The sequence below is a fragment of the Polypterus senegalus genome, chromosome 9 (assembly GCF_016835505.1).
Source record: "Polypterus senegalus isolate Bchr_013 chromosome 9, ASM1683550v1, whole genome shotgun sequence".
NCBI classification, from domain to species: domain Eukaryota; kingdom Metazoa; phylum Chordata; class Cladistia; order Polypteriformes; family Polypteridae; genus Polypterus; species Polypterus senegalus.
The window spans coordinates 38,451,929-38,524,017 of record NC_053162.1 but is presented as its reverse complement, the minus strand read 5'-3'; the positions used below and the strand labels follow the sequence as shown (position 1 = coordinate 38,524,017).

The following is a 72,089-nucleotide window of genomic DNA, read 5'->3' as shown; positions in this document are numbered from 1 at the left end:
GACCACAGAACTTTCTTCCTGCCGATTCCCTTGTGCATTCTGGCAAACCCTAGCTAAGATGGCATGTGCATTTTTTAACACTGGCTTTCTCTTTGCCACTTTCCCATAAAACCGGTGGTGATGAAGCACCCAGGGAACAATTGTTGTCTCTCCACTCTCGGTCCGTGTAGCTTGTAGCTCCTTTACAGTTCTCATAGGTCTCTTGAATGATCACTCGGTTTTTGTGGTAGGCCTACTCCAGACAGATTTACAGCTGTGCCACACTATTTCTGTTTCTTAATGACTGAATTCCAAGGTATATTCAATGAAGAAGATGAGGTTAGGAGCACACACTGATACAGTGCATTGCCGCACCCACAACATGACAAACCAACTCAGGATCCAGATTCAGACCCGAGTGCAGCCATGCAACTGGTTATACCTCAGAACCACAATAGTTCAGATGGAATGAAATAGTGTGAGTTTTTTATGGTAGCTGGAGAAAAATTCTGCCACCAACCCCCAAGTTTTTCCCTGCAGGTTGTGACTTGGATAATTTCCTGTCTCCATCCTCTAACTTATGCTTTCCAGCCACCTTTTCAGGGAATTGCTTAGACTATTCTTTTGTCTTCACTCTGTAGGTTAGGTGAAGTATATTGTGTTTTATATTTGTAATTAACTTAGTACCACTTAGTTACACAGTCTCTATCATGCCCCCAGCACTAAGATACATACTTCTTATGATCCTATGCTTGCCTCTGCAATTGTTTTTTTCAGCTGTTCTGTTCTGCCATATAACTTGCTAATAAAAACAGACAAATTCACATCATATTATTATTTTTTCCTAAACTGCATTTAATTTTTGCTCATTACACTCTGTGTTGTTACGTTACAAAGCCTGCAGATAGAGATTCACGCTAAATAGCAGTATGGAGAAAAATATGCATAAGTGTTCCATGGTACTTCATACAAATATCAATCAATCCATAAATGCATGGAGAGAACATGCATAACACATGGAGACCCTGGTGCTGTAAGGCAGGAATGACAGCTCTGCGCTACCTGCAGAAGATGGCATAAAAAGGAGTTCAGCAGCAGTACAATGGCAGGGTAGTTAGGGCACAGACCGCAGACACAGCACTCACAAAGCTTGTAAAGTATCACCTTTTTTGGAGGCTTTAGTAGCCATAATATACAAGACAGAGTACTAGTACAGCAAGAAAAATGGCGACAGAGAGCATGCTTCTGATTTGTAGCTGCCTTTGAGGAGGCTGGGGAAAAGAGTGTCACAAAGTTTGCCTCTGTTCCTAGGTAAGCGGAGTGTGACAAGTGTGTGTGTCACCTCGTAGTGGAAATGGCTGCTAAAAATATTGAAATAAGCTTCTGTACAGTGAAAGAAAGTATGCCGTTTCTAGTTATTATTTCCTAGTTGTTTACAGGACTGTGACATCAATTCACATCTGGGCATTGTCATTCAGTGTCTGTAACTGCACTTAGAGATGACTTCCTGAGGCAACTCACACCCCTGACTCTGAAAGATGCCACAGAAGAAGACAAGCAACAGAGTAAAGTGCACAGTCTCCTTTTAAACTGACTGAATGTCAAAACAGTGTTTTGCTTTGTGTTTTATTTTCCATATTGAAACATCATAGATGAACTGTTTTGCAATATGTGTTTAACCTCAAGACACAGATCAACACTCAGTGACAGTTTTGGCTTGAAAAATGAACGTGTTCAGCAAGGTTTAGAGTTTTGTCATTCACCTATGGACCTGTTAGCACCATTGTAAGCTGCAAGAACAGACAAGAAATGTTTAAACTTTTGAAAATATTTCACTTTAGAACACAATTTTATGTGGCAAATTAATATATACCATGATGATAAAGGAACAGCTAAGTTGAAAAATAGTGAGCGCAGATGACATTGCCTCTAACACCAAGTGACCGGTGTAAGGTGTAAGCTGTGGCCTGAATTGGCAGGCAGTAGATGTGTCAGAAAAAAGATCAAGAAGCCATGGTGCTATAGAGGACCCAAGGAAGATTGGATGACTTCCAGTAAAATTCACGTAAATGAGTGAGGGAGATACAGTGCATTTAATAATATATCTGGCTATCAGCAACACAAATAATAAAAAGTCAGGTTAATAACAACTTTAAAAAAATCACACAAAATGAAGGCCTGTCAACATACTATTATGTCATATATTACATCCGCCAAAAGACAGTTCTAAAATATATCACAATATCAACATCAAATACTCCAAAAACAGAAACTCAAATTAATATTTGGTATTTTTTGGTATTTGGTACACTGTATCCCCAAGAGTATGTATAGAAATTTCCAGCTTTTGCTTCATAGGTAAAGCGCTAAATTGTTTAAATAAGTAATCAATGTAATTTATGACAATGATGACTCCTAACCCAAAACTGGTAAGATGTGCAAGTTCCCACCTCCCTTAAATTGTGTCACATGAATTAACTAATAGGTCACTTAAAAGGACTCTAACCTTCATGAACCAACACAGAACTGAAAAAGATGAGCTGCACATGCGTGCACACATGCAAAAGTGAGACGAAAACATAGCAGGATCCAAGGGCCAGCTCAAGCAACCCAAAAATAAGCACAAAGAAAATATCCCATAATTTAAAAAGAAATATTTTTATAGATAAGACATTTCATTGAACATGTCATAAAAAATGTGGAAAATTTGATTATGACAACTATAAATCCTATAAACATTTCTAAAATACTTTAAATTACTGAGGTTTATTTAGTACTTATTTCATTTTGGACAATTTCGCCATCTGCTGGGAATGGGTGGAAGTGCCCTAACTGGAAATATATACAGAATTACTGTACTTAAGAGATGAAATGAGGAAAAACTGAGTTTTTACCTTTGCAGAAAGACAACAGCACGATAAAACCGACTAGAATGTTCCTGGGGTACTGCAGCAGCTTCAGGTTTTTATTCCAAACAGGTTCCCAAGTCAATGAGTCACTTTTACTGTACGTCCATTTGATCCAATTGTTTAATTAACTGCAACTTCATCTTTTTTATTTTGCAATCAGAATAGCTATCTAGTACAAAATTTACATTTATAAAAACAACTCAGAATTTTGTATTTTTGCCATAGTTGTAAACACTTAACTTTCTTTCGCCATTTTCTTTTTTTTGGGGAAGTTTGCTCTTTGTTATATCCAGTGTAACATGGCCAAGAGCAGACTGTCATAGGCAGGCTAAAAGTTGTGGCACCAGCCAGGTCGCCACATTTAACATTAACAGAAATATAACCACACAGGATCAAAATAAAAGCAAGAAAAATTTCTCTGGTTAGCCTTCTTCTTTTTGGAATTTTTTGGTTTAGGATTCAGAAGCTCCTCCTTCCTTTTTAGTCAGCTGATATGCGGCACCCAGCTCTCTGGTTGCTTGGTTTTTATTGTGAAGATGCCAGCAAGGGCAGAGTTTTATCAGGGGTGGGGCAGAACTATTCATCTTCCTTAAGTGGCCATTTGATGCTACTGCTTACCTCGCCAGAGCCAGCAATGTGGTTCCCAGGCACAAATGTGTGCCACCAGATAATGACATATAGTGACAAGTAATGCAGACACAGGTGTAGAACATACTGAATGCTATGGGGTCATGTTCATTTGTGTGCTACTTAGTAATAAAATGCTTAAATATGAGGATCACAAGCTTTGTACTGTGAACCACCTCAAATTACATTCGCCCCCAACTACTTTCTGCTGGACATCTGCTTTCATAACAAAGCTATTATTTCCCAGTTTATTACCTCTTTTGTATAAATCCACAAATTAGATAATGGGCTTTTAAAAGTTTTATTAGAATATACCAAGCATTTGTGTCTGCCACAGTGAGGGGAATTAATTTTCTTTGCTTTTCAATGATTTGGGGCCTCATACATAACGGCCTGCGTAGCATTCACACTAAAACATGGTGTACAGACAAAAGTGGAAATGTGTGTACGCACAAAAAATCCAGATGCATAAATATGTGCGTATGCCAACTTCCACGTTCTTCTGCTCCATAAATCACGGTCAGTGTGAAAAGTAAAGCACCTGCATGCATTTGCTGCCAATCTCCAACTCCTCCCAGAGTTACACCTCTTTGAATATGAAAATCAATATAAATAGCCCTTAAGCTCAGCATTCTATGAAAAGGCAATGGCAAAAGCCCGGGAAAATAAAAGAATTTCAGCGAATACCAAGTGGAGGTAAGGAAAAACATACTATTTGTTGTTTTAAGCAGTGATATAAACAACAAAAGGAAGCTGATCGAGTAACATGGAGTGTCTGAGTAACTCAAAAGTTCAAGTTCAGAAAGTCGTAAGTTGTCCGAAATAAATAAGAAGTGGTCAGATATCAAAGTTGCCGTGAAAAGGCAAGTCGTAGCCCACCGTTTGAGTGTCATATGGAAGCGTATTAAGGTAAGAAAAAAAATAAAATAAAATAGGGACACTGTTGAAAGAAATGTCCAAATGTCAACTTTAATCATGTACTTTATTTTGTCATCAAAGTAGAATGTCATAAACTTCATCTTAAAATTGTTTAATTTACTAGTTTCTCAGATCCCATCGTAACTAAAGTAGTACATTAAATGCTTCTTTCTATGTGTTCTTTTATGTGCTCCATGTGTGTGAATAACTATGTGCTTCTTAAATGGGCTTCCTCTTCTGCCGACAGGACATAGAATACATCACATTCATGATATTACAGCTCTCTGAACAATTTAAAAATTAAGATGTATACTTGATATCATTTTCATAATGATAGTAATTAAAGCATGTATTAAACATGAGGACGCGGTGGCGCAGTATTAGCGATGAGCTGACGCCCTGTCTAGAGATTGTTCCTGCCTCCCACAAGATGCTTGCTGCACCGTGCGTGACCTTCGATGAAATAATTCACTGCAGCAGTTCTGTCTCTCTCAAACTTGCTAACCCCCAATTCCTGTCCTTCCTTTTCTTTCTCCAAGTAACCAACCACCACACAATCAGCTCTGTAATAGACGCCAAGCCTTCTGTAAGCTTAGAACGCTGATTCTTCAAAACTTTTATGAAACATTGAAATGTCTTCATAGTTTAATTATTCCATCCATCTGTGCATCCAGGGTCTCACCAATCCCAGAAGGCATACAATGAGATGCAGGAACAATCCCTGACTGGGGTGCCAGCTTCTCACTAGCACTAGCTTTAACAATATACATTATTTTAATGAAGTTTAAAACTTATCTGTATAATATAATAAACATGCTTTACTGCATTTCATCTTAAAAATTATATCAAGAGCTCCAAGAAGATAGGGCTTGGAAATCTAAATCGTCTTAGAAGCCAGTCGTCATTATCTGTAAATAAGGCACTTTATAAAGTGACTCAGGTTGTGCAATATTATTACAGTAGTGCAAATTTACAGTGATGTGATTGCACTTATAAGTACAAACAGTTCTACCAGGAGCATGGACTGATTGAGTGTGTTTAGAGCACTTGGGATGAAACTGTTTCTGAATCGCAAGGTCCCTACAGGAAAGGCTCTGAAGCTTTTACCATATGGAAACAGTTCAATAGACTGTGTTCATGGCTAAGACAGCGTGTGCTAGATGCTGTATATCGATAATTCGATCAGCTGTTGTACAGCTGTGATTCCACACTCAGATAACAGTGGGTTAAATACTCAGTGGTGCACTGGGAATAACAACACTAAAGCACTGATGGTATTTAGAATAGTTTGGCCATTCGGTGCACCATTATATGATTACAGGTTGATTACAATGAGATGCCTTAAACTAATAAACAATATGCAGTTAATTTCAGTGCATTTGATAAAGCAGCATCAGGGATGTGAATCTAAAAACTAAAGGGAAACCACACAGGAACAGTAGCATTGCATTGATGCTGGATGCCGCCAGCTTGCAAAACCAAGCGGAGAACTTGCGTACACAAGGGATTAAGCTAGCATGAAAATGTGTGTGACTTTACGCCAAGTTTTGTTTTTATACACCTCGATGTGAGGGTGGAAATGGCCATACACAACATTTTTGTGCGTATGTACGATTTATACATGAGGCCTCAGGTTTTACTTTTCTATAATTTGTTTTTTTTATTTTTATTTTAATAATTACCACACAGGTAAACTGTACACTAAAGTAGCTGCTCCTCTTGAATATTTCAGTGTCATTTACACCTCTGTTTGTATTGTCTTTCATTAATTGTTAGCATTTGGATACAATTAAGAGAGAAAACCCAGTAGAATAAGGTGAATTAAAACTAATATGGTGAAAGAAAGTTACATTTTAAACCTATGGCAAAACAATACACACTTTTGAATTTCTTTTAATTAATTTTACAGGTTTTTCAATTTACTGTTTCTCTTTTTGAACTTTAGCATCACCTCACAGCTCAGCCTTACTCACTTGAAGCATAGTTGTGGATAACAGAGGGGTCATGTTATGCTGTGGCTTAAAGCGATCTTATTTCCAGTTTAGTTAACGTGTGTAAAAGGTAGAAAACTCACACAGCTATCTACAAGCTTGATACAAAATAACAAATAAACATGAGAAAGCAGGTCTTTGGCTGGCTGTTTATTACCAAGCTGCCACTGGCTCAGATAAATGCCATGGGACTTTTGTCAATGAATCAAACTGCCTGAGCTCAATTGAAAAGCTGAAAATTAACCATGGACATGAAATGCAGGTATGTATCTGTTTTCACTGTTGGGCTAGACACTCTGCTCCTTATAATGATGATAAAGAAGATGTGCTCCATATTTTTGTGGACTCTGCCATCATCTTGATGGATTGTTAATATTTCTTGCAAAGGCACTGCTAGTAATGATTCACACTTCACCAAAATTAAAAAAGCCAGAATACTTTAAAAAAAAAAAAGGTCCAAAGTTTTCTCATTGTAAAAAAGACTGAGAGCTAAAAATCATCAACAAGGGAGGAGGCAACTGTAAACTCCATTGTCTGAAATAACAAAACTTTGAAGGATATAGATTAATAAAATTAGTGATTCTTCCACAACAATTTTCCAAGGCATGCAAGCTCTACCTGGACTCAAAGAATGGTTTTATTTTCAAGAAGGAATTTACATGAATTTACAAATTGACAGGTAATTTGTTGTCAAAAAAATGCAAACACCTGAGAAGTAAGCGGATACATTTTTCACTCATGATCTACTGTCCATAATGAATTTCAAGTAAAGATTTTGTTGAACAGCATGTTTGAATTACACCTTGATAATTTCGACATGCTAAGAAGCCTCTGAGACCAGTCACCATCCAGGGGAAGGACGCAGAAGTGTGAATTGACACCTCTGAAGAACTATCACTTGTATTAAACAATAAATTGGCTTTGTTTAAAGGAAAAAGTAATTTATTTTTTTAATTCCTTTTTAAAGAAATTTTGGAGCCTCACAAAGTGGGCCACCCTGACATCTCTATTTCTGGGTCCCCCCTAACTATTTAAGTCATCTGAGAAAGCCCAGGAGCTGAAGAGTTTTCGTTTATTGTGAAATCCTATTAGTATTGCTATCCCTGCTTGGATTTACTTGTTTTTATGATATTCTTGCCTTGTTTTCTTGGATTATTCTCCTGGATTTGTTTAATGGGACTTGTTGGCTGCGGATTGCATTTTTAAGCAATTCCCTTTGCCTGTTTGTGCTCTTTTGAGTATACAATGCTCTTTTGCTACATTATTCTTGGTTTTTTTTGTAACTAATGTCTCAGTTATAAAGATTCTCTGTTGCCCTTTTGTTCACGAGCCGGGAGTGCTTTTTGCGTTGTTTGGCCAACTCCCCATTTTTGGGGCCTGCTCTTACTGAAGCCAGCAAGTAGTATCTGGGTCCTGGATAAGTTAAGGTGATTCTCTTCTTGGCAGGTTAGTGAAGATTCTAGCCTACTTCTAAGCTTATTTTGGAGGCATCACACCTACCCTGGCTTTCTAAAAACTCAATTTCATGATAACTCAAGGATGATACGGTGGGTGGGACTAGTGCTGAACAATTTACCTGAGTGGTAAGTGTAAAGGGGTTGAGGAGAACTTAAATGCCCAGTCTAGTAGCAAAAATGCTTTTCAGAAAATTAAAGAACACATACTTTTTCAAATATTTTGAATACTTTCTGGGGTCCCTATAGCCTACATAGCCCTGGGCTACAGATCAGGATAGACAATGCATACATACAGCCCTGGAAGTGATCTTGGGGCTTGGCCGAAAGTGACCAAAGGAAAGAGCTTAATATTACCTCTCAGCCAGAGGAAACATGAGTGTAGAAATTAAGAGCAGAGAGAGTTGAACACTCAGATGGTAGCAACAAAAAAGACCAAGGTTTGGAGTGAAAAGGGATGGGAATTAAACAGAATACTTGATACTGTAATGTGAAAGTGAGCAAGGCACTTGATGTGACTGACAGGGTGATGGACCGGTTTAGTTATGCTCATGATGATTTGTTTTTTCTTATGTGTACTTTGTATTTTACTTGTTTTCATCACCTCATTCAATTTACTTCCTTATTAAATATACAATTTTTGTTAATTTCAGGTTTCCTTGTGCTTTCTTGATGTGAACTGCTACTATGACATGACCAATAAACAGTATTACAAAGATCTCCCTGACTGAACACAGACTGATGATGTACTTAAGATGCATCAGTAATTGCACCAAAGACAATAGCAAAACCATTTAGAGTCACTAGAATGTGAAATGTCTTCAACAATTCAGTGTAACAAGATAATTCACTACCCTTAGTGACAGAATATTAAAATACCATGTTTTCAGAAACACACTTTATTTTTATATTTAATATCATTATTATTCCAAATATTGTAACCCAGTCACAGAGGATGTACAAACCAGTGTGTTTCTTCGTTGCGGTCCCAAGCCCAGATAAATGGGGAGGGTTACATCAGGAAGGGCATCCGGTATAAAATTTTGATAAATCAATATGCGGACAACAATACAAATTTCCATACTGGATCAGTTGAGCCCCAGTTTAACAATGATGACCACCGGTACTGTTAGCCAACAGGGTGCTGGCGCAAATTGGGCTACTGTTGGCCAAAGAAGAAGAAGAAGAAGAGGGGGGAGACATGTCTGGAGGCAGGAGGAGAGGAGGAAAGTATAGAGAGTGGAACTGAGGGTAGGAACTTTGAATGTTGGCAGTATGACTGGTAAGGGGAGAGAGTTAGCAGATATGGAGAGAAGAAAGGTCGATATATTGTGTGTGCAAGAGACTAAATGGAAGGGGAGAAAGTGATGATTGAGCATGTTGGTAAAGAGAACAGTGGAAACGAGGAGGTGATGGGTAGGTATGGTGTCAAGGAGAGGAAAGAAGAAGGTCAGAGGATAGTGGATTTTGCCAAAAGGATGGACATGGCTGTGGTGAATACGTATTTTAAGAAGAGGAAGGAACATAGGTTTACGTACAAGAGTGGAGGAAGATGCACACAGGTAGATTACATCCTATGCAGAAGAGTCAATCTGAAGGAGATTGAAAACTGCAAAGTGGTGGCAGGGGAAAGTGTAGTTAAGCAGCATAGGATGGTGGTCTGTAGAATGACGTTGAAGATCAAGAAGAGGAAGAGAGTGAGGGCAGATCCAAGGATCAAATGGTGGAAGTTGAAAAAGGAAGACTGCAAGGTTGAGTGTAGGCAGGAGGTGAGACAGGCACTGGGTGGCAGTGAAGAGTTACCAGACAGCTGGGAAACTACAGCAGATGTAGTAAGGGTGACAGCAAGAAGGGTGTTTGGCGTGACATCTGGACAGAGGAAGGAGGAAAGGGAAACCTGGTGGTGGAATGAGGAAATACAGGAGAGTATACAGAGGAAGAGGATGGCAAAGAAGAAGTGGGATAGTCAGAGAGATGCAGAAAGTAGACAAGAATATAAGGAGATAATGCACAAGGTGAATAGAAGGGTGGTGAAGGCTAAAGAAAAGGCTTATGATGAGTTGTATGAGAGGTTGGACACTAAGGAGGGAGAAAAGGACCTGTACCGATTGGCTAGACAGAGGGACCGAGCTGGGAAAGATGTGCAGCAGGTTAGGGTGATAAAGGATAAAGATGGAAATGTACTCACAAGCGAGGAGAATGTGTTGAGCAGATGGAAAGAATACTTTGAGAGGCTGATGAATGAAGAGAATGAGAGAGAGAAGAGGTTGGATGATGTAGAGATAGTGAATCAGGACGAGCAATGGATTAGCAAGGAGGAAGTAAGGACAGCTATGATGAGGATGAAAAATGGAAAGATTGTTGGTCCAGATGACATACCTATGGAAGCATGGAGGTGTTTAGGAGAGATGGCAGTGGAGTTTTTAACCAGATTGTTTAATGGAATATTGGAAAGTGAGAGGATGCCTGAGGAGTGGAGAAGTGTACTGGTGCCGATATTTAAGAATAAAGAGGATGTGCAGGACTGCAGTAACTACAAGGGAATAAAATTGATGAGCCACATCATGAAGTTATGGGAAAGAGTAGTGGAAGCTAGGTTAAGAATTGAGGTGATGATTAGTGAGCAGCAGTATGGTTTCATGCCAAGAAAGAGCACCACAGATGCAATGTTTGCTCGGAGGATGTTGATGGAGAAGTTTAGAGAAGGCCAGAAGGAGTTGCATTGCGTCTTTGTGGACCTGGAGAAAGCATATGACAGGGTGCCTCAAGAGGAGCTGTGGTATTGTATGAGGAAATCAGGAGTGGCAGAGAAATACATAAGAGTTGTACAGGACATGTACTATGGAAGTGTGACAGTGGTGAGGTCTGCGGTAGGAGCGATGGATGCATTCAACGTGGAGGTGGGATTACATCAGGGATCAGCTCTGAGCCCTTTCTTATTTGCAATGGTGATGGACAGGTTGACAGACGAGATTAGACAGGAGACCCCGTGGACTATGATGTTTGCTGATGACATTGTGATCTGTAGCAATAGTAGGGAGCAGGTTGAGGAGACCCTGGAGAGGTGGAGATATGCTCTAGAGAGAAGAGGAATGAAGGTCAGTAGGAACAAGACAGAATACATGTGTGTAAATGAGAGGGTGGTCAGTGGAATGGTGAGGATGCAGGGAGTAGAGTTGGTGAAGGTGGATGAGTTTAAATACTTGGGATCAACAGTACAGAGTAATGGGGATTGTGGAAGAGAGGTGAAGAAGAGAGTGCTGATAGGGTGAAATGGGTGGAGAAGAGTGTCAGGAGTAATTTGTGACACACGGGTATTAGCAAGAGTGAAAGGGAAGGTCTACAGGATGGTAGTGAGACCAGCTATGTTATATGGGTTGGAGACAGTGGCACTGACCAGAAAGCAGGAGACAGAGCTGTAGGTAGCAGAGTTAAAGATGCTAAGATTTGCATTGGGTGTGACAAGGATGGTTAGGATTAGAAATGAGTACATTAGAGGGTCAGCTCATGTTGGACGGTTGGGAGACAAAGTCAGAGAGGCGAGATTGTGTTGGTTTGGACATGTGCAGAGGAGAGATGCTGGGTATATTGGGAGAAGGATGCTAAGGATAGAGCTGCCAGGGAAGAGAAAAAGAGGAAGGCCTAAGAGAAGGTTTATGGATGTAGTGAGAGAGGACATGCAGGTGATGGGTGTAACAGAACAAGATGCAGAGGACAGAAATATATGGAAGAAGATGATCCGCTGTGGCAATCCCTAACGGGAGCAGCCGAAAGAAGAAGAAGAAGAAGAAGAAGATTACAGTATTCCAAATATTGTTGAACTGTGGGGAAAAAAATATAAAATTTTATTTAATTTATAAATTAAAGTTCAGTAAGTATACTTGTTTATAGAAATGTAATAGTTTAACTCGGATTCGATTTATGTCATAATTAGACTTTAACAAGAAATTTAAATCACCTATGTTCTTAAAAAAACAATCTGGGTATTAAATTCAAAATATTATTATTATTTATGATGCAGTTTTTAATCTATTTAATTTTAAAAATCATGTTTGCATTTTGAAAATCCAAAACATTTATTCCACCTAAATTCTTGGGTTTAGACAACTACAAGTGTAGTTCTTCAATTATATAGGATAACTGTTCAAAATAAAATTGTACTAAACTTGGTCGAAATCTTTTACAATATTTTATTGGCTAAATAAAAAGATTACAATATGTAGCTCAGCCAACAAAAGGTGTCATTTTGCTTAGCTTCTCATTACATCCATAATGACTAATACGGTACAACACTCTATCACTAATAAACTTAAGAAAATTGTAAGATTATTTACACCAAAATTATATGCAACCTAACATGCTCACTACATCGCAATACTGTTCCGGCTGCTAGGAGAGTATTGCATTGCGATTCAAGATCGCTACGAATCAGACCAAAACGGAACTCAAATGAGCAATCAGCGTCAAAAGGTGGGGCAAATAGCACCAACAGTTGGGGTACGACATGTTAAAATCACGAGTGTCTGCACAAAAGGCAAGCATAACAAATTATTTTAGGCATTATAAACTCACCTGCCTCACCTGTAATTACTCCCCATTGGTGAGATTGACACCAGAATCAGAACACAGAAATGTTTAGTGGCGTTTAACGCATTTTACCCTAACTGGTGACGACCCTTTCCCCACCTTTTCACCCTGATTGGTCGTTTGTTTTTATTTTAATTTTTGGCATAATTAATACATGGTTTCGAATTAAATGCAATGCACTCGACCGGCCACTAAGAGAAATCCAGTATATTTCTAGCCTTTAGTCACGACACGTAGTTAATGGATATGCATTTAAATTGTAACACATTCTGGGATTGAATTTTAAACTGACATGAAGAGTGCGTGCTAAAGTGCTTGATTTTTATTATGACACGATAAAACCGTACCAAAAGCAAACGCACCACGTACACATTCATTACAATGCAGTACAGTTAACACGCTGGATTGTGTTTAATTTTCGCACCAATAATCCACCATAAGAAACATCTAAAGCGTGAGATGTATAGACAGAGCGAAAAATGCCTTCTGCTTTTTATAACAAAATACAGCCTTCCAAAGATAAACCTCTGATTAACCATAAATTCAATCTTGATCTTTTTTTTAAGAGCATTGACATAAAATTCATTTCGTATTTGTTTTCCTGATCGATTGTACTTCCCAGATATAACTACTTTATTTACAGGGTTATGACAACTGATTCCAAGATCATAACATTCGAGACAAGTAAATTCACACGCCTCAAACTGGAAAAAACTCGTAAATATCCTATTGCAGAAGGCTTTTTACCGGAAATACAATCCTGGTGACGCATTTGTGTTATCCGGAAGAAGATTAAAGAAAATCGAGCTAGTGAAAGAGAGCGAGAGAAAGAAGCTCCTAAAAAATAGATTGGAAGAAACAAGACGCAGTATAAGTATACAAAATATGAAATTCGGGATAGTGATACAGCTGATTATGGACACTTTGGGATAAATAAGAAAACATTACCACCGGGTGCGAAAACGAGTGGAAGTAGTGGGGTTTATCCATTACTGACTAAAGTAGTAAAACTTGACAGGTGTTGTTTAGTACGGACAATTATAACTTGACACTGTCGAGGCTGAAATCGCTACCTCATTTAGAAGCTGAACAGCGAAAGAGTTTGACATCTGCACAGGTGGATTCGTGAAGATCTTTGCGTTTATCTTTGGATTTACAGAACAGAAAAAGTTTCGGTACCACCTGGCTGGATAACGGAGAAGGCCGCGAGGATGGGAGGGTGAGATTCAAGCAGCTTGTCTCGCGCGAAAGTCTGCTCCTAGACCGCACGTTTCACCATTTGACCTTAGCAGTACTGCTAAGGAGTCCGGCTCAGGATGCCGCTGCTGTTTCTTGAACGCTTCCCCTGGCCCAGCTTGCAGACTTATGCTGGACTGAGTGCTTTGCTTCTGGCTGCCAGTATACTTAGTGGTTATCGCACCGTGACGGAACTTTCAAGAAGTGCCTTGACCCCCGAAGAAGCTCCGGAGGCAGGATCGCTGGAACTGGGGACTGCGCTTGTGTCAGACGTGCTCTTGTATTTGGTCTACGACGGCCTTTTTGTTTGGGTGAGCTTTACCAGACTTTTCTTCATTTGTTTACATGGAGGTACCATAAAGTCGTCTAATACGCCCAATTTAACTCCGGATTCCATTCTGATTGGACACTAGGGGGAGGATGTGGTATTAAGATTAAATGTAAGGTATTAATAGAGATGGCGGCACAGTGCTTAACGATATTGACACAGCCGCGGGACGTCTGCTCCACGTTCACAGTGTCTCGGTAAAGTGTTTTTCAGTTTTGTCTTGTATCCGCCCAAAGATGGGCCTGTTAATTAGTGACATATTAATGTGTGTTCTTGTACATGAATGTCATGTACCTTGGGTTGTTTGCCGCCTGTTCCGGCGACCATTGACAATGTCAAATAAATCGAATATTGACAATTTCAATACGAGATCAGGGTGATTATAAGCGCAGACGGACGATCAAAAACTACGATACCTGTTAGCTCCTCCCGTGGTTATTAATCAGTCAGTTCTTGATTTACAGTAAATGAAATCCCTTATGTATTTTAAGCAACAAAAAAAAAAAGTTTTCACATATTGTAATTTGTTACTTTTACGTTTGGCACTTCCAAAAATGACACTGAACATATTATGAATTAGTACAAGTTACTGTGTTTTTCCCCCATGACAAATTGGGGAAACTGAATAAATAAACGTGGCTAATCCATTTATTTGCTTCACAATTTACACATTTTCATTTGGCATGCAGCTGTATATAGGCGTATAGTTGATTCTGTAGGGTTTTGAGGGCCTTCTGCTGCTGCAGTCATTGGGAATCTTTCTATATAAAAGCGGTCGGGATTGTCCTTCCGTCCCATGAGTGGAAAGCGTAGCGGTATTCCGCTTATCACAGACTTACTACTTGCAGCTTGCAGTATGAAGCAACATGATGTGAGCAGAGTTCTGGTGCTCCCATCGTTCCCTTGCTTTTGTGCGCGATGCGCTGGAAAAATAGACAAAATTATGTCTCTGGAAATAATTAATGTGGATAGAGTACAAATGCCTCACCGTGTAGTAAATATCAGGGGGGTTCAAAAGGGCGATCTCAGTATAGAAAAAAAGTTTAAATTTCATCACAAAAATAACAAACTACGAGTATTAAAGTAATACCGCTCAAATGCAATATAACCAAATTAATGAGTTTGTATAAAATATCAAATTGATCTACATATTGAATTGCCTTAAGAAGTGGTCAACTTAATAGTTGGTCGCCTTAAAAGGCGGGTCAGCCTAGTGTCATCAGTAAAAACAGACGTGCCGTTCGTGCACAAGCCTTGAGGTTGCCCCCATGTTTCATGTGTTCAGTAGGTAGAACTATGTGTGACTGGACTGGCGAATATGGCGTTTTACAGAAGCTCAATAAATTAATAATTACTATTTATTACTGGCAACAAATCTCTGTTATACACCAGAATAGTTTCCCTTGAATGGGAAATGTAACATGAAGTTTGATATGTCACCCAACAGCTTTTGATAGATAGAACTTTGTTTGTTCCCAGGGTAAAATTTGCTGTTCAGCCGAAGCTCATTATTACACACACACACCTATGTATTTATTTATATAAATATGGTTGGTTTATAGGCACACACACTTGCAGTCTCCTCCATAATGTTTGGGACAAAGGAAACGTTTCCTTGATTTACTCCTCCACTCCATATTTTAAAATTACAAATCAAACAATTCAAATCTGATTAAAATGTATGTTGTAGACTTTCATTTAACGGTATTTGCAGACATTTTAGTCACACGTGTAGAAATGACAACACTTTTCTCCATGGCCACTCGCCAATTTCAGAGCACCATAATCTTTGAAACATAGCAATGTCAAGTATATTAAAGCAGTCATATTTAGTACTGTTGCATATCCCTTGCATGCAATGATTGCTTGAAGTCTATAATTCTTGGACATCACCAGGGGCCTCGTGTATGAATGGTGGGTATTAGGGCTGCAACTATTAGTCGGCGTAATCGACGACATCGACTACAAAAAAATCGTGGACGCGGATTTTTTTATTGTCGACGCGTCGTAAACAGAACCTTCAATAGAGGCTCCAGTTGCAAAGAAGCACATTGGTTTTTGTAACTGCAATGCACTACATGAACGTCTGGGAGCAGTATTGTTTGTTATTGTTTGTCAAGATTGCACACAGTCCTACCAACAAAGAAGAACGTCTGAGGAGAAGAAGAATGTAGAGGAAATTAAACATGGTTGCAATGGCGAGTTGGATAGTGGAGGGGGAAGGAGATGGAAAAAAAAATTGAGACAGAAACTTTCTAAGGTGAGGGAGCACTTCACCGAAAAAGAAAAAAAGTTGAATGCAGATTATGCAAAGTGGAGCTTTCTTTTCATGACAGCACCACCGCGATGCATGAGCATTTGAAACGCAAGCATCCTGGAGCTGTGATGCCGCTGTCTCTTGAGAATTTATGCTGGTGCTGTTAGGTAATTAGTTAGTTAGGGTCAGATCAGGAGGGGAGGGACAGCGTGAACGAGACTGAGACAATAAAAGTGAAAAATAACAAACTTTTACAAGTAACAAATTTACACCTATAAGGTCTATAAAATGAATAATTTCAAATATCATATATATACCTAATGTTTATTTGTCAGTGCGGCTTTGACATCACAGGCCATAAGGTGCATACTAATTCAGCGTAAGCAGGAACACTCAATAAAATTGAATTAAAAAAAATCAAGTGACAATGAGATACCAATAAGGCAGATTCGCCAGCGTTTGTATGTCAGCTTTTATCCATCCAGATCAGAGAATTTCCAGTTCAATTGTCTCAAAATGCCACTCAAATCTGCAGTTATTCCCAGTTTCAGATTATATTAATTATTTCATTGAGGGTTGCGCATGTCCCAGCAAACATCTTGCTGGAGGCAGGAACAATCCCTGGACGGGGAGCCAGCTCATCGCTATCACTGTGCCACTATGTTTAATACGTGCTTTAGTTTATTTCATCATGTAAATGATATCAAGTCCCCAAATGATCCCAAATACCCTCTCCCCCCATTTGACACTGCTGTTTTCACATAGACGCGCTATAACGGAGGTAAGAACAACAACATTTATTTATATAGCACATTTTCATACAAAAAAAATGTAGCTCAAAGTGCTTTACATAATGAAGAATAAAAGACAGAAAATAAAAAAGTCAACATTAATTAACATAGAATAAGAGTAAGGTCCGATGGCCAGGGTGGACAGAAAAAAAAAACTCCAGACGGCTGGAGAGAAAAAAAAAAATAAAATCTGCAGGGATTCCAGACCATGAGACTGCCCACTCCCCTCTGGGCATTCTACCTAACATAAGTGAAACAGTCCTCTTTGGATTTAGGGTTCTCACGGAAGGACTTCATGATGATGGTCATGTAGACTTCTGACTTTGTCCATCAATGTTGGAGCATCATGATGCTTTGACTAGGTGGTGGTGGTGGCGCAGGCTGACACCACAAAAAAACCAGAAAAAGTAACAGAAGAGAGAGCAGGGGTCAGTACAGATTTTAGAGCTACCACGAATAGTTATGATGAATTGAACATACAGAGTATCAGGATTAAGTTAAAGTGAAGTTATGAAAAGGCCATGTTAAAGTAATGCGTTTTCAGCAGTGTTTTAAAGTGCTCTACTGTATTAGCCTGGCGAATTCCTATTGGTAGGATATTCCAGATTTTCGGTGCATAGAAGCAGAAGGCTGCCTCACCATTTCTTTTAAGTCATGCCGATGCTTCTACATTGGATCAAGAATGCACTTTTGCCATTGCTGTACTTTGTATATGTACATGGGAAGCTCTGCACACGTGACTTTACGCTATAGGAAGTATTGTAGGAAGTAAGTAAATAAATAAAGGTAAATAACATTCCCATGTACATATACAAAGTACAACGATGGCAAAAGTATATTCTTGATCTGATGTAGAACCATCGTCATGTAAGTAAATTACTCAAGGTAAATAACATTTGATCTGGCTTTTATGTAAGTAACATATAAATGTTAATGTTTTGGGCACAGTTACTGTTTTGGGCACATGCGCCATCCTTTGTATGTAAGAACCTTTATTTATTTAATTATTTCCTACAGCGTAATGTCATGAGTGGAGAGCTTCCCAAGTACAAACTACAGCGATGGCAAAAGTGCATTCTTGATCCGATGTAGAAGCATCCTCATGATCTGAGTTGACCTCTGCTATAGTGTGTCTATGTGAAAACAACAATGTCATATGTGGGGTGAGGGGGGTATATGAGTTGGGATCGTGAACGCGGCTGATAGAATGAAACTGAATAAAAGAAAAACAAAAACAAAGCTAACCTTTACAAGTATCATAAATTACACCGGCTGTTACAGACTGGAATCAAATGTATGTTTTTATTCTAAAATAGTAAGAATACGTGCAGCTCACTTCTCGAAACGTACTCTTCCGGGATTGATTTAGATTACCTGTCAAAAGCTGATATTGTTGCGCCACCGAAGCGCTCGTAGCAAATGCGTTTCAATATCGCATCCTAGCACGGGTTATTTTCCTGCAGTTATATTTTTGAATAAAAGCGTATTTGTTCTGTTATATTTGTACCATTTGTGAAAGTGTTTCTTTGATATTTGGAATTCAGGCTTCACACATTATATACTTCATGTCTACATTTTGTCAATTATTACCAAAACATGAAAAACGTTTGTTTTAACAATGTGTTTACATAGATCCTTGTAGAAAAGGAACACACATGAAATGCAAGTGTTTCAAATAACGATATAGTATTTACAAACCGGATTCCAAAAAAGTTGGGACACTATACAAATCGTGAATAAAAACTTCTAATATTTTATTCAGAATAGAACATAAATCATGGAACAAAAGTTTAAACTGAGAAAATGTATCATTTTAAGCGAAAAATATGTTGATTAATTTCATGGTGTCAACAAATCCCATAAAAGTTGGGACAAGGCCATTTTCACCACTGTGTGGCATCTCCCCTTCTTCTTACAACACTCGACAGACGCCTGGGGACCGAGGAGACCAGTTTCTCAAGTTTAGAAATAGGAATGCTCTCCCATTCTTGTCTAATACAGGCCTCTAACTGTTCAATCGTCTTGGGCCTTCTTTGTCGCACCTTCCTCTTTATGATGTGCCAAATGTTCTCTATAGGTGAAAGATCTGGACTGCAGACTGGCCATTTCAGTACCCGGATCCTTCTCCTACGCAGCCATGATGTTGTGATTGATGCAGAATGTGGTCTGGCATTATATTGTTGAAAAATGCAGGGTCTTCCCTGAAAGAGATGACATCTGGATGGGTGCATATGTTGTTCTAGAACCTGAATATATTTTTCTGCATTGATGGTGCCTTTCCAGACATGCAAGCTGCCCATGCCACACGTACTCATGCAACCCCATACCATTAGAGATGCAGGCTTCTGAACTAAGCGTTGATAACAACTTGGGTTGTCCTTGTCCTCTTTGGTCCGGATGACATGGCGTCCCAGATTTCCAAAAAGAACTTTGAATCGTGACTCGTCTGACCACAGAACAGTCTTCCATTTTGCCACACTCCATTTTAAATGATCCCTGGCCCAGTGACAACGCCTGAGCTTGTGGATCTTGCTTAGAAATGGCTTCTTCTTTGCACTGTAGAGTTTCAGCTGGCAACGCCGGATGGCACGGTGGATTGTGTTCACTGACAGTGGTTTCTGGAAGTATTCCTGAGCCCATTCTGTGATTTCCTTTACAGTAGCATTCCTGTTTGTGGTGCAGTGTCGTTTAAGGGCCTGGAGATCACGGGCATATAGTATGGTTTTACGGCCTTGACCCTTACGCACAGAGATTATTCCAGATTCTCTGAATCTTCGGATGATGTTATGCACAGTTGATGATGATAGATGCAAAGTCTTTGCAATTTTTCGCTGGGTAACACCTTTCTGATATTGCTCCACTATCTTTCTGCGCAACATTATGGGAATTGGTGATCCTCTACCCATCTTGGCTTCTGAGAGACACTGCCACTCTGAGAAGCTCTTTTTATACCCAATCATGTTGCCAATTGACCTAATTAGTGTTTATTGGTCTTCCAGCTCTTCGTTATGCTCAAATTTACTTTTTCCAGCGTTTTATTGCTACTTGTCCCAACTTTTTTGGGATTTGTTGACACCGTAAAATTTTTAAATCAACATATTTTTCCTTTAAAACGATACATTTACTCGGATTAAACGTTTGATCTGTCATCTACGTTCTATTACAAATAAAATATTGACATTTGCCATCTCCACATCATTGCATTCAGTTTTTATTCACAATTTGTTTAGTGTCCCAACTTTTTTGGAATCCGGTTTGTATTTTTTAAAATATTTTTAAGCACAAATATAGTTAATAATACCATAGAATGCACAGAGTACTAGTAAACTAAATGTAAAAACATTGAATAACACTGAGAAAACCTTGAACAACAGAGAAAACTAACACAGTAAGAGTTCACGTTATAGTGCTACGAACTGCTCGCTAAAAACACTTTTTTTTGAGTTGTAAGCACAGGGAAAAAAATGAACATTTGAAAAATCCATAATTTAATAAACCACCAAGAAATGTAACATTGCAATAATGCACGCTACGAACCGATCGCTGTAAACAGAAGTGGAGTGGAGGTTAAAATCCAATAGAAAAAAGTCTTCATTAAATAGAACGAGGTTAAAACAATGCCCGGATCTGTCTCTTTAAAAACAAGCCTGGTGCTGTGTCTCTCTCTCTCGTCTCGATGTGTGTGTCTGTGTGTCTCTCTCTCCCCCGCGCCTGCCTGTCTGCCTGTCTGTCTGTCTGTCTGTGTGTGTCTCTCTCTCTCTCGCTTGCTGCACAGGGAGAGACTGAACACGTGCGGAAATCATCGGCGCACACAAACCGCAAGGGAAACTAGCTTGTTCGTATACCGAGTGTGTGGTCATGAACATATGCAAAAGTTTGGCGAACTTTTTGGTTGTAAACCGATTTGTACATGTTCCGAGACATTCGTGAACCGAGGTTCCACTGTATGTAACAATTTCCATGAAAATATCAATCTCTTTAAATTGTATATCCGGTTAACCAAACCTGGGGGTTGGCGAGTGAAGTGAACAGGGTGCTGAGCCCCCTAGTTTTATTGAATAATTTCATCCCAAAGGGTTATCAACAGAAGAAATGAGTACACAGGCAATCCTAGTACAATGAAATGAAGAAGTCGAATGGATTAACACGAAAACTGTCGATTAGTTACACGGCAAATAGGTTAAATGCTTATCAATAGACTATGCTGAAGCAGTTGGTGGTGATGGTGCAGAAAACATCAACTTACAATATCCTGGGTCTTCCACCGGCTGAATTACTGTTGAAAGAAGGATGTATCGTAATGTTATTGTGAGTAGAATTTTAACAGGAGACAAGAAAGGTAATGTACGTAATCTTATGCAGATAACATTAGACACCAAAGGAGATCTTGATATGCCATTCAAATTAAAATGTTTACAGTTTCCCATTAGAATAGCTTTTGCTATGACAATTAACAAATGGACAAACATTCAAAAAAGTCAGTTTCTTTGTTAGAGAGAAAGAAACAATATTCACTCATGGGCAGTGATACGTTGCATTGTCATGATGTTACTCCAAACACAATCAAAATTCAATGCGATAATGACAAAAAGTTAATTCCAAATAATGTTTTTACTCAAGTTTTACAGTAAAAGTGCAAATTTAAAAAGTATTTGCCTGTTAATTTCAAAGTCAAACGGAACAAAACGTATAACACAAAAATGAATTTCTAACACAACATGAAACATAATTTTCTTTCAATTTATTACATTTTACTATTTTTTACTATGGTTAATTACTCACTGTAAAAGTAAAATAGTTATTGTACATCTGCTTTCCCATACGCAAGTGTCTGAGCCGCAAAGTGGCTAATGTGTAGCGCCCACATGGGGGTTGGCAAGCGAAGGTAGCAGGGGGCAGAGCCCCCTAGTCTAATAAAATTAACGCTTTCAAATGGCAGATAAATGTTGTGTAACCTGAGGTAATTTTGTAATACCTAATAGCTGCTATGAAATAAAGACCTCCTGCTGTGCTTCTGGAATACCGTAATAGAATCGGCCTTATCCAAGTGTCTTCTGAAGAATACATTTCCTGAATAAGGGAAAACTTGGATGGGAATAAAACCCTCACACTGTTCCAGTGTGGTACTAAGGTGTCACCCACTGCACTTTGGTACCGATCATTCCGGTTCGTAGTGTGGTGGGTGTGGCAATGTGTTGTAATCCGCGCTTGCTCCTAACCTCCTCCTTTGTAAAATAACATTCTCAGACATACCTGATTAAAAATTGGGGTCTCCCAAATGATGATCTGGAAAGGGTGCCATTCTTTCATATGGCCCACTCACACTCGAATTGAGGCTATTTTAGAATTATCACTTAACTCTATCCTGCCTGTGTTTGAGGATGCGATAGGCAAATCCATGATGAGAATGTGCAGACTACCAGTGTGAATTGCTGCACCACTGTGCTACTATAATAAATATTGGTGTAGAAATCGTATTTCCCCTCTGCTATTACCAAAAATCACCTTACTGTGATCTGGCCTACTGAGTAGTGAGAGAAGCTCTGTATAAATGTAAAGAATTACTATTATTATTCCACCTATGGTGGCCAGTGGGCCATGTGCAGCCCAGAAGCAATTTTTTTTTTTGGAGATGGTACATTGCACCGGCACCTCCGTTGCGACAGCTGGTTGTAACAGTGACTACATATTAAATAATTCTATAATCAACTGTGTGCTGAGTCTTGGTTGTATTCCTGTTTTCTCAAGAGTGTGCAAATGTGGGTTTTCACAAATTAGCCTAATTGTTACTACAGTGAGAACTTGTCGTTCCTGACGAGCACTGTTTCTGTACTTCTCTTCATACAATTGATTGGCCCTCCACTTGCACGTTTCAATCCTGTGGATTCATGGCTGTTACGAGGCTGACAATCTGCCATTGACACTCAAAACAAAGAATGAATTACAAAGACTACATTTGATGAAAACATGCAAAAATTCTAGAATTTTCTTTAAACTCAATTAAATCAGAAACTGAATGCTTTGTGGGACTATGTAATAACTTTTTTGTAGAATGCAGAGCTTGTTATTAACCCGCTCACTGTTAATATTCTTCGATTTTGGAAATTCAGAAAAATTATGCAGCACAGTACACCTGTGCAGGTGACGTAATGCATTCTTGGGATCACGTCTAATGTGCTCCTGGCATGGAGTTTGCAAAGTGCTTTGAGTAGTGAGTAAAGCACTATATAAAGGTAAATAATTATTATTATTATTACCAGTTACAGCATACTGCACGATAACGTGCAGTGACGTGAGCATTCCTAGTTTTCATACTCTTTCTCTGTCTCTGTTTAGCATTCGTTTGCTCAGAGGTTAATGCTCCTGCTGCTTCCTGAACAGCTCTTCTTTTCTCCACCCTAGCGGCCCACTGCTTCTCTTCTTTCGTTGGCATCTTTTCACGTTAAAAGTGATTAAGTTTGTTTTTTGTGTTGCAATTACTTAGTACGTTTTCTTTAATTTTTCACTTAAGCTGGCACTTAAGTCTTCAATCTGCCTCACGAATGATTAGTGAAGGTGGTAGGGAATGAGAACGGCGCCTATACGCATGTGCTGCACGGCCGCCCTGCTGCGCACTGCAGAGAGTTGATTCTACAATAAAATAAAAAGAATAATAAAAATCATCACCCCAAAAGCGGATAGTAGACGTCACATAATATATGTGTACCAAATTTCAAGTCAATAGGTACAACGGTTTGCAAGCTACAGGTGATTTAAAATACTGGACAGAGAAATGAACAGCCACAGTAGCATATTATATAGGAAGATTATTATTATTATTATTTTATTATTGTAATTGATTTGTCAGTTTCAAATTTGAAACTTTGTTTTCACAACAAGCAAACAAAACATGTAATGCTAGAAGTCTCTGCCTTTATATTCCTTCACAGTACCTCAGATGAATCCAAATGCACTGTATGCCTACTGCCATCTTTTTGCTTACAAATAAGGTTCTGCTAATTACGGTGATTTAAAACAAACCTGTCCCCTCAGTGTGCAGTAGACAACGTATTCATATGTGTTACTGTTTTCACTTGCTATGGGTTTGTTTACTGATAGCTTTGAGTTCTTTAAGTTTTGAGGTTTTTTATGCTGTTAAATGTGATGTGCCTGGGTTGTAAATGACCAAAATATTTTTTTTCCCAAAAGGGAAACAAGTTATACTTATATACTTATATTAGCTAATAACTGTACTATTTTGTTTTTATTCACTTTGAGATGTACCTAGGTCAGATATACTGTAATCAAAATGTATTTCAAAAGTGGGGAAAAAAGTATTGCTTCTACCTCAGATTCTTTTCAGCTATAGTTTTTGTTATGCACTTTTTGATGTACCTGTGTCAAATGCGACCAAATTTAAAAGGGAAACAATGAATAACTGTTTCATTACATTCATTTGTGTTGATTTAAAATTTGTTATTGCCTGCTGATTATCAGCCACTGAAAATGCCTTGTCCAGCTAATTTTTTTGGTTTGAAAATCTGGTCCAACTGAATTTATAATTGATTATGTAGACTATCCAAAGTGCTAATTTTACTGTTGGATGTGATCCAAAGCGCCTGCATACAGACAGGCTTAAGTTGCTGCCTAGATATTTATTATAAAAGAAGGCAATTGGACTTTTCAGACCCAAAGTGGACATGGGCCTAGTGTTTATGAGCAACTTTTTATTTCAGTCATCCAAAGTAGGGCTGCAACTAATGATTATTTGGGTAGTCAACTGATTGTTCAATTTATTTTTCGATTAGTCATGATTATTTCATGCCTGACTATTTTGATGCCTGTGACCTGTGGTTGCACATCCTGTTCTGGGCTCCAGTGCGTGTCTTACCTCATCTGCTCAGGTCTGTCAGCCTGTGAATGTCACCCTGATGTCTCTGCATTAACACAATTAAAATTAATAATAATCAAAGTAAAATAACCAGTGAAACATATAATCAGATGTTTTTATATTACTGTGACCATCACAATAAAAAATAAATACATTAAACAATATAATCTAAAGTGCATGGAGTATCTAAACAAAAAAAGTGAATTTAACTTAACCAAAAAATACATTGTTAAAACTGAAACGTTTTTCATATTTTAGTAATAAATGACGAAATGTAGACATAAACTATATAATGTGTAAAGCCTGAAGTGCAAAGATCAAATAATTACTTTCACAAAAGGTTCAAGTACGTTACAGTAGCTTACGTGGTGCAGCGGTAGTAATTGCTGACTTATAATCAAGAGTCCCCCGGTTCGATCCTGACTGCCTCGTATATTTACTGTTTTGAGTAGTGAGTTGCTATTATTGTTAATATTATACAATAAACACATACATTTGATTTGCATCTGTAACAGCCACTGTATTAAATGTATAGTACTTGTAAAAGTTACCGTTTTTGTTTTCACTTTTGTTCTCTCAGCCATGATCACGATACATACTACTGCTCCCCCATCAACAGGATCTGATACTGTTACTTTTTATCTGCAACTGGGAATAACTGTAGCTGTGAGTGGTGTTTTGAGACAATCAAACTGGAAATTCTCTGATCTGGATGGGTAAAAGCTGACACACAAACGCTGGTGAATCTGCCTTATTCGTATGTCATTGTCACTTGTTTTTTTTTTTTATTCAAATTTAATTGAGTGTTCCTGCTTACACTAAATTAGTATGCGCCTTAAGGCCTGTGATGTCAAAGCCGCACTGACAAAAAAACAAAGACATAGGTATATATGATATTTGGAATTATTCATTTTATGACCTTATAGTACAGTTCGGAAAACGTGGCACGGATGCATTATTCATATTCATTCGCGTATAATTTTTTACTTGTAAAAGTTAGCTTTTTTTCTTTTATTTTCTCAGTCTCGTTCACACTCTCCCTCCCCTCCCGATCTGACCCTAATTAACTAACAGCGCCTAAATTCTCAAGAGACAGTGGCATCACATCTCCAGGATACTTTCGTTTCAGATGCTCATGCATCGCGATGGTGCTGCCGTGAAAAGAAAGCTCCGCTTTAGATAATCTGCATTCAACTTTTTTTTTCTTTTTCGGTGAAGTGCTCCCACACTTAACTTTCTGTCTCAATTTTTTTCCAACTCCTTCCCCCTCCTCTATCCGACTCGCCATTGCAACCACGTTTATTTTCCTTTACATTCTTCTCCTCAGATGATGATCTTTGTTGGCAGGACTGTGTGCAGTCTTGACAAACAATAACAAACGATACTGCCCCCGGATATTCGTGTAGTGCATTGCAGTTACAAAAACCAAAGTGGTTCTTTGTGACTGGAGCCTCTATTGAAGGTTCTGTTTAAGATGCGTTGACGATTTTTTTGTAGTCGACGTTGTCGATTACATTGACTAGTTGTTGCAGCCCTAATCCAAAGCATGTACAAAAAAAGCATACATGGGTCAGTTCTTTACTTGTGGTTTTTGTTTTCCTCCAGGTGCAGATGATTAAAGAAATCTTTTAGGTGTTTTTTTTTTATGAGTGTGTTTTCCTGAGTAGTTTTTTTGGGTTTATCAATGCCCATCAGTAATCCGTAATCTTTTGTTCAATTTTACAGGCAGTCCCCAGGTTACATATGAGATAGGGACTGTAGGTTGGTACTTAAGTTGAATTTGTAGTTAAGTTGGAACAGGTACATAAATATTAATTCATGCCTGTTGTTGACCGACTGTAACCAAGTGCTCTTCCAATGAATGATGGAGTTTCACCTCTCTCTGACCTTTTTATTGTTTCTACTTTATTTTCAATGAGGATGGTTTTTCTCTTCTTTACTGTATCACCGGCACTTGCATCAGATTTGTGTTTCAGAGACATTGTTGAAGGGTGAAGACAAAAGATTAAGATTAGCTCTTCTGTACATGCTATCACAGCAGGAAGGCACCAGTCATCAACACGTCTGACGTACTGACAGAAGACAACTTCCTGCTATGTGTGTAACAGTACAAGCAGGCTTGCTATTGAGAATGCATGGGGGCATCGACGGGCGGTCCATCACCAGCCCACCTCACAGTCACCTCCACTACAGTATGCTGCCTGCTGCGCCTGCCCACCAAGAACGAACACGGTGTAGCCAAAGGCGGGTAGTGAATCACCCCCATTCAACAGGCAGCCATCCGATGCACACTACAATGCTATCCCACACCGCCCCGTTCACCCTCAATGGCCTCCGTTCTTTCATAACCAAGTTACCGCTTGCAGCATTACCCAACGAGAACGAACGGGGCAGCCAGCCGTGTGTGGAGGGTGGGCAGTGAAACTGCTTGCCACCGGGAACTGCCGAAGGACAGCCGAGGGTGGGCAGGCAGCGAAATCGCCTCCGTCCAGCCACCGCTTGCAGTGACCCCATGCCAAGGATGACGGAGCGGCAGTTATTGAGGTGCATGCTTTGCGGCCCCGTTCGTAGGTCGGATGTCCGTAACCTGGGGACTACCTGTATTCTCAAAATATGAATTTTGTTTTCAACATTTAATTTGTCTTTTTTTTTTTTTTTTAAACAGGTATTAGTGAACACTGCATGCTGTTGCCTGATGTTGATTGCCAGAATGATTCAGCACATGGTTTTTGGGCCATTGCGGGTTAGCGAGACACAGGTAATGTTTTAGCCTGTATTTGCCTCAATATTTTATTAGTCTAATTTAGAACATCGGAACACTCTAGACGAGAACAGGCCATTCAGCCCAACAAAGCTCGCCAGTTCTATCCACTTACTGTACCTGTATTAAGTTTCTATCGTTCTTTGTGTAAAGAAAAACTTAATGTTTCTGCAAAATTTACCCTTAAGTTTCCAACTGTGTCCCCGTGTTTTTGATGAACTCATTTTAAAATAACAGTCTCGATCCACTGTAGTAATTCCCTTCATAATTTTAAACACTTCAATCATGTCACCTCTTAATCTTCTTTTACTTAAACTGTATAGGTTCAGCTGTACATTGCATCCGGAAAGTATTCACAGTGCAATTCTACACACAACACCCCATAATGACAACGTGAAAAATGTTTACTTCAGGTTTTTGCAAATTTATTAAAAAATTTAAAAAACTGAGAAATCACATGTACATAAAGTATTCACAGCCTTTGCTCAATACTTTGTCGATGCACCTTTGGCAGCAATTACAGCCTCAAGTCTTTTTGAATATGATGCCACAAGCTTGGCACACCTATCCTTGGCCAGTTTCGCCCATTCCTCTTTGCAGCACCTCTCAAGTTCCATCTGATTTTTTTTTCTCCCTAAATAATAAAAACCATCATTTAAAAACTGCATTTTGTGTTTACTTGTGTTATATTTGACTAATGATTAAATGTGTTTGATGATCAGAAACATTTTGTGTGACAAACATGCAAAAGAATAAGAAATCAGGAAGGGGGCAAATAGTTTTTCACACCACTGTAAATGTGCTTTTATAAATATTGTAATCTATTTTATATCAAACTTTGCCTCAACAACATTTCCAGCATATCCTTAGATATGTGAAATAGGCTAACCAACTATGTTGAAACTAAAGTAAACAGTAGTGTTTAAAATGTGAGCAGAGGCACAGCATACTTACATAGGTAAAACATTAAGAAATTCTTTCCATATTTAAAGGAAGCTTTGGACAGTTCTTCAAATAGAAAACTTAGAATTTTTTCTCTTTGATATTTAATTTAACACAAATAACAAATGTGTTAAGTTGTTTTGTACAATAACTGCATGAACTATTTTATGAATATACATAAACTCTACTTGTGATGTCTTACACCTCACCTACATGACAATAAACCAATAACTGCATCACTAATGCACACCCCTTAATAATTAATTATTTACAGTTTGGGAAAAAGCAGTGAATATGAGTTAGTGAAATAAGGCATTAATGTTGTGTAAGCTGCGGAAAATAAAAAGCCAGTTGTTTTGTTATTCCATTATATCTGCTACTGAAATTGCAGGTTACTTACAAAGCATATATAGGCATATTTAATAAATGGCATACTTAAATCTCCATAAAAATCAAACCAAAACCCATGCCTTTAGTCTAGTCTGTTCCACAGTTTTCAGCATTTTTTTTTTTTTTTGCTGCAATTGGGAACAATAACCTTTTGAAGATGTCATTTCACCAAATTGTAGTCATTGTTTTAATTTGGTTTATTTTTGCATACTTAAATAAAGAGAATAATGTTTCTAATGATTTTTTGTGTGTTTTAGCACCTCAAGGACAAGTTTTGGAATTTCATCTTCTACAAATTCATTTTTATCTTTGGAGTTTTAAATGTACAGACAGTTGAAGAGGTAGTAATGTGGTGCCTGTGGTTTGCAGTTTTAGTTTTCTTGCACCTTATGGTTCAACTCTGCAAAGACCGTTTTGAATATGTAAGTATAATTCATATTTAAATTATTTGTTTATTTAATTTAGAAGTATATCACAAAAGGATGATATACAGTAGATTGACATTCCACCTTACAACCCTAGGTAATGTGTTCTATTTCTGGTAAATATATGTGGAATTCTCATATACTTTCATTGTTTGTCAGAGGTCTTTCCAGATACTTTATTTTCCTTCTACAGGTGTATCTCAGTAAATTAAGTTAATTTATTTCGGTAATTCAATTCAAAAAGTGAAACTCATATAGATTGATTTATTTCAAGTGTATTTCTTTTTATTTTGCTGGCTTGCTGGTAATGAAAACTCAGAATTCAGTATCTCAGAAAATACCAATTTAAAAAAAAAAAAAAAGATTTTTAATACAGAAATGTTGGCCTACTGAAAAGTATGGGCAGGTGCCAAAGTCCTGCTGGAAAACAAAATCAGCATCTCCATAAAGCTTGTCAGCAGAGAGAAGCATGAAGTGCTCTAAAATTTCCTGGTAGACGGCTGTGCTGTCTTTGGACTTGATAAAACACAGTAGACCAACACCAGCCGATGATATGGCTGTTCATTACTGACTGTGGAAACTTAACAATGGACCTCAAGCAACCTGGATTCTGTGCTTCTCCACTCTTCCTCCAGACTCTAGGACCTTGATTTCCAAATGAAATATAAAATTTACTTTCATCTGAAAAGAGGACTTTGGACCACAGAGCAACAGTCCAGTTCGTTTTCACCTTAGCCCAGGTAAGACACTTCTGACGCTGTCTCTGGTTCAGGAGTGGCTTGACACAAGGAATGCGACAGCTGTAAACAATGTCCCAGATACGTCTGTGTGTAGTGGCTCTTGAAGCACCAACTCCAGCCACAGTCCAGTCCTTGTGAATATCCCCCAAATTCTTGAATGGGCTGTGGTTATCCCTATTGATGGTGCACCTTTTTCTGCCACATTTTTTCCTTCCACTCAACTTTCCATTAATATGCTTGGGTACAGCACTATGTGAAGAGCGAGCTTCTTTAGCAATGACCTTTTGTGGCTTACCCTGCTTGTGGAGGGTGTCAATGACTGTCTTCTGGACAACTGTCAAGTCAGTAGTCTTCCCCATGATTGTGTTGCCTACTGAACCAGAGTGAGAGACCATTTAAAGGATCAGGACACCTTTTTGAGGTGTTTTTGGTTAATTACCTGAGTGGAGTGTGACCATGAGTCTAAAATATTGAGAACTTTTTCACAATATTCTAATTTTCTGAGATACTGAATTTTGGGTTTTCATTAGCTATAAGCCATAATCCGCAAAATGAAAAGAAATAAACACTTGAAATATATCACTCTGTGTGTAATGAATCTATGTTTGAGTTTCACTTTTTGAACTGAATTACTGAAATAAATTAATTTTTCGAAGATATTCTAATTAATTGAGATGCACCTGTATATTCCCAACATTTGTTTGTATTTAATTGTCTTCAAACTGGGTGTATGAAGAACCAGTGTAAAATGCAGGTTTTTTTTGTTTTGTTTTTTTTAAAACTGATTTTGACAAGATTGTTTCCAGTGAAACTAATAAAGTGGATTCCGAAAATGAATGGATACTGTATAGTTACTGAAAAGTGAATACACAGAAAATGTTTTTTTCTAGATTTTTCATTTGAGTGAAGCTTTTATTTTAAAGTGATTTATTTAAACTAATCCCATGATGCCTGTGCTACATTTTGGGGGAGTTGATTTCAGGAAGTTGCAGTTGTATATTATGACAGCAACTACTCTATTTTTGTAAATCACTAATTGAGTTTTAGTCTGCTGCATACATTTGGAGGTTTGCTTAAGCTTAACTGTTACTGAACTGTTTTGTTTGTTCTGTGGTAACAATTTGAAAATAGTTCATGTATTTTTTTTCTTCAGTTTTTCCTTCATAAAAATACCATTATTCAACACAATCTTTTTAAATATTTCACTGCTTTATTATATGCAGGTTTTAAAAATTCATATTTAAAGATTGAAGTTTCTCATTTATTGTCATTTAACTAATTTTGTATTAGATTTTTTCCTTTTTTTTTTTTTCAAACTTGTTTCTAGTGATTAACATGCATAATTTTATATTCATTTATTTAGTATAGTTTGACCTTTTTTATTTTCTTATACATATTTAGGTTAAATACAGGAGCATCTCGGGCAGTTTCTTAGTTTTTTCAGATTACAAAACATACACACACACACACACACACACACACACAGAAGAAACTGTTTCACTGACTGGCCATTTCACCATTTTTATGAAGTTATAATTTTATTTGGGTTATTTTGACATAGATGTTATTGTTTCTTTATTTAAGAGGAAGACTGAATTGAAAAGTAAGAGCTACATGTAAAAAATTCTATGTTTCAGAACAGCTTGTGTGGTGTAAAGGTTCCCTGATTACCCTTGGCTGCCAAGCCTGCTAATGTTTATTTTATAGTAAAACACTTATCAGTATGAAATAAATTTTATTATCTCTCTGTTTAAAAATTGCAGGCCTTAGTCTATTAAAGTTGTACATCAAAATAAGAGTGTGCTATACACTAAAGTATTAGAACTGTTATTACTGTTAAACCTAAAGTTAACACATAAATAGGAACAAACCTTACAAGATCTTGAAGCATTAACCTAAGCTATTACACTCTTGTTTTATAGAAGATGAGGCATGCTTAGAATTTGAATTAGATTTATAAAACCCCTTTTCCACCAAGCTGGCATGCTTGCTTCCACTATTTTAAATGCAAAAATAAAACAAAGTTTAGTTGTACATTCAGACATTTTTATCATTTCGTGCTTTATAAAGATTCAATTTTTTATATGAAATAATTTATTTCTATGCTGACCACTGCTACAGTTAATCAAGAAGTTAGTATCACCCACCACACGATGAAACACCTCGGGATAGTGGGTGGGTAACATCCTAGGCAGACACCTGGTCCGGTCCGGTCCAGTCCAATGACCATTTATTTGCCACAGCCAGATGTTACATGTGTATTCTCTTGGCCTGGTCCAACTGTAATCGGTTCCTCAACAATGAGGATCTTGCGAGCCAGGTCACCTTTCGGGAATTGTGCCACATGGCTGTAGTACTTTAGTGGATACTCCCTTACAATGTAGGTAATGCGCCTCATTCGAGACTCTGAGAACAACTGCTCATTCGAGACAAAGTCAAATCAGTGGTACCCAAGGATTCCCTGAAGAGACACAGTAGAGGAGTCCAGTCTTCATTATAGCGTCCATGTCTCGCAACCATATAACAAAACAAGAAACACAAGGACTCTAAAGACTTGGTCCTCCGTTCTTTTGCAAAGATATTGGGAGCGCCACACACACCTTTCCAGCAATCTCATGACCACCCCCATACTCTCCCAATGTATACTAACTTCATAGTTAGAGACATGAATGTTGCTGCTGAGGTAGATAAACCTCTCGAAAAGGTTGACATTCTCTCAAGATCAGTGAATCTTTCTTCACCAATGGATGCCCCACTGCCCCCTGACTCCACAACCCTGCCCAACACCCAGTCCATGCAAGCAAGGTAGGAACAAGAACACACCCCTGACAAACCCCAGAATCAAATGGTAAAAATGCAGAGGTTCTGCCTCCACCCTACACAACACTTACAGTACCAGTGTACAGGCCGGCCATGATATCCAGCAACTCTGGGCTCAGGATGTTCCATAGGGCAGCTCAATCAACTGAGTTTTACACTTTACGAAAATCAAAAAAGGCTGCAAAGAAGCTGCTGATATTCACATTGCACTTGATGAGAACCCTCAATGGCAGGATGCAGTCGATGGTAGACCTCCTGAGTGTAAAACCAGACTGCTCCAGTCCTTGGTACATGAGCAAGTGATCATGGATCCTATTGATCCTAGCAAGGACCTCACCCAGCACAGAGAGCAGTGCTCTCCCCCTGTTGTTGCTGCAATCCAGGCGATCACCCTTTACAGATAGGGAGGACAAGTCCTTTTTTCATCTCAGTTGGGATGATGTCTGTCTCCCAAATGAAAACAAAGATTGCTTGCAATGCCAGGAGGACAGCCTTACCACCAGCCTGGAGAAGTTCACCCCTGACACCGCAGATCCCTATAGCCTTCCCTACCCTCAGTTGGTTCACCGCATGTGCAATCTCATTGAGATTGATGTGGTTCACAGCTAATTGGAGGATCATCCTCAAGAACCATGAACCAAGAGATAAGCAACATGCTAGCTGGTGGATCAGCTTTAAACAGCTGCTCAAAGTAGCCAACACAGCAGGTCACAACTGCATCTTCATCCATCATCTGTTACAGTCATCCGTTATGTGCAATGGACTTTATTACCAAGGATATGTGGTTATTTTGTACAAAGACAATATTTATTTTGAAATTATCTTTTTGTGTTGAAAATTGCATTTTACAATGCTCAATGCATATATTTGGTTTTAGATAATGTTCGTCATATAACGATTGTACCAGCATTTTGGAATAGCCGTATCCTTTTTGATTTAGCCATGGTTTGTTAATAATTTTTCTGACAAGTATGTACAAATGTATACACTATATATATATATATATATATATATATATATATATATATATATATATATATATATATATATATATATATATATATATATATATTTCTGTTATTTTAATCTTTTCATAGAAGATGAAGAAACATTTTTATGTTTTTATTCTTTTATGCAGCTGTCCTTTTCTCCTACAACACCAGTGAGCAGTCATATTCGAGTGCTGTCCTTACTTGTGTCTATGCTTTTGTCATGTTGTGGATTGGCAGTTGTTTGTGGAGTGGTTGGATACTTCCACGGAATGCACACTGTAGCTTTCATGGCTGCAGAGGTAAGAACACAACCTTTCTATCTCTCATCTAATATTTAAAAAAAATAAAAAAATACTTTTTTATTAAAGATCTGCAGTCTACACCATAAGCTGTATGTCAATGCTGACATAGGCAGCATCAAAATGTGATGTGGTCTACTAAAATGTAATGGGGGAATAAAAAGGCAAACTGTGTTACTTTCAAAAGTAAATGTACATATTCAGTCAAGGCCCGATGGTATTTTAGACAAGATCAAGATTAGTTGTCTGATAGTTTGCCTTTTAAATTATGACAGCAGGTTGATAGTATAAACTGGTTGTTGATGGTATCAACTGGAAATACATTAGCAAGAGTCAAGAATAGAGATTAAAACTGTTAACGGTTTTCCAGTATACCATACAAGGTGTTTCATTTCAGAGTGCCTCAAAACATTTAAAAGCAATTTGGAAGCTTAAGCTACAGGTGCCTCAAAAAGAGTAATGCTATGATTTCTCATACCATCCATTGTTCACACAGCTCAGCTAGTGAGGTGTGAAGTATGGACAGGTTTCCAGCAATTTTCCTCAATGCTGTCTCCCTCTTAGTTGACTTGCTGGTTTTTTGTTGTTTTTTTTTTTTAAAGTAGTGAAAATGTAATCTTTTTATCATCTTGTAGACATCCACAGTGTTTTTACTTTCTATGATTATGCTATAAGCAGCTTAGGTGGGTGATATTGGCAGTAATTTATGTCAATATTTTCTGGGACTTTGAAATAACGATAATTGGATGATATTTTGCATCCTTTCAAAATGTTTTTGTAAATGGCTAGCTTGGTCTTAAATAGGATATTATTTGTAGCTTACTAATGAGATTAATGGAAACAACAGTTAAGGAAAGCGGGTCTAATTTATTTACTTTAAACTGAAGTAAAATATCACAAAAACATTAAAATCACTTAAAATCAAACATTTGAAATTACTGAGATCAAACCGTGCACACAAAAGTAAATCATTTCAAAGTGGCATAGAGAATTTACACAAAAGATCAACAAAACTATTGTAATGAGAGCAGTTCTGTCCAATATTGCACAAAGATATAAAAAAATAAAACAATTACAAAATTCTACTGAGAAAACTTCAATTTGTGTAACAGAAGCACCAATCTGTCTACAGCATCCTGCCCTTGTCCTCTCCTGCTCCAACTTCTGTAGCCACAGAGGTGGGACGGGGCAGGGCGAGAAGGTGGGGATCTGTGTGAGTGTTTTAAATAATGAAAGAAAAAATGCTTTGGAATCGAAGACCACCAACCAAAAAGCCTTGCATAATAAAACATGCCCGATAGGCAAATGCTTCTTACTGAAATAAAAAATAATCTGTTCAAATGGATTCATAATTCGGATAGATTATTTATGTATTTATTTTTGCCTTGCACCTTTGAGGCTTTGTACGTTTATCAATTTCACTTAAATTGCAATTTATAGAGGAACAACCGTTTTGGCCACACCAGCTTTGTATGTCGTGACTCATTCATTCATCTCGATCTCAGTTTATTACCTGCAGCGGTTTCCACTTTGTTCAGTTACTTTTGTCTTGCAATTGCAGGAAAAGGTAATTGATCTTGATTACAAAAATGAAGGTGAATGCAATGGCATGTGTATTTAAATTATCCCATTGTAACTGGTATTTCCACACACGCCATACTAGTGAACTCTGGCTTTGAATTCAGTTAACCTCCGATGCTTGTGTGTTGTAACTCACAATGTGCCACTTTGTGTGAACTGCCTGTTAAGTTTTATTATTAACAAGCTGAAATGTTGAAACAGAAAACATCTGAGTGCTTAAACTCTGCCAGTACAGTTCCTCCACTTGCAGTTAACACAGTGAACACTGGGAGAGGCTCACAATAATGATGTAACATAACACTGACAAAGAAGTGTGTTTTTTTTTTTTTTTTTTTTTTTATTTATTGTTTTTTGCAAAGTAAGTGACATGTTCGATCATTTTTGCTCGCACAATATTAAAACAGCAAGCAGCAACTAAAGAAGAATTCACTAAGCATGTTTGCAGAGTTATCTTGGGTCTAATTCGGTATTTCGTTGGGCACACTGGTTTCCTCATACATAAAAAAGTTAGCTTAATTTCACGACGGTCCATTGTAGTAAACTGGTGTTTCACATACAGCTAAGTCTACTTACTGACTGTTGCCCAACCTAACCATTATAAAATGTACATGCTTATGTGAATTTGTAATTGAAAAAGTGGGTTTAGTAAATTCATGAGAGTTTAAGCAGAGAGAGATGCTGTAAAAATAAATAAAAAGTGATGTTTATTTTATATATGCTATTCCTGACATTTCTTTTATGACTACTTTTAAGGCATGATTTCTTAAGCCAGTTTAATGAAGAAACTTATTCAGTAGTTATTTTGAAATAAAGCAGTGTGCAAATAATGATGGAATATATTTTATTCATCACTTTACTTTTTGGTATTAACCTCTCTTTGTTTTTTTTAGTGCTTGTTGGTCACAGTTCGTACAGGTCACGTCATCTTGCGGTAAGTACTATATATAATGTTTGAACATCTTTGTTATGAAGCAAGAAATCAATTTTTAATCGGATTACATGGTGTATTTATCAGTTGTTGTGTTTTGCTGATTTTTTTTTTTTCTCACATCTACTATATAATAAAACCCTGAGGTCTGTGTGTCCAGTCCCACTGCTTGATCAGTGTGTCTTTTGTGTGATTGGTCAGTTTGGCTTTGGCGATGTGACGATAGAGGAAGTACGAATGTGAGACTTACCAGGAGGAATAAAAGTGAATGCTGCAAGAGTCCCCTTCAAGGATGGAAAGTAGCGAGAAGGGCTCCTCAAAAATAATGGCAGTGTGAGAAGCAGGCTTTAAAGGAACATGCTTGAGAAAAAGAGCGTCAGTGAAGAGAGGTTCTGGCACATGTGAATACAGAGGAGAGGCGATGAAAGTACATGTAGGGCAATAGATAGCAATATTTTTAAATTATTCTATGACTTGTCTTCAAAGTGTACTTTAGGTAGTTGTTTATAAAATGTTTATAAAAAAGTAATAAAAAATTATTGCTCAATTTCAAGGAGTTAGACTCCATCTCTACAATATATAAAATCCTTTTACAATCCCTTCCTTTCAAAGATCCAAGAGGACACTGGGAAAATGACCTCTCAATTAATATATCAGAAAAGGAGTGGAAAGTAGCAATGCAGAGAATTCACTCAAGCTCCATATGCGCAAAGCATACAATTATACAACTCAAAATTATATATCGAGCACATCTGTCTCACTAAAACTCTCCAAAATGTTTCCAGGGCATGATCCAACCTGCGAACGTTGCAACCAAGCCCCAGCCTCACTAGGTCACATGTTCTGGGCCTGCTCCAAATTAACATTATTCTGGACAAAAATTTTTAATTACCTCTCAGACAGTCTTGGACTCACAATCTCTCCTAACCCATTAACAGCTGTGTTTGGGGTTCTTCCAGAGGGTCTTAAAGTGGAGAAAGACAAACAAATTGTGATTACATTCACTACACTGTTGGCACGCAGACTTATTCTGATAAACTGGAAGAACCCAAACTCTCCTCTTTTAAGTCAGTGGGAAACTGATGTGTTATATTATTTAAAATTGGAAAAAATCAAATACTCAGTTAGAGGATCTGTGCAGACTTTTTTCAAAACATGGCAGGATCTAATCAGTAATATTTTGAAATGATTTTATAAAGCACAGAGAATTTGTTGATTTAGGTATTTTTAAAAGCCTTAAATTTTACACCGTTTGGCTTGCTCTCTCTCTCAAGGGTGGGGATCGATCTGTTCTTAGCATAATTCTTTTTTTTTTTTGTAAAAACTTGATTGCTATGTATTGATTGTAATAAAATTAATAAATAAATTAAAAAAAAAAGTAATTTCCAGCCTAATATTGTCAACCTATAGTATACAGAGTTACATGCTTAAGTTGTTTCAAAGTGCTTTAAAAAGATATTCTTTTATATTAATTCAGATGAGCTAAATCATGCATTTCTGTCTTAACGTGCAAGCAATATTCTCTACATCTTGCCTGAAGAAGGGGCCTGAGTTGCCTCGAAAGCTTGCATATGTTCATTTAATAGTTACTGTAAATGATGCAAGATTTTAGGCCAACTCTAAATATAAAATGTTTCAGTTTTCAACGTTCTACCTGTACCATAGTTTATATATTCACATGTGGGGAAACTATTGTGACAAGGTCACAATTTCAACCTTGAATTCTCAATAGATTTACATTGAACTTCCAAGATCTGTAATCCCTGAATATTATTTGACCACTTTTCAGTGTTGTCTTCCTTTATGTGAGTCTCTGTGAACAGAGTACCCGAAACATTAATTTCTCAATCTGAGTGAAACAGTTAAAAGAATGCTAAAAGACTAATAGTTTTAAGAGGACAGATTATCTCATATCTTTCTTCGCTTCGGATTTATTTCTGTGGGAAAGTAGCAGAGATAAAAAGCGAAATTACTAAAATAGATGAAGAACATGCCAGACTACCAAGCGAGACTCTACATAAGAGGAGGCAGGCTCTACATTCAGAATTAAACCTCTTGACAACTAAAGAAACCGAACAACTAATTTACAAATCCAGACATCATCATTATGAACATGGAGAGAAAGCTAATAAGCTTTTAGCGCAACAAATTCACAAGCAAGATGTGCATACGCAATCTCGGTAATTACTAACACGAACGGAGATAAAATCATCGAACACAAAAATATAATGTACACTTTTAGAGACTACTATAAATCCCTATATACTACTGAGTTTAAAGAAGACAATATACAATCTAATGCATTTCTGGATAAATTACAGATACCACAAATTGACGCTATTAGTGTGGAGGAGCTCGATAAACCTCTGTCATTATCAGAATTACTGGATGCTATAAAGTCACTCCAAGGTGGAAAAGCAGCAGGCCCTGACGGCTACCCTGCAGAGTTTTACAAGAAATTCTCCGCTCAGCTAGCTCCCTCCTATTAGCAACATTTACAGAAGCCAGAGATAACCAATCTCTTCCACAAACCTTTCGCCAAGCACTAATCACTGTCTTCCCAAAACAAAATAAGGACTTATTACAATGTGCATCATACAGACCAATTTCACTTCTGAATAACGACGTTAAAATACTCTCTAAAATCATAGCTAGAAGGATGGAGAAAGTGCTCCCCTCAGTAATATCACAAGACCAAACTGGATTTATTAGGGGCCGACACTTATCTTCAAATCTTCGACGCCTGTTTAATGTAATATACTCACCAACTAAATCAAACACCCCAGAAATATTATTATCATTGGATGCAGAAAAAGCATTCGACATGATTGAATGGAAATACCTTTTACTATTTTGGAGAAGTTTGGGTTTGGCCCAACATTTGTGCATGGATTAAATTACTGTATACTAACCCAGAAGCTTCAGTTTGCATCAATAACATTTGCTCAGACTACTTTAAACTAGAGCGTGGCACAAGACAAGGATGCCCTTTGTCACCACTGCTGTTTGCAATTGCCATTGAACCACTGGCAATACATTGTCGAAATACTGATCAGATAAAGGGGATTAGCAGAGAAGGACTGGAACAGAAAATCTCATTATATGCAGATGACATGGTACTGTATATATCGGACCCAGAAAATTCTGTGCCTGCAGTCTTAGCAGCACTCACAGAATTTCAAAAGCTCTCTGGTCTCAGAATTAATCTGAATAAAAGTGTACTCTTTCCGTGAATTCGCAAGCATATAATATTAGATTAGACACCCTTCCTTTTATCATTGCAGAACAGTTTAAATACCTCGGGGTAAACATCACAAGTAAACATAAAGCTCTTTATCAACAAAATTTCGTGTCTGCATGGAAAAAATTAAACAAGACTTGCATAGATGGTCAACCCTTCATCTCACACTAGCTGGAAGAATTAACACTGTTAAGATGAATATTCTTCCTAAGCTCCTTTTTATTTCAAAACATACCAATATACATTAATAAATCGTTCTTTAAGCAATTAGATTCAACAATAACCTCATTTATTTGGAATTCTAAACATCCACGCATCAAAAGAGCGACCCTACAAAGACAAAAGGCAGAAGGCGGCATGGCTCTACCTAACTTCCAGTTTTATTACTGGGCAAATATACAGTCGATAAGAACCTGGACACAAATAGAAGAACATACACAGGCATGGACCGCAATAGAAGTAAAATCCTGCAGTACTTCTTTGTATTCCTTGCTTTGTGCTCCAATAAACACACGTTATCGGCAATACACTAATAACCCAATTGTGCTCCACTCACTTAGAATCTGGAACCAATGTAGAAAGCATTTTAAGACGGAGAAGCTTCTTTCTGTGGCACCCTGCAAAAGAACCACCTCTTTCAACCCTCACAAACATATGCAGTTTTAATATCTGGAAAAATTTGGAATTAACTTGCTTAGAGATCTTTATATAGACAACGTCTTTGCATCCTATGAACAATTACATTCCAAATTTAACATTCCAGCTACAAATTTCTTTCACTATCTTCAAATCAGGAACTTTGTTAAACAGAACCTTCCAGATTTTCCTCATCTTGCACCCTCATCCACGCTGGAAAAATTATTGCTCAATTTCAAGGAGTTAGACTCCATCTCTACAATATATAAAATCCTTTTACAATCCCTTCCTTTCAAAGATCCAAGAGGACACTGGGAAAATGACCTCTCAATTAATATATCAGAAAAGGAGTGGAAAGTAGCAATGCAGAGAATTCACTCAAGCTCCATATGCGCAAAGCATACAATTATACAACTCAAAATTATATATCGAGCACATCTGTCTCGACTAAAACTCTCAAAATGTTTCCAGGGCATGATCCAACCTGCGACGTTGCAACCAAGCCCCAGCCTCACTAGGTCACATGTTCTGGGCCTGCTCCAAATTAACATTATTCTGGACAAAAATTTTTAATTACCTCTCAGACAGTCTTGGACTCACAATCCCTCCTAACCCATTAACAGCTGTGTTTGGGGTTCTTCCAGAGGGTCTTAAAGTGGAGAAAGACAAACAAATTGTGATTGCATTCACTACACTGTTGGCACGCAGACTTATTCTGATAAACTGGAAGAACCCAAACTCTCCTCTTTTAAGTCAGTGGGAAACTGATGTGTTATATTATTTAAAATTGGAAAAATCAAATACTCAGTTAGAGGATCTGTGCAGACTTTTTCAAAACATGGCAGGATCTAATCAGTAATATTTTGAAATGATTTTATAAAGCACAGAGAATTTGTTGATTTAGGTATTTTTACAAGCCTTAAATTTTACACCGTTTGGCTTGCTCTCTCTCTCAAGGGTGGGGATCGATCTGTTCTTAGCATAATTTTTTTTTTTTGTAAAAACTTGATTGCTATGTATTGATTGTAATAAAATTAAATAAAAAAAAAAAAAAAAAAAAATAAAAGACTAATAGTTTTGAATGGAATTAACCCAGGAAATTTTGCCCTGCAAAAATAAATAGATAGAACATTGATCTATATTAATGAATGAACAGTTGATGTCAAAAACCTTCTTGTGTATTATTTATTATACTTTGCCTGTGTTAAGTCAATTAGGATATCTACTTCATAAGTGGTGTTGTTACTGTAATAGCTAAGTGAGAGATTTATTTCAGACTTTATTTTACTATTGAGAAGTTGAAGTAATACTTTTTAAAGTGTTTTGTGGCATTGCCTTTTAATTGCTTAACTTGAATCGAATAATTAAGTTAGCTTCTCACACGCTTCTGTCAATAAGTGTCACAAAGTTTTACCCATTCCTCTTGACAGAACTGGTATAAGCCAGTTAGGTTTGTGGTTCTTTTTTCTTGGACACTCTTTCAGTTAGTTCAGTGGGATTCAGGTCAGGCTTTGTGATGGCTACTTCAGTACGTTCACCTTGTTATCTTTAAGCCACTATGTCAGAATCTTAGAACTATGCTTAGCATTATTGTCCTGCTGGAAGTAAGGCTATGTGATGTCTTAAAAGTTCACATCATCACTTTCTCATGTTAAAACATTGATGAAAAATGATACCATTGCCTGGGTTTGTGGATTGTGAATAACATAGCCCCTCTACCACTATGGAAAGCACCTGCACTGAGCATTGAAATGGATGGTTTAGGGATAGGGTGGAGATGGAATCGTGTGCAGTCGTTTTAGTTTGCGACACAGTAGTTTTGTTGTCGTACACATGGCTGCAACTCTGCACATATAGTAGTATTTGGCAGTGTTATTATGATGATTCAATATTGATTCATTCCAAGTTTACAATGACAAGAAACTCAAGTCTTTCCTTATAAAATACTATTGAATAATCACCTGTGTCTGTGTTGTAGTAGGGGCATCTTCCTTTAGTAGCAGCTGTTTATGCCATGGCAATGAAAAGAATCTTTTAATGGTGGATGTAGTTTGTTTGGTACCTGATACCTACAACTCCTTTACTGGTTTCTTTGTTGTTGTTTTTTTTGGGAATTGGCTGAATATTTTGCAGCAATGTTTGTTCATCCTTGGGAGTTAAGTTATGACTCCTTCCTGAATACTGCAGTGTCTGTATGGTCCCTAGATAGGAAGCTGTCATGTGGAGGTCCAAATCCCCCAACCAGATCTTGGCTGAGTTGCTCGGATTCTCCCATTGTATCAAAGGCACTGGCTCTAAAGGGAGGTCTTTAAAGACAGCCGCAGGTGCACTCCCAAAAAAGTAAATTAAGACAATTTCCCCCATCAGTGTTTTTTATAAAAGTCATTGTATCAATGTATGTAATCTTCCAGGCTGTGTAAACGGGAATGCAGCTTGATGTGTATAAACTTTTGACCCACTGAAAATCTGTTACATTAAATAAAGGCTAAAAATAATCTGTCTCTTGGCTATTAATTTGACATTACCTGTTATGGAAATAAGTCAATTAGGGTATTTACTTTTTAACACAGGGAATTATATGATGATGTTACATGTCTGAAGTTGTGAAACATTAAGTGTGAAAGTCTTTAGGCAAAGTTTGTAAACTTTGGGCCTCAGATGCTAGCCGTCTGATCATTGTGTTCTTTCAATCAGATATTTGTTTATTTTAAGCAAATAATTCCTGTAGATTTTGTTCTAAATAGAATTTTTTCTTGTATTCCTGCCCCCACCTGTGTACATTTGAGGAAAGACCATATACATTTGTTTCAGCAACATATGGTTCTTACATCTTATAAGAAAAAAAAAATCCTAAGAAAATATTGTTCTCCAATATTTTACTACTAAAAATCACAGCTATATGTAGAGGCACATCATTTTTTTGTTTTTTGGACAAGAAGACATTTCCTTTAAAAGCAACTCTACAATAGTGTTGTCTGCAGGTCTCAAACTTCATTTCAGGCAGGTGTAATGAGTAATTACTACATGCACTTGAAAGATTAATCCTAAGGTACACGCATCCCCTTTACTTAACAAGTGGCAGGAAAAAAAATGCAGCCTAGTAGTAAAGCTGACATATGCAAGAACCTAACACCAGTCTGTGTCATAGATGTGTTTTAAATGTAAGTGTATAAGGACCTATAGTGGCAATGTGGTAAAATAAGCAACTGTACAAATTACCAGAACAGCCATGTGCATATCAGAAAGCTCTGCTTTGAATATTTATTCTAACATTTTACTTTTATAAGTAGGAGAATGGGACCACCATGCCCATTTCCTCTTGAAAAGCACCTTCCTCCTTTCCTTCAAAATGGTGGTGTGGTTAATCTCCGTGAGGCCTGCAATAGACTGGTGTTCCTTCCATGGTTCATCAATGACTTCTACCTGCTGGTGGTCCTCAGAATGTGATCCAGCCATCCAATGTTAAAGACAGTCATTTTTTATAAGCAGTGAGAACTATGGCTTATTGAATTAAATTATTTTTTTGTTTTATAATTTTATACCATTCATTGTATTTTTTCAGTTATACTATCCATTTGTGGGACCTTAATCATGAGGGCACTTGGGAAAGCAAAGGAACCTATGTTTACTACACAGATTTTATCATGGAGCTCACATTGTTGTCTCTTGATCTTATGCACCATATTCATATGTTGGTAAGTACTCTTATTTTGCTTTTGACCTCCTCTGTTATCTACAACTAGCCAGTTAGATTTTAAGGAGGAAATTGGTTATTTTATGACCTCAAGAATGCACTCTGTCTCTTATTAAGAAGATGATAACTTTAATTTTGTTTTGCTGGACCCCATGGATGGGAACAGTTTGCTTTAATGCTTTTTACACAGATGTGAAAAAGTGTACTTTATGAAAAGCTGAGTAAGCCACACCACCATTTCTGATTTCTATATAAAGCTTGATGTTTATGTAAGACCAGGGCTCTTATTCTTACCAGTACAGGTGCACCTGATTTTAATTGTATGCATTTGTTGCTAAGTAGTATAAAAAGGTGCAAAATATATATATATTTTTTTTATAGCATTTTTAAAAATTAGATCATCTTAATCAATTTTGCTGAAATAATTAATTAAATGGCATTTGTCCATAGAAGTGTAGTTTTTTGTGTAATGACTGTATATAAGCAGTTGACAAATTATTTTCATATTTATATACCTTGCAGGAAGATAGCTAATAGTTTTCTGTTACTTCTAAGACACAAATTAACTACCAGTAGTTTAGGAAATGTATGATAAGACAAGAATACTGCTTGCTAGAAAGGCAAGTCGCAGGATAGAGAACTACATGACAAATGCAAGCATCCCAGTTGGAAGTGTCATGTCAAAGCCCTTTCAAGATATAGCTCTTAAAATATAATTCAATAATTTTTATTTTTTACAAAATTTAGATTTAATCCTTAATTTTTTTGTGGATTTTGTAGTAAATAAGCGGTAACCTTAAAGTTCAAATGCCTTGCTATCAATCACATTAATTAACACATATCTTCTGTCAATCAGGCACACCCTATATGTGGTTTTACTTTGACTGCTGATCACCACAGTTTTTCCTTGCTAGTATAAGTTGCTGCAGTCTGACCTTAGAAGTAGAATATTTGTTTTTATACATGGTAATTATTTGAAGATTTGCTGCTTTTGCATTTTAGCATAGCACAAATGAAGCATACTTTGTTTGTGCTAAAGGCGTCCATCCTGCTTCAAGACAGTAAAACAATTAGACTTCAATACTGCCACGTTCTATTTTAAATCTACAATTAATCATCTCCCCTGTGCTTGTTTGGGGGAGTCATCCCATTTGCAAATAATGAAGGATATAATTGGTTGCTATCAAGTAATTAAGTTAGGTTTTGAGCAAGTATTAAACTTGAATATAATTATGCACTGATTTATACACTTTTGCCCTGCTTTATATCCATTTTATAAGTAAGATTGCGTTTCTTATCCCTGCATATTTAGCTTTTTGGGAATATCTGGCTTTCCATGGCAAGTTTGGTGATTTTCATGCAGCTTCGGTATCTTTTCCATGAGGTTCAGCGCCGAATTCGCCGCCACAAGAATTACCTTAGAGTGCTTGGAAATATGGAGGCAAGGTGGGTTGAATATTTTACATCTTCTTAGTTATAGAAAGTTTAAAGTTATAGTTGTTACAGATTCTTAAAATGGTGAAGTTGACAGTTGGTCTATATTTGTACATCTAGAGGGTACATGAATGAGCAAAGCTACGTTTATTTAACCCTATAATGCCAATTATGTCAGATCATTGGTTTGGATGACCATTATTCCTTTTGACTGAACCTCATTTACCTAATGAATAATATTTAGCAGTTCTTTGGTGACTTTTTTGGAATTTATTGGAACTACGGGCATTTGCATTCCAAATATGAAATGCGACTTAAGTGAATGTACCCTTTGAAAAAACAAAGCAAAAATGTTTGCATGAATTGACTAAGATGCAAGGTGCAAAAAAAGAATAGCTGGTATAGGAGCACTTTATGTACTGAAATCGATCATAATTGCATGAAACAGTTTACATTATCTAATTTTGAAATGAAAAATGTGTTGTGTACTTTGACCCGGACACACACAGACGGACAACATAGTTCCACCACACACTATTTATTTACACTATTTACAAATTACGTGCAACCCAAAACCCCAGTGCCTCTTGCACCGATTCCCCAAAGTCCAGGGCTCACAGTCTCTGTGCCTTTCTTTCCTGGCCGCCTCCAGTCCTCTCTCCAGCTCTGTCCACTTCGACCCGACATCCACTGCTCACTGAAGGGAGGTGGCCCCTTATATATGATTCCCGGACGAGCACAAGGTGTTCCCAGCATTCTTCCCTTGGCCACGCCCCAGCGTGGCGGAAGTGCCAGCTGTCCTCCCGGCAGCTCTCCGGGTGTCCTCCAAAGTCTTCCCCCCGGCACTTCCTGGTGTGGCGGAAGTGCCGGGCTCCCGGGATAATCAGGCACTGGGGCGCTGCCTGGCGGTGGCCACGGGTCCCTACAGGGCTGGGCTTCCAAGCCCTCTACCCGAGGCCTCCAGCATAACCAGGACGGACGCCCCCTCTCGGTCTGGAGGAGGCACAAGCCCTCCTCTGGTCCTCCTTGGACCACACGGGATATACCGGCATCGGGGCGCCGTCCGGTGGTGGCCACGGGTCCCTACAGGGCTGGGCTTCCAAGCCCTTTACCCGAGGCCCCCAACATAACCAGGACAGACGCCCCCTCGCGGTCTGGAGGAGGTACAAGCCCTCCGTTCGTCCTCCTGGGCGTCCCAGCCGGGGACCACAGTGTACACAGTATTGCTAGTTTTAGGTACTGAATTAATATATCAGTAAGTGGGATAAGTATGAATGTTGCATGCTTTAGAAATTGGTTTTCTTGTATGCTAAGATGGAAAATAATGTCTAGTGTTTAGTATTTGGCCGAATGTCTAGATAGCAAATAAGATTAAAATAAGGGCTGAAGTGTTGTAAACTGCATAGACTAGTGAGAGCACATGAATCAATTCCTTTACTTGCGGTTAGTAATTTTGGTGCACAAGATGCTACATTTTCAGAAAGTGCATTTCAGAGTGTAGAGTTGGTACCTAATTGGACAACTTTATATTTATTTCAAACAGTTTGTCTTGAATAAATTGAGTAATATTATTGAAATCAATATATAACATAAGTAGGTACATGAAAGGTGTTTTTCTAAAAGTTTGAAGAAAATTTTAGCAAGAAGCACTTGTCTTTTTATATATGATCTGTGCAGTATGTCCATATATAACCTTATAAGGTAAGTTGAAACTCTACTAAGTGATCAACCAGAACATATGTAAGAAAATGAAAACAGATGTATGGAAATTAAGGTCTTGGGTTCATTCCACATTTAAGATTTCAAGCTTATGTGGGAAATGCTCCTATAGTTTCCTGGTGGTAGGCTAAAAGCCACACATTTTTTAGAACCACTTCACTTTTACTAAAGATCAGCAAAAAGGTGGCTGTGCTGTTTATCTCACATTGGAAACAAGACAGAGATGAGAATTTACATGTACTGTATATAATGAGCAAAATATACATTTAGGATTTATCTGAACAAATACTTTTTTAATGCTTTTTACAGTAATAAATGGGTTTTGCTAATATTACAAATAAGTAATAAGTGTTTAGCCAGGAAATGTTTCAATGAATTGTTTTGTTTTGTCCATATTTCCAATAAGAAATAAATACTATTTTTAAGAAACAAAGTTTCCAAAAGAAAAACATTTTGATATCCCAAGAATATGTCTTGAACATTTTTGGAAATATGTATGTTTGTATCCATGTTGTGTGTATGTATGATAACTTTGTGGACACTGTAACTTGACAACAAATAGTTCACGTGTGGACCGCTTGCACTTATTAGTCTTAAGGTCCAATTAGGATTTTGCTGAATGCTAATTATTCTGCTTTAATCTTTTAAAATCCATAACAACAACAGCCAAACACAGCTCAGAAGTTCACAATTTTCATTTGTGTATTTACAAATTTGAAGGAAAAAAAAAGACTTTTGAATACATTTTATTCTTATATTAAGCTATTACAATGTCTTTACTGTTGACCTAGTTACAGGGGAATTGGTTTATTATTTGTTCAAAGTTAGGGCAAAAAAATAAAAGTCCAAATATTTATAAAAAAAATATATTAATCACATTTTAATAACTTTGCCTTATGAAGTTGTCTAAATTATGAAAATAAACTTCAGTGGTGTTGCATGTTTTAAATATGAAGTAGTATGCTGGCCTCATCCAGATTTTTTTTTTTTAAATCGGTGATTGATTGTTCTTTATATATTTAATAATTGATTCTTTTTACTTAGAAAATTTTAATTTTCTGATAGTCTGTTCTTGGGTCTGACTTTAAAGATTTATCTCCATTAATCAGTTTCTGATTTTGAATGAAAAAATATATTATGACTATTTAAAGAGCACTTCTTACACAATTTGTAACCATCAGTAAGTATTCAATCATTTTCCTCTTGTCTATTCAAAAAGGTTTGCAGTGGCAACACCTGAAGAGTTGGCTGTTAACAATGATGACTGTGCTATCTGCTGGGATTCCATGCAGGCAGCCCGCAAGCTCCCATGTGGACACCTTTTTCACAAGTAAGGAGTTTTTTGTTAAGAGTATGTTATAGTTCAGTAAGTGAAAGCATAGTATACGGTTTCCGCTGAAGGTTTGGCATAATTAATTACAATTTACTTTCTTTTGCAAAAATAAAAAGAAACATTGTTTTGAAAATGTTGCATTTTAAAAAGGTATTTTTGATTTCACTGTATGTTCCATCTGTATCGAACAGTCATGTAGCATAATAAATATGTGTAGAACCATATTTTTCATTTAGATTTGAAATTGTAAGAGACCACAGTGTCCAGTCTGATATTAAGAGTGTGATTTTTGTCAATTACCGTTACCAGTGGCTAGTGTAGTTTGTACTAACACAGACTTTTTTATGCTTTTCTATGATTATTATCTCAGTCAAACCAATAGCTCTTTTTTGCCGTTGGTTCTTTTGTTTGCATAAAACTAATCTGTGTATAAAATATTTTTGATCTATTTAACAGCTCTTGCTTGCGTTCCTGGCTGGAGCAAGATACTTCTTGTCCAACTTGCAGAATGTCCCTCAATATAAATGAAAACAGCAGAGCAAGAGATGAGCAGCAGCGAGAGAATTTGGAGGACAACATTGGTACGGTTCCTAGTACTGATGCCAGGCCTCGACTTAACCAACACAATCATTTCTTTCACTTTGATGGTGAGTTTATATTTGTAACCTATTTGTTTTCTATATTAGTGCAGACCTTCCGTGAAGAACATTGACCAGTACTTCAGGAAAGCATGAGGATCTGACAGGGCTAGTTTAATTGCTTGCCTGCCCTCTTCCTTCATACTTTTGAGAAGATGAGCCATCTTCTAAATGTTGACATGGATTTGTCTGTGCTTCGTGACATAGTATGGGGTAAAATTGCCAATTATACAGAGAGAGTTATCTGGTTGGGATTTCATTCCAGGCTTCTGGAACTTTTTTAAAAAACTACACAAACCAAACCAAATTCAATGGGCAATCAGTCAATGGTCTTCTAAGTCACTGATCTATATGTACAATCTAATGCAAGGGTGTCAAACTCCAGTCTTTGAGGGCTGCAGTGACTAGAAGTTTTCATTCTTACAATCTTCCTAATTATTGACCATTTTTTGCTGCTAATTATTAGTTTTAAATAACTTGACCTAGACCCCTTAGTTGTTTCTTTGTCCTTATTTAGCAGCCAAACAATGAGACGCAAAACAAGCTGCCACATGACCAGCTCACCTGTGCTCATCACACACTATCTGAAAATAAAGAAAGGTGAAGGTTTCAGTAAGGTCACCAAACATTTTGACTGTTTTCCTATGAAAAACAAAATCAAAAGTTTTAGAAATGTCTGGTGTGGCAGAATGAGAACTGAAGCAAGTCTTGGAATTAAACAATGGGTTTAATTAACAGCAATAATTGCCTTCTCATTAAGAAACTGGTTGGAGTGAAATTGGTTGGAGTTTGAAGCCCCAGTTTAGCTGGTCATCTATTGGCTTGTTTCACGTCTCATTTCTGTTTGGCTGTCATTTAAGGAAGAATCAATTCAGAGGACTGAATCCTTAAAATCCGGGCTATTAAAATGAAGGGAAAAGAAGTTGATTAGTACTGAAAACTGGTCACTGATTAGGATAAGGGTTAGAATGAAAACCTATAGCCACTGCGGTCCTCCAGGCCCAGAGTTCGACACCCCTGATCTAATGCATTAAATTATATATTTTTCTTGTATAGCATATGCTGTTACATGTTGTAATAGCCTCAAAAAATAACAAAAACCAGTAATGGTGTAATAGAGAATTTTCCATTCATCCTTTTTCCCATCCCTGAAAGTATTTTTTTGGCTGAGAATTCTTAGTATCTAAGAAACTGACAGTTCAAGTTGCCGAGTATATAAGAGTATGGGTTCCCAAACTTTAAGCCAAGGTTCACGTTCTAGTGAGCGCCCCTCATTAATATAAACTTTATGCTGCAAAGCATCGCATGATCATGTATCTTGGTTACTGCTAACAGTAGTCTCGCAGTGTGTTTGTGGTTAATGGTAAACCCATTAGTCAAAGCAAATGCTTAATTGCAGCAGACTTTTAATGCATGTATGAACAAATGTTGCTGGATATATCTAGCCCAGTGGTTCGCAGTTCTTTTTCATGGCATAGCCCTTCTGGGTGTTGAAATGTTTAGAATATCACAAGTTTTTGGTCTTAAATTGTTAACTACTGAACTCTTACTAGACACAATTAAATGTGACACTTCTTTAATCACCCAAGTGTTGTATTTAGGGGTTTTAACAAGGGATTGCAGATTTTGTGTGTGTGTCTGCATGTGTTTTGTGAGTGAGACTGACTTTGTCTTTTTCTTATGTCAGATACTTTTTTTAGTGCTTTTTATGTAAGAATGGTGACATAGCTTGATGTGGAATGGAAAAAATAAGATAAATAAGGCCTAAATGTCCATACTTTTAATTTACAAATTTATTTAGGAACTTATTAATCCAGATGAAAAGAAGTAGAAAAATATCTCAGAAGTTACATACACAATAAGGTAAAAAAAATAGAGGTAAAAAAATCTCAATGTCAGTGTGAATGCAGAGCCTGCTTTGTGGCTATGCAGTTCCTATCTGTGTTCAGCCTATTCTTGTATTTAATTTTTTCAAAGAATGATGGTTACTGAACTTGTTCCTTAGTGCATATTCTTTTGAATTAAACAGAAAATTTCTAAAACTGCAATAAAAACAACGATAGTCCAAAAAAGACTGCCTAAACTGAAAATATTGTAATACTGCAGACTGGACCCAGAGGGAGAGAAACAGACAGACACTGGAATAAGCGGTCTACCATGAAATGGAACATTTAAAAATAAAACCACAGTAAATTAAGGGGGCAGTGTAATAAGACATGACATGGCAAAGAGAAAATTGCAGTGTATAGCTGCATCTCCATTATGAGCAGCTAAATTACACACCAGATTTACTTTGTGAAGAAAAAGTGCAATATTAAATAAAGGAAGGTGTTAAAGCTCTTAGTTTCAACTCTAAATCCAATGTCAGAACATACCAGTTTATTTCAAATTACCGTATACTAAAAATAGCATTTAATTTGGATTTGATATTGCACTGTTTTATAGTACCAATTTTATATATACAGTGGTGTCTCGTATTTCGAATGATTCTAGATTATCTTCAAACATTCCAGATTTTGAATGCTAAATTTGAGAGAAATAGGATCTGGAGTCCGGATGATGTCTGTTAGTTTGAACTGAGCGCACAGTGAAAAAAAAATGCATCAACAGATGACATTTACATAGCGAGCTTAAGCATTAACTGTTGTGTACAGTCTTAGTGTTGGTATACCAGCTGTGTATCGGAGTTTGCGGTCCTGTCATGCTGCCATACTGTGCGGCCTGCTAACTCGATAGCTTTATCTGGAATGAGAGAATGATGCCAGGTCACTTTAATTAGCAGAATGCATCTGACCTTGGTGATCTTATTTGCTGCAACCTGTAGCTTCAGTTCATCCATCTTATTAGAAAAGGATCTTGTGTTTTTGAGAAAAATACTAGGAAGAGTCGGCTTGTGTGGCCGCCCCCATAGCCTCGCCAGTCCTCCAGCCCTGCTTCTGCCTCCTGTCTCTGTGCCACCTCTGTCTCCTATCTGTGGGGGTGGTATTCTAAGGAGAGCCCTGATGCCTGGCTATGTACACTGGGATGTCGTGGAAGTAGAGAAACTCCGCTGTAATGGTCTGCTCGCTGAATAGTCCTATTTTTAAGAGATTATGTTGGCTGTAAATGTTGTTCACCCAGCAGAATGTCATTATGACGAACAGCAATGCATACACAAAAGGACAAACAAATTGCCAAAAGGAAGAGCACCCTGCCATACATTTCACTTTATTATACAGTATTGATACACTTTTCAATTCACTTTTTAATTGTGTTATTTCACCTTAAGTTATGTACATTTGCTGTTTTAAATTTTATTGAAAATGGTATTGTTTAGGGACCTGGGAATGGTAATTCACTTTCCATTATTTCTAATGGGGAAAATTGATTTGGACTTCGAACAATTCAGAGTTCAAACGGCCTCCTGAAAGGAATTAAGTTCTATATATGAGGCATCGCTGTATTTGGCTATTTATGTTACTTCATTGCAGTTAGATTAGTAAAGTTTTAAAAAAAAAAAAAGTCACAAAGAACATAAAAATATAAAACTTTGTGTTTCTTTGATGGAAAAGTGCCAGTTTTACAAGTTTTCATTTGTTTTCATGGTAAGTGTAATTGAATATTTTGCACTGACTTTTTACTAGTTGCCAGCCTGCCTTAATAACATTTATTTATTTATTTTCAGGTTCCCGAATTGCCAGCTGGCTTCCCAGTTTTTCTGTAGAAGTAATGCACACTACTAATATCCTTGGCATTACACAAGCAAATAATTCACAACTTAATGCTATGGTAAGCACTGATACAGTAAGACAACAGCTTTAGCTTGTTTACTTTGTTTTTTACACTACACTTATATTTTCAAACTTTTTTTTAAGCATTTTCGCAAAAAGATTAATAGCCTGAATCAAACGTTATTAAGCAAGGCTTATGTTTAGGCCAGGGATATACTTTACGCGACGAGACGCAAGCTCCAGTGGATGCTGCTGCTACGCAAGCGTTGTATTGTTTATACTTGCGTGCGTACTTTACGGAAATCTGGAGGAATCCACCAGGTGGCATTGTGAAAACAGGTTCGGCTTAGCTGTGTTGTGAATTGCCTGGAATAGCCATTAAATTCTGATGACATTTTACCGCAATATCTCTGAAAAGGATGTTTAATGATTAAATCCATCAGTCAAGGGATTTGTCCATTTCAGCTAGCATTGGGCACGAAGCAGAAACAATCCCTGGACAAGGCATCAGCTCATCCAGGGTGAATACAAGCACACACGTAATGCTGGCGTCATTTTAGTGTAACCAAATCTGCATATTTTTGGAAGGAAACCAGAGCACACTGTGGAAACCCACCAGGAAAACATGTACTCTCCAGGCAGGGAATATCAGCAACGTGACTCCCTGCAAGTCAGCAGTGCTAACACTCTGCCACCGTGTCACCCCCATGTGTGTAATTATTAACAGTTTTCATTATTCATATAAAATTACAGATGTATCTGTAAAATGTAACATACATACTTCAATGCATTTCATCATGAAAGTGATCAAGTATAAATCTAAGGATTCTAAATATGCAGAGAGTTGGAATATCATACATTTAATGTATTCAGTGTGGTGATCTATTGCTGTTTTCCGCTGCTGTCAGTACTGGAGGAAGCCCTAGAAAAAAAGATGGCACAGAAGATGGTATGTGAGACTTTTAAAATGTATCGTGTCATTACGATCAGGAATATGCTATGCTTGAGTATATAAGCACCACGAATGCATCTGTATGTCGGTATTTTGCTTCACCACTTTAAACCATTCATCAAACATCAAAGCGCACAACGATCTCGTAGGATCCGCAAAGCGGCTTTCTATCACATGTAGATAGTAACCAGAGACTCTGATGTCACATTTCATTTTTTAGCACTCTGCGCCCCCCGACTTTTTGCTGGTACTGCAATTTGCACACACGTTGCTTTAATTTCTGAGGACCTGCTCAGAGGACGCATCAAATGGACGCTGGAAACGCGTGGCAGCCATGATGAACAAGCCCTTAGTCTTCAGTTCAGTAAATGGAGCAAATCAGCCTGTGCTTGAGAGATTGTTCCAGTGATTTATTTTAGGTTCAGTGGCATTTTCGTGATGAAAATCAGGCTTTAATATAGTAATTTTAAGCTTTGCTTAGTTTTTAAGTCATTAAGTTTTAAATACCATTGTAAATTATTATACATTTTGAGATACCTATTTCTAGAGTCAGTAGTTCTTTCTGCAGGAATATGCGTGGTGAACTATGCTTTCCAATTAACAGGCGCATCAGATACAGGAAATGTTCCCCCAGGTCCCCTACCATCTTGTGCTTCAAGACCTCCAACTGACGCGCTCTGTGGAAATCACCACTGACAATATTCTAGAGGGCAGAATCCAGGTGCCTTTCCCCACACAGGTAATGATTTATTTTTATTTATTTATTTTAAATAAACATATTCAGAGACCTCATACTAGTCCATGGTGTAGTATTATACTTATTGCAGTGGGGTGTTTGCTTACTTAGAGTTAAACTACAGAACCTTGGCAATTTCATCACTATAATATTATCGTTGTATGGTAAAATGTTACCCTTAAAATTATATAAAAAATAATTCCTTTGTGTAGGTCCATCACATCTGATGACTATCAAATTCATTAAATTATTCGTGCCAATATGAAGGTTAAAATACCTAAGTATATCATATGACCTTTTTTGTATTCATTATAGTGAGGGTTAAACCCATAGAAAACTTATAGATGTGTGCAAAACTTGAAAGCAGTTAAGCTTTCTTGCATAACCTGCAGAATTGCAACATAATAATTAACTGATTTAATACTTTGCAAAAATGCATCTATTATTCATTTACTGTTAACAAGACCTTAATAAAGGCTTCTTCTTGTCTTCATGACACATACAAAACATCAGTAGAGTGGTTAGTATCTCTGTGTGTATATACAGTAGAGTCTTACTTATCCTACCTTTGCTTATCCAACATTCCGTATTATCCGATGTCCCACCTCAAAAAAAAAACAAACAAAAAATATCCATCATTCGGCAACAAAAACTGCAAGTTGCGAGCGTGAGGGTAGTCTATTTTTTCTTGCTCCCGACTCTGCCGCAGCTAACTACAGTGGAAACTCGGTTTGCGAGCATAATTCGTTCTGGAAATGTGCTTGCAGTCCAAAGCACTCGTACAGTATATCAATGTGAATTTCCCCATAAGAAATAATGGAAACTCAGCTGATTCGTTCCGCAACTCAAGACTATTCATATAAAAATGATTAATACAAAATATAAAGTAAAAATACATAAAGCAAATTAACCTGCACTTTACCTTTGAAAAGAATCATGGCTGATGTGAGTGAGTTTCTAAACACTTGTGGGATTCCACCAAACGGGACGACATGCGGAAGAGCGTCTCAAAGCAATCGTAGTCTCCCAGCGCTGTAGCAGTTCAATGTAAAAACCAATCCGAAAAGAAAACGGACATGCTATAAGCGCCTGCCGTTGATGGGTGATACAAGGAAGAAGGGACATTATAAATGCACTGGGCTCCGTATTACTTTCCCCGCCGACCCTGCCCGACTACTGTGTATAGGAGAATGAAAGATCCCGCAACATTAAATAACCGTGCTGTTGCTGTTTCAAGCATAATAAAGCTGGTGCTGCTAAAAGTACTGAGACTCAGCTTCGAGTTTTCGGGTGCAAGACGGGGACTCGCACGTCACAGCACAAACACACACGCAGTCACAATGCTGTAGTAAACAGTATACGCTCGTACAGATGTTGACTATATTAGTGACGGAGTTAAGGCTAGAAACTGCAATTAATTACATTGAGCAACAAGAAGAAGCTACAGGAATCGACATAATGATGCTGCAAAGATGGCGAGACTTCACAGCGAAGAAACGGCACTCGTCAGGAAAGCAGACTACGATCAAAAATGTCTTTAAATCATCACAGGACTGAAATTTTTAAGTACAGTACATAGTGTATTTAACGTCAGACAATTCTGTAACTGTAAGTTCATTTTTTCAGTTAATTTATTCTGTTGTATTGTAAAACATGATTATTAGGTTCGTAATGTGTAAAATTATAACATAGTTTATATATATATATAATACACACACTAGAGGGCTCCGCCCCCTCCAGCGCTACACACCGTTGTGAAGAGGGGGCTGAATGCACCTCATGAAGACTTTCTAATAAAATACCACATATAACATTAATTAGCTTTTCTTTTTAATGTCTGAGTAACTGCTTAGTTAGATGCATACACACACGCGGCATCATATTCAAAAAGTCTTGAGGCTGTAATTGCTGCCAAAGGTGCATCAACAAAGTATTAACCAAAGGCTGTGAATACTTATGTACATGTGCTTTCTCAATTTTTTTATTTTTAATAAATTTGCAAAAACCTCAAGTAAACTTTTTTCACGTTGTCATTCTGGGGTGTTGTGTGTAGAATTTTTAGGGAAAAATAAATTTAATCCATTTTGGAATAAGGCTGTAACATAACAAAATGTGGAAAAAGTGATGCGCTGTGAATACTTTCCGGATGCACTGTATGTATATCTATGCATGTATATATGTATATTTGTGTGTGTATGTGTAATATCAAGAGAAAATATGTCTCGGTTAAGCCACCTCAGACCACTCCAAAGTGATGTTTTGTCAGTAGGATAACCTGCAGAGATGTAAGTGTTATGAAGACTGAAAGAAGTGTTTGTTGAGTTCATGTTGCATAACAGTAAAAGAGTATTTTTTGCAGTACCTAAACTAAACTGTTTAATACAGTTAAAACGTTTTTTTTTTTTTTTGTTTTTTTTTAACGAATGAAGTATAAACCTTATTAACACTAGATATGAGTCCATTATAAAAATTAAAAAAAAATTGTAAATTATTCTGTAAAAATATACTTGGAGTATAAAAATAAACGAAAAATATGTAAATACGGTAGTATAATATGATCAAAAAGGGAGTTTGTGTTGATTCTTTCTTTTGTTTTCTCCTTTAGCAATCATTAGGATTCAGAACTTCATTAAATAATCCATCTACAGAGTCAAACAGTTTTAATCAAGATACAACTGACAGTTCTGTTCAGGTATTATAAGTATATATATGTATGTATATATACTGTATAATGTTGGTTAGGATTTTTTTTTATAGTGTTGACAATACTTTTTTTGTTGAGGGCACATTTTAAAACACATGAATTTATTCTTGTGTAGATGCAACTTTTTATGTAAACAAATTTAATTGCTTTTTCTGCAGAATACAGATAGAGTACCTTTAGATCTCAGCCTGAATTCTGATGAGGCTACAAACACAGAAGTCAATAATGACAGTGCACCTCAGCCAGCTGAAGACTTTGAAGCTAGAGGTAGCCGCTTTTCCAAATCAGCAGAAGAACGCCAGAGGATGTTGCTCCAGAGGAAGGAAGACCTTCTGCAGCAAGCAAGAAAGTAAGGATTTCAGGGGTGCACCTACTTTTATTGAAAGTTCAACTTTTCTCCTAAAAACTAATTGAATTTTTGTCAGCGTGGCTAAAGTTTAAGCAAAAAAGAATAACAGAAACTTTGTTTTTAGATTAAAAATAAGTCCTGATTCCACTTTTGATAGTAATAAACTGAGCAAGACACATCAAGAATAACTATCTTTTTGTGTAACGGATATAATAAAACGCCTCATATCATATTTTTAAAATAAAACACCTCATCCCACAGAGCAATAACTGAGATGGACTGCAGAAATATTGTCCATATTATAACCATGAGTAACTACGTGGTCCCCCTATGCTTCAGAAATTGACCACAACACTAAAGAAGGACTCTTTTAAACATTTAATCACTAATAATGAGACTGATATTCCACATGTGTGATGCCCCTGTTCAACTGTAAATGTTAGAGTGGTAGAGGTTGGGGTCAGTAAGTATTTACACTGCTAAATCAACGTTGTTTTTGTTACCCACACAACTAGCATGTTAAATATGGTAGTATAAATGGCTGTGCAGATATATAGAATGTTACCTTTTTATTTCTGGGCGTTTCAACTTCACACTCAACACGACACAATCAAAATGTTAATGTGTGAATTTTGTTTCAGGCAAATAGACAGATTTAAAAGTTCTATTAAATAAACCATTCAGGTCATGGGGAGAAAGATTACTGTACAGATCATTTGTAACAGCACCTTGATGTGTACTGTACAAAGGCAGTAGTTATGTGGCAAAATTTATCTATTGCACAGGTTACCCTTGCTCAAAAGGGTTTTTTTTTAACTTTACTGTCTCATGTATAGAGTCAAGTTTAGCTTTTAATAGTCTTTGCTGGACCTTTCAGTATCTAAATAACCATAAATACATTTAAGAATTAAAAAGAAAAACAAAGCAAGCATTTTATAACGGCCATCTCATTGAACTAAGGTCATCTAGGGCTATCTTCTGAAAATGAGACTTGGAACATTTCACACCGGAAACATGTTTGTATTTCAGTGTATTTAAGAAAACAGAAAATGGGTTAATTTCTTTTGGCTGTTTTCTGTGACTTAGGCTAAATTTATACATACATAAGGTGACCTTCAGTTGTGCTTCAGAAAATGCAAATATAGTTCTTTGACTTGAATGGGTGCATAATAATGCAGCTTTCTGACATGAACCATCTTTGCAATATTATCATTTAATGCATTCATTAGACCAGGGGTGCCCAATGCGTCGATCGCGATGGATCGGTAGATCGCAAAGGTAGTGCAGGTAGATCACGTTGCATTCCAAAAATTTTTTTTTTTTAAAATGTTAATCTATCATACTGTATATCCTCCCTATGGCATTTGCCACTTGATTGACATATAGGACGGCCAGTCTGAGATCTCTTTTCTTCTAACACACTGGTCATCCCGCACACTAGATCAAACGTGTGAGCTACTGCAAAACTCGGGCTGTGATCTAGTTAGCCTTCCAATTTGTATCGACTAAAGAAGGTATTTTAAAAAAAAAAAAAAAATTGTTTGGGGAGGGTATGGGCTGGATGTGGAATTGGAAGAGGATTTTTTTTTCTCACAATGTCACAATCGAAGTGTGTTTGTCTGATCTGTCAATCTATCATTGCTATACCAAAGAAGGCAAATGTGGAAAGGCACTTTCGAACTGTTCATAAAAACTACGAAACTGACTTCCTTCCGAAAAGAGAGAAAGCGAGGGAACTAAAATTGCAGTTAATCGGACAGCCATCATTTTTCACTCGGCTGAATTCAAAAGCTCCTTGACTGCATTATTCGGCTCTACTTATTTATGCGAGTCAGCCTTTTCCCACATTAAGATTATTAAATCCAAATACTGTAGTGACCATAAATGTATTGAATTGTTATTGTGCCATAAAGATTATTCAGTTATGCATTGTACAACAATATATATTTTATGTATCAAGTATACTCTGTGTGTGTGTGTGTGTGTGTGTGTGTTACAGTGGGCATAAGGTGCTTTTCCTCATACTCATTCTTGGATTCACGCCAGACCCACTTCAAATATTTTTTGCCAAAAAGCTCAATTTTAGTCTCATCTGACCAAAACACACAGTCCCAGTTGAAACCCAGCACTGCTTAACAAACTCCATATGTGTACATTTGTGATTGTAGGTGAGAAAATTGTTTTTCCTTGCAAGTCTCCCAAACAGCTTGTTGGCATGGAGATAGCATCATATGGTTGTCATGGAGACTTTGTGACCCCCCAAGATACAGTTCTTTGGTGCAGTTCTCTAACAGTGAGCTCTGGAGAATGTTTTACTTCTCTTACCATCCTCCTCACTGTGTGTGGTGGCAAGATAAACTTGAGTCCTCGTCCAGCCTTGTTTGTCACTGTTCCTGTCGATTTACACTTTATTATTCCTCTGACTGTAGATGCAGGTAGGTTTAGGCAAGGAGGTATTTTCTTGTAGCCATTACCTGACTTACGAAGGTCGACACACATCTGCCTTACTTGAACAGCATGTTCTCTTGTCTTTCTCATGTTGAAGATTGGCTAACAGCAATAGGACTCTGACATATCATATTTATACCCCAGGGACAAAGGAAGTCATTAATTACTATTTAAATGTTCCAATTTACTCTGGTCAACTTTAAAAAATAAACTAGAAATTACAAAAATGCTTCAATTACATTTACAGGAATTGTTAGGGGTGCCAATAATTGTGGCACACATGATTTCATATAAAATATGCATTTCTTAATGTGGGATTTATTATTCCCGATGAATAAATGTACTTCAATTAAAGGCTGGATTTTTCTCCTTTTTGTGTTGTGAGCCTATATTTTTTGGGGAAAAAAAGGAATTTATTAGAAGCTTAAGAACACATTTTAACCAGGGGTGCCAATAATTGTGGGGCACACACACACACACACACACACATATATATATATATATATATATATATATATAGCGGACGCCGCCCGGACACAGGCTGGCGGACATGTTGTTTTCCACCACCACACGTTTATTTACAAATATATACAACAAGATCAAGTGCACACAAAACCCCCAAAAGTCCCCAGAGTCCTTGCCAACACACAATTCCTTCTCCTTCGGGCCTCCTCCTCCTCTCTCTCTTCTCCTGCCTCGTCCTGCTTCCACCCGACTCCAGCCTCGAATGAAGGGAGACGGCCCCTTTTATATGATCCCGGATGAGCTCCAGGTGTTTCCCGGACACGCCCCAGTGTGGCGGAAATGCTGGCTGTTCTCCCGGAAGCTCTCCAGGTGTCCCTCTTCTTCTTCCCCCCAGTGCTTCCTGGTGTGGCAGAAGTGCTGAGGTTCAGGGTCCCCAAGGCATTGGGGCGCCACCTGGCAGTGACCACGGGTCCCTACAGGGTTAAGCAACCAGGATGGCGGCCCCCACGTGATCCCAGTTGGGCGCACGCCCACTTCCGGTCCCCGAAGGCGTCCCGGCCGGTCGTCGCCCCTACATACTCTATCTCATTTTTAATGTAGGTTGATCATTTCGACCTGGTCATTTTAAAAGTAGCTCGCAAGCCGAAAAACTGTGGGCACCCCTGCATTAGACTAATTTGTGAAACACAAACAGATTTTTTGGTTTATATAAGAGAAAGAGATTGGCCATAGTGTTGCATTTTCTAGCTTCTCAGCGCTCACAAAGATGCACAGCTGATGAAAAATAATGACTTCTGTAAATATCACATCTAATTAGGAATGATATTTTGTGTCCAACTGCAAATGTATCCCCAGTTTGTGTAATGGCATGCACAAAGCCACAGCAGGAAGTCCTTTCTATTTTTGCTTTCCCTTCAGTATGACCATTTTGCCCTCATGGAGCAGCTTTAATTTATCTCTGTGTTAAGTTTAAATTGCTTGTCACCCAGTCATCTAGAAAATAAAAATTGAGAGATATAGCCTCTTTGACATGAAGGGTGTCCTCAAGCAGAGGCAGCAGCAATGCCCCATGGGGCATTCAATATTTCAGAGTTTCTCTTTCTGACTTGTCAGAAATCTGTCCATTTTTGTTGTCAATAGATCCTATCCAGCCAAAAAACTATTAGCACTCTGTTGTGGGATAGGATATGTGAGTAAAACTAATTTAGATAGCAAGATGAAAAAGCCATTGTTTCACATACAGGAGTTTGAATAATGTAAAGCTTGAGATGCATGAAACCTTCATTTGAATTTGAATATTCAAATTAATAAATATTTAAATCTATTCATACAGAAATCTAACAGGAATTGAACCATTAAACAAAATTTGTGCAGTTTGGAGTAATCTAAGATCTTCCATAATGTTTCTCAGCATATATATAAGGTTATACAGTGCCCTCCATAAAGTTTGGGTCAAATACACATTTTTCCTTGATTTAGTCCTCTGTTTCACAGTTTAAAAGTACAAGTGAAACCATTCAGAAATCATGGAGTTAGATTACTGCCAGACATCCGTTTCAGAGTACCACTCGTTTTACAAGAGTGAGTGACATTTTGAGCATATTTTACAAACGTGAGTTTTATTTTGAGAATGAGTGGTGCACTTGGCATGATTTTTGCCAGAGTTCTTGTGCAGTGAAAGCGGCAAGGCAGGACTTTAGCTGCAGGTGGAAGCTCCTGTTGCAGTTTACTCAGCTGATGTTACGGTGCTGCCTTTGTCTAGAAACGGGTCCTTAAGCTTTATGACCTTAGTCTCGGAAAGTCTTTCTCCCATGTGACGACTGGGATCTTTTCCTGAATAAGCAGTGGCATTGCACATGTACTTTGTTCGCATGCTCGTGTCAATCAAATACAGGAAGCTCTGCAGTCTACTTGTGACTTTTCACTCTAGGTGGATGAGTAAATAAATCAAGGCAAATAACATTCGATCTGGCTTTTATATAAGTAACATATAAATGTTTTATAAAGACCATCACAAAACATAATCACAAACAGGACTTTGGACAGTATCTTGGCAAGCTCTGTAAGCCCTGCTGTTTTGTTGAAGGACATGCGTATGGCAGATTCACTGGCAGGATGACGCCCAACGTATTGCTGCATCCAAACGGTGCCATCTTTTGCCTTTACACCTGGTGCAGATGCATTGTTCTTGTGTATGGCTGGACGTTTTTGCAGGGAGGGTTTCTGTTCTCTTTTTCCGATGTAGAACCCTCATCTGAGTTCACCTCTGTTATAGCACGTCTTTATTTGAAAATTAACAGTGTCAGATTAGGGCGAGCATGACCGTGACTGAGAGAATAAAAGTGAACAATGAAACAAAACTCAAATTTTTACAAATACCATAAATTTACACCAGATGTTACAGACTCAAATAGTAATAATAATAGCCACTAACTACTCAAAACAGTTAATGTGTGGAGGACCCGGTATCAAACCTGCCATCTCTTGACAGCTGTTCTTACCTGTACACCAGAGAAGCAGATGTATATGTGGGTGTGTATGTCATACTCTATCCAGATTTGTTTTACTTTGGTTAAATTCTTGAAGAAAGGCGCACTTGTTTTATGTGTGTCTTTTGTGAAAGTGTTTGTGATATTTAGACTTCAGTTTCACACATTATGCACTTCATGTCAGCATTTTGCCAATTATTGGTAGAACATGAAAAAAGTTTCTGTTCTAGTTATGTGTTCAGCATTTTTTGCCTTGCATTTCTTGTCATCCTACATTTACACAGATAGTTGTAGACATGGCACACACACGAAATGTATTTGTCCCAATAACAATATATTATTTACCCTATACAATTCAAGGCAGTTTGTACTCAGATAAACAGACTTTAGCTGGGAGAACTTTGTGTACAACTAAAGCTGCGTCGGTGGAGGATGGGATAGCAGACTGCCTGCTGCTGGTGCCGATTGACATATTTGCAAAATAAAAGATGCTGATGACGAGGTACGAGGGAATTTTCAGGTGGTCCTGGATTACAAATTTTTTCATAGGTTTCAGGGATTCTAGTGTTGTCTTATTCACTCTGTCCTAACCTAAAGCCTCTGGTTGCTCTGCAGAGCATCTTACAAACACTTAGCAGTAATCTCAGTTAGTATAGTTACTGCTGTGATGGAGGTACAAGAAGTATTGATACCCTTCTTCTATGAGGGGAAGTGTATCAGAAACCTTGTGGCTTTCAACTGGTTTACAGAAAATATTTAGTAGTTTAATTAAACCAATGTGTACAATGCACAAACTATAATTGGGATTAACATGATTTAGTATGGTATTTTGCATTGCACTTTACAGAATCACTACGAATTATGCTTGTACTAGTTTGCATTTGTGTCTGTGCATCAAACAAGATTGAGAAAATTGTTTTTGTGAACTCTTGCTTTATGAAAATGCTCTTAATCTATTGAAATACATTAATCTTCAGTTGTGTTTAAGCTGTAAATACAAACCAGATTCCAAAAAAGTTGGGCCATTAAACAAATTGTGAATAAAAACTGAATGCAATGATGTGGAGATGGCAAATGTCAATATTTTATTTGTAATATAACGTAGATGACAGATCAAACGTTTAATCCAAGTAAATGTATCATTTTAAAGGAAAAATATGTTAATTCAAAATTTCACGGTGTCAACAAATCCCAAAAAAGTAGGGACAAGTAGCAATAAGAGGCTGGAAAAAGTAAATTTGAGCATAACGAAGAGCTGGAAGACCAATAAACACTAATTAGGTCAATTGGCAACATGATTGGGTATAAAAAGAGCTTCTCACACCCAGCAAAAAATTGCAAAGACTTTGCATCTATCATCATCAACTATGCATAACATCATCCGAAGATTCCGAGAATCTGGAACAATCTCTGTGCGTAAGGGTCAAGGCCGTAAAACCATACTGGATGCCCGTGATCTCCGGGCCCTTAAACGACACTGCACCACAAACAGGAATGCTAATGTAAAGGAAATCACAGAATGGGCTCAGGAATACTTCCAGAAACCATTGTCAGTGAACACAATCCACTGTGCCATCCGCCGTTGCCAGCTGAAACTCTACAGTGCAAAGAAGAAGCCATTTCTAAGCAAGATCCACAAGCTCAGGCGTTGTCACTGGGCCAGGGATCATTTAAAATGGAGTGTGGCAAAATGGAAGACTGTTCTGTGGTCAGACGAGTCATGATTCAAAGTTCTTTTTGGAAATCTGGGACGCCATGTCATCCGGACCAAAGAGGACAAGGACAACCCAAGTTGTTATCAACGCTCAGTTCAGAAGCCTGCATCTCTGATGGTATGGGGTTGCGTAAGTGCGTGTGGCATGGGCAGCTTGCATGTCTGGAAAGGCACCATCAATGCAGAAAAATATATTCAGGTTCTAGAACAACATATGCTCCCATCCAGACGTCATCTCTTTCAGGGAAGACCCTGCATTTTTCAACAAGATAATGCCAGACCACATTCTGCATCAATCACAACATCATGGCTGCGTAGGAGAAGGATCCGGGTACTGAAATGGCCAGTCTGCAGTCCAGATCTTTCACCTATAGAGAACATTTGGCACATCATAAAGAGGAAGGTGCGACAAAGAAGGCCCAAGACGATTGAACAGTTAGAGGCCTGTATTAGACAAAAATGGGAGAGCATTCCTATTTCAAAACTTGAGAAACTGGTCTCCTCAGTCCCCAAACGTCTGTTGAGTGTTTCTGAATCAACATATTTTTCCCTTAAAATGATACATTTTCTCAGTTTAAACTTTTGTTCCGTGATTTATGTTCTATTCTGAATAAAATATTAGAAGTTGGCACCTCCACATCATTGCATTCAGTTTTTAATCACGATTTGTATAGTGTCCCAACTTTTTTGGAATCCGGTTTGTATCAGACATCAAGTTGGGCAAGGGATGAATGCAGGGCAATAGTCAGTCTTTCAAGATGAACTTTTTAACACCAATAGCAAACAGGCAGTGTAATATCTTCAGGTTCACCTTTTTCTTTTGCCTTATAAGCAAAGTATCACCATATCTAACTTCGACTGCCCTATTTATCAACACGTTGGGGACGACTAGTGTTATCAACCGCTTTTATCTCTTTATTTTTATTTTTTTTTAAACTGAATTGACGAGTATGTAGCAAAGCTCAGCTAGTGTATCATTTAGTTTTCTGCTAATTACACAGATGCACTGCCGCATGCACAGAATCAACATGTCCTCTCTGTGCTGTCCATACTTTTGTTAAAGATGCATCTCTTGCTTTTCAAAAAAAGGTGGCTTAAAGCAATTTCAGTCACATTGTTATGTAGTAACATTACCAAATTTTGATTAATGGTGATATAGTACTGTTTCTAAATTTTTGTAGTTTGGTACTTTTTTTATTACTGGTATATCAGGCAACAGTAAATGTGACCTTGTTCGTGTCAGTATATTAGAAGTAGGGATGTGTTTTTACGTTTCTCATTGGCTTTTTCTCAATATTTAATCATTTTTGTAGGGTATCGCATAAGTATAATTATCATTCCTGAAAAGAGTCAGTAGTGTAAATTAATAATGTGTTACCTTCTTTACCAGATTGAAATGGGTCTGTTGTATTAGGATTTACTGAATAAAAATTATTAATTATGATTAAGAACTAACTTACTCCCAGGCTTTGGGAAATATACATTTTATAAGATTCTTTTGGAGAGCTGTCTTAATTATACACATTCCAATGTTTTTTTCTGTTTTTATAGGAGATATCTTAGTAAGAGCTCCAATGAGGATGAGGAAGAGGAAGAGGCTGCCATCTTTTTTTCAGAGGCAAGGGTTTCTGGTACAGATGCCATTAGTGTTAGACGCCGTACACTAGCAGCAGCAGCTGAAAGAAGAATGCAGAGGCACCAGGATGCACCCCAGTAAGGAACCCCTGGACAGTGGACTTCATTAGACATCTGTAACTTTTACTTATCGAAGGAGCCTTTTAAATCTCCAAATTTTAAAGCTTTTTGCAAAAGCAAGCCAGACCATTCCTCTCTTACCATGTTTCACATGTGATAATTTATTTCTAAACAACTTGCAGTCTTAAGCTGAGAAGGGATGAATTGTTTGCTGAAGCAAAAAGTGGCAAAGTTCAAGTTGTAATGCCAAGCAGCATTTCAGTACTCATCAGGAAAAACTTTCATGTTTGAAAACAAAAACATGGAATTTGCCTGTTACTACAAGATCAGAATGCCCAGAGGAGATAACCTTTTTCCACTGATGTCTTGATAAAGTATTTTTTGGTTGGTCACTTTTAAGTTTAAGGTAAAAAGGGAAGTGAGCATGTTAAGATTTTATATTGAATATTTTGTGTATCCGTTTCACACCCACAATCAGCTCTCTTTTGAGGAGAAATATGTTATATAGTATTGTGTGCAAGTTTTATTTAAAAAATACTGACATTTTAAAGTAAGCTGCCAAGCTTTCCACTCAATGCAGTATTCACATCAGGGCACATTCAAGAGGTATTTTTCCCTGGCATGATAAGATCACAGAGCGGAACTTGCAGTCTGATTATTCCAATTTTTATTTTTTTAAAGTTCTGTGTCAGGTTCCACACTTGGAAAGGATGTTGGACTTGCTGCTGCTCGTTTTCAATGGTGCTTTGACTTTCTGCATTCATATGCACGGGCAGAATGCTGAAAGTTAAAACATTCTGTTCTATATAAGAAGGTAATGGTGTCAGTGAAGGTTCTTATCACCGGATTGGTCCCACAATAGTTCAGTATTGTACATTTTGAGATACTAATGCATGGGGTACTGCTTAGCTTGTTTGGTCCATTGACATGGGAAACTCACAGCTTGTAAACATCCGTTTTCAGACACTGTAACAAAGTTTAGTTGCACTGGTACCATATATTTGTATTTTCTTTGAGCCCTGTGCTTGTATTCCAGTAGCTTGGGTTCTTGTTTGAAACTGTAATCTCAAGTATATTTGAGCCAGCTGTACTGCAAGTTATTTACTTAGTTTAACTTTTACTAGAGAATAACTTCAGTTCTTGTTAAGAACATGGAGGTCGTCTTTAGAGGCTTTTTGTTTATTTATGAAATACAGAAATGTAAATGATTAGTTAATCCTGAATTTGAAGTGGCTCAGGTGAAAATTTATCAAGGGTTAAAGTTAACCAGTTTAATTGTGTGGTTTTCTATAAAATTTGTGGGTTAAATGCAGCAAAAAAGAAAATGTTTACATAACCCTGATTCGTGTAGTTTGAAGCTCCTCTGACAAATCAGTGCTTTTGATTGAACAAAATTTTGTATTCTTAGGCATGGTAGCTTTTGCATCATGCAGCTTAGTATTGCAATGTAAAGAAAACGTAAAACTATGGAGTAAAGGTAGAGCATATGGGATAGTCGAAGCCTATGTGCCGGAGTGTTACGGAGGCACCACTTAAACAGTGTTGTGGTATCACAGAGTTTGCTGTTAAACCTGCCAATGCTGTTGCATCACTAGTTGTCATTTTGGGTCTGCTCTGTTTTCTGCCTTCTTTGAAAAGAAAACAAAAGAATTCTTGAATAAAATGTCTGTCTTATTTAAAGGAAAAAACAAAAACTTTGCATTAGTGCCTAATAAATAGTAATAACAAAAAAATTACTGATGTTCAGTGTGGAAAGTTATATCTGCATAAACTGTGGATAAGTTTTTTGTAAATAATTTTATAATAAACTTTTTATTACAGGCAAGTGTCCTGGAGAAAGTAGGAGTCAGAGTTAAGGTAGCAGCATTTAACCAAACCTAACTTTCTTGTGCCGAACACTTTTAAAAAGCTTTAAAGATGTGCATTTGTTCTTGACAAGTAACAAATAATTTGCATTTTTGAGATCATTTATGATTTGTATTTGCTCAATAAAATTGTTTTCTTGCATGCTTTTTCTACTGTGTTTTGACTGTTTTTGAAAAAGTGTACATTTACATGAACTTTAAATAGCAAGCCCTGTCTTCTCTGTTTGGATGGTAGGAGCACCAGTCAGTAGAAAGGATTGAAGTGTCTGTCTTGTGGCTTACCCTACAAAACTTTAACCAGTGGTGCAATATAGAGAGACAACTGTGGTTTTATTTCTTCTTTTGATATTTTATGTCTGGCTTTTTACGTAAAAAGGTGGCATGGCATCTAAACATTAAAAGGTTTGATAGTATTTTCTTAACATCAGTGAGACTACAGTTTGCTGCATGTATACAGTATGGATATGCTTCAGTATTCAGTATGTGCTAACTGTAGAAAAATGGAAAGATTAAAAATTTACTTTAGAATGTAGCACCATCAGAATGAATCTGAAGTGGAAGAGTGAAGAAAATGTGGCTGCCCAGTTTAAGAAATAAAAATTACATTTTTATGTCATGTTAATCCTAATCTTTTACTTTATGTAAATAGTCTATAATTGGATAAAAGCTCATTTGTAATTATATATTCCATTTTATGATGTTGTGTAGTGCAACTATCACATAGAACTAACTGATTTTCTCGTTGTCGTCTTGGCCAAACCCCAAGAATGCCGATGACTTGTAAGCAGATATCTTGCCTGATAAGAAAAGTTTTTGTTTTTTTCCAGGCTGCAGCTATCCCTTAATTTCAGCTGCCTAATTTTATGAAATATTTTCATCTAATCTGCTCAGTCTAGTTTAGACAGGACCTATCATCAAAAATCAAGAACTGGCCTGACGTGGCAGTAAAAGTTTTAAGAGTTTCACCCAAGCAAGCTCCCTGTCTTTGGATTGTAAGATAAAGCAAATATGAACAGTGCTTTAGCAACTATGTCTGTGCTCTTACTTTGGTTACCTGGTGGCCCTCAATTGTGTTGATGTGTTGGGTGTGACTGTAGATTTGCATCAGTGGTGTTTGATTTTGTCTCATCCTGTTAAGGACTGATTTTTTTTTTTCCTAGCAGCTGATACTACCGTAATATGCTTCTCCCTACCCTTTTAGAAAAGACACAACTGTTTAAAAAATGAATGGATGAGTGTGCTTGCCTTGCTAGTGTTGCATCCTGAGCTTAGTTAGTTTCACAGTTGCACTCCTTGTTCCTGAGAGTCGCTACAACTTACTACCTGCTGTACTAAAGTTAGCTAAATGCGGTCATAAAATGGATGGGTAAACCATTTTTAATTATAGTAAAATAATTAAAGGTTAGCTGTGCCCTTATTGTATCTTTTTGGAACAAAAAAGAGCCAATACAGTTAAGAGACCAGCACAGCATGGGTTTCCAGATGAAGATGTCAGAAGGAGAAATTAAGTGTGCAGCTATGAAATGAAAACCTGTTGTAAAGAAAATAAGCAGGAGTGTTATAGGAACTTTAAACTAGTATGTAGTGTAGTTTTAGTTTAGAGAGAACTTTATTTGTACACGGGGGGGAAATAAGTCCACCTTAAAAAAGGATAAGTATCTGTGTCCATTTGGTTTCTATGTCTTTGGCATTCCAATAAATAACGCATCACAAACATTTGTAGCAATGCATTGCGTTTGGCATTCTTAACAGATGGTGCATCACATTCTGTATTGGAACAGAACAGGGCAGTCAAAAGGCCTACTTATATTGTAAATTGCTTACTAATGACAAATATAAGTAGGATAATGAATCAAATAATATATTCAAGGAACACATCAGGAAAAACTAGGAAACAGAGCGATGTCTACATTCAAAAAAGGATTGTGTATCTAGTAAATAAATTAGTTAATACAGTTCAAGTACAAATACAAAAAATGAAATGATCTTTATATATAATATGCTGTTGTAGCTGTCTGTTTGTCTGTCCAGGATTTTGAATCACCTGTAGCTCACAAACCGTTTGAACTATTGTCCTGAAATTTGGTACACATATACTACATGACATCTACTATCCGCTTTCGGGGTGATGATTGACCTCCAAGGTTATTCCTCTTTTTTATTTTTATTTTATTGCAGGATCAACTCTTGGCAGAGGCCTGCAGGGCAGTCATGCGGCGCATGTGTATGGGCGCCGTTCTCATTCCTACTACCTTCACCGTCACTTCTACCTCTTCATATCTTAAATCATTCTTGAGGTAGATTGAAGAATTAAGTGCTCGCTTAAGTGAAAAATTAAAGAAAACATACTATGTAATTGCAACACAAACACTGACTTAATCAGTTTTAATGTGAAAAGATGCCCACAAATGAAGAGAAGAAGCAGGTCGCTTGGACATAGAGAAGAAGAGCTGCTCAGGAAGCAGCAACTGCATCAACCTCTGAGCAGACGAATGCTAAAGGTACAGAGAAAGAAAGAAGATGAAAATTAGAAATGCTCAAGTCAAGTGTAACGTGCTGTGCACTGTTACTGGTGTTAAAGTAATGCAAATAGAAAAAAACTCGGAATAAACCATATACACAAATACAAGAAAAATGGAAATGCATGCAGAACATTTAACAGTTAAATTAGTCAAATAAGAGAATACAACATAGATATGAGACAGGATATAGCGGGTTGGATAATGACTGACTAACACAGGGTCACAGGGGTCCGCTGAGCCAATCCCAGCCAGCACAGGGTAGGAACAAATTCCAGGCAGGGTGCGAGCCCCCTGCCGGCCACAGACATACACATCCACACACTAGGGACAATTTAGGCTCGCCAATGCACCCAACCTGCATGTCTTTGGACTGTGGGAGGAAACCCACGCAGACACAAACAAAAAATGCAAACTCCACGCAGGGAGGACATGGGAAGTGAACCCAGGACTACAAACTGCAAGGCAGCAGCGCTACCACTGCACCACCGTGCTGCTTAATATAAGACAGTGTTTATCAAAATGTTACGAAATGATGTGAAGCCAATAAAACTGTCCATATACCTGTAAAGTTAATGGTAGAAAAATGTTTTTCGATATTCTTTGGCTTCAACTCCTTGTGTAAGCACAAACTCTTAACAGGATCATGCCTTCATTGTATTTGAAAGAAAGTCCGGTTTATCAAAGGACCTTTTTTTGTGCATGCAAGATCTTTTAGTTACTCAGCTGATAAAATTAAAGAATCCTCCGGTAGTAATCTTTCCTCTTCCGATTCAAAGACATTATCTAAATTAAATGAACCTACTAAACATGCATATTGATTTAAATTGCATGGGGAGTTTTTAAAAGACTATTGTATCAACCTGCATATCTCTTTTGAGGCTTGCACATCTCTTGACATCTCCTTTCAGCATCAATTGAAT

The 72,089-nt window shown here is 37.5% G+C and overlaps 1 protein-coding gene across 2 annotated transcripts; it reads left to right on the top strand.

The window, feature by feature from the left end:
* The first annotated feature begins 13,234 nt into the window (after positions 1 to 13,234).
* Positions 13,235 to 68,794, top strand: LOC120535230 (E3 ubiquitin-protein ligase AMFR-like). Of its 2 annotated transcripts, XM_039762936.1 has the most exons (14): positions 13,236 to 14,012; positions 27,613 to 27,705; positions 29,298 to 29,462; positions 34,164 to 34,316; positions 36,788 to 36,828; positions 44,265 to 44,397; positions 45,709 to 45,842; positions 48,769 to 48,879; positions 49,339 to 49,529; positions 53,185 to 53,288; positions 54,787 to 54,921; positions 57,524 to 57,610; positions 57,781 to 57,971; positions 66,639 to 68,794. In XM_039762936.1, the coding sequence occupies exons 1-14, from the start codon at positions 13,782 to 13,784 to the stop codon at positions 66,802 to 66,804; spliced, it is 1,935 nt and encodes a 644-aa protein (XP_039618870.1). In that variant the 5' UTR covers positions 13,236 to 13,781; the 3' UTR covers positions 66,805 to 68,794. The 2 variants fall into 2 exon arrangements, with proteins under 2 accessions (XP_039618871.1, XP_039618870.1); XM_039762937.1 differs by lacking the exon at positions 57,524 to 57,610 and having other exon boundaries at positions 13,235 to 14,012.
* Positions 68,795 to 72,089: the final 3,295 nt, after the last annotated feature.

Coding starts and splice junctions, on each gene's coding strand:
- LOC120535230 (XM_039762936.1), top strand. CDS start 13,782: ATGCCGCTGCTGTTTCTTGAACGCTTCCCCTGGCCCAGCTTGCAGACT. Junction 29,463..34,163: donor GCAAAGACCGTTTTGAATAT/GTAAGTATAATT, acceptor TCTTTTATGCAG/CTGTCCTTTTCTCCTACAAC. Junction 36,829..44,264: donor ACAGGTCACGTCATCTTGCG/GTAAGTACTATA, acceptor GTATTTTTTCAG/TTATACTATCCATTTGTGGG.